Below are 66475 nucleotides of genomic sequence, written 5' to 3'. Positions count from 1 at the left end.
GTGGTGGTGGTGGTGGTGGTGGTGGTGGTGGTGGTGGTGGTGGTGGTGGTAGAGACACTGGCAAGGTAAGGGGGGGAGGGGAAAGGGAAGGGTGACCCCTCCCAGAGCCCTGTTTTGTGCAACAGAGAGGCCGGGGGTAAGGCTGTTTCCTGATGATCCGCGGTCAGTGGGGCAGGAGGCCAAGAGACACCGAATCTGGGACGTGACAGGACTGCGGATGGCGGCCTGGCCTGTGGACTAGGTCGGGTTTCTCACCTGCAAGCTGGGTCTGCGCGTCCTGCAGATTGGACATGACCCTGGCGCGCCCCCTGCTGGCCACAGTGGGCGCCGCGTGGCTGCGAACAGAGCCCGAGACCGGATTGTGTGTACACACACACACACACACACACACACACACACACTGCAGAATCCCAAGGGTGACTACATACACCCTCCAGGGTCCCCCCAGCCCGACACGCCGAGGGGCTAGCAGTGAGATATTCAGACAAGGTTTCTGAACGCCTCTCCACGGTTGCATTTTGTTTTCAATGGCTGATGCAGAGGAGGTGACCTGCATGCATGTATGCATGCCAGGGCTGGGGCACCAAAAGGCTGGAAATTGCCAGGAGGTCCCTCAGAGGGAGGCAGGGGTCTCCCTTACTGGAGCACTATCCCCCATCACAAAGACCAGGTGGGCACATGAAGACATAAAGATTCTAAGGAAGGATTAAAAAAAAAAAAAAAAGACTAAGGTTGATTGTCTGGGTGAGGTGAAAGTCGAGGGCCTGTGGAGTGCGGAGAAAAAATGCGGAACGTGGTGCACAAAGTAATTTTTAAAAACATATGTTTAATGCCAGGTGCTACTGGTTTGGGCCTACAATCCTAGCTCCTTAGGAGACTGAGATTGGGAAGATCAAAGCCAGCCCAAGCAGTAAAGTCTGTGAAACTCTTTATCTCACCAAAAAAAAGATGGAGCTGTGGTTCAAGTGGTAGAGCACCAGCCCTGAGCAACAAAGCTAAGGAAGAGAACACCTGTACACACACACACACACACACACACACACACACACACACACACACACACACACATCTGTAGGGGCATTAACAGAACAAATTAGAGCATGATTTGGGGGAGGGCACCAAGCCTCTTGAATGGGCAATCTTCTTCCATCCCAGATCCTTTGCAAGCATAGGGCCTGTCATTCCTCTGATCAAAAATCTTTTATTCCCTCAGAACCCAAGTTATCACGTGGACCCAAAGGGCCTCCCACACACACTCCATGCCATATCCCCCTCACCCCGCCTATCCAAGAACACCTCCCTCCAACATCCCAGTGTTACAGGCTGCTGGGCTCACTCTGAGCCTTGAAGCTTGACAAACACACCAGACACCTCCTCCCCAGGGCCTCACACTGGTTCTTCCCTCTGCCTAGGATCCACTAGGTTCAGACACCAAATTCCAGTCCTGACTCCAACTTGCTTCTTTTCTTGTCATGCTGGAAATCAAATCCACAGACCTGCTACTGAGCTAAATCTTCAGGCTAGCTCCAACTTTGTGTGTGTGTGCATACGTAGCATGAGTACGCGCGCGCACACACACACACACACACACACACACACACACACACAGTCCTGGGGTTTGAACTAAGAGCCTATGCTATCCCTGAGCTTTTTTGCTCAAAGCTAGTGCTCTACCACTTAAGCAGCAGTTCTACTTCTGGCTTTTTTGGTGGTTAATTGGAGATAAGAATATCATGGGCTTTCCTGCCCAGGCTGACTTCGAACCACAGTCCTCAGATCTCAGCCTTAAGAGAAGCTAGGATTACAGGTTTGAGCCACCAGTGCCCAGGTCAGCTCCAGCTTTCTAACTCCCCTGTACTCAGATCCTCCTGCCTTTCCTCTGCTCTGTGTGTCCCTTAGCACTTACTTGGTAAATTACTCTTTTATTTATTCATTGGTTGCTATGCTTTTGTCTTGCTCTTTCCCAACTAGATAATAAGCACCCAAGGGCAAACACTTTTATCTGTTGATTTACTGGTGCAGGTTAGTTCACTGGCAAACACTGTTTAATACATAGCCATGCAAGATAGAATACCTATTGCCAGGCGGGGAGGGGGAACCTTCTCAAGTGGAATTCACCAGTCTATGCAAATGTTGTGGAGTTGTTCAGAGGAGAGCTCTGCACAGAAGTTGCCAGACACTTGGACCTGGGCATTGCAGGCAAATGGGCACTGTAGGTGGATGGATAGCCCAGCTTAGCTGGATAGAGGGGAGACAGAATCTGTCAATTGTCTGGTATAATGTGCCATCAATTTCTGCCATTTTTCAGTCAGTCTGTGCTACACTTTGCCGAAGGGTGTGGGTTCCAGGAAGTGGGATCTTTGGGAACCACTTTGGTGAGTGGCAAGCACAGATGAATTTGACACATCACACATGGTGTGTCTCAAGGCCACTTATGTAAGCTCAGATCCTGTTCCATAGTTTACATTCACCCCAAATATTTGATGTGTCTAGTTACTATGGTGAGTAGAGTCTTTGCATATTGTTTTCTGAGTAGTTGCTGCATTCACGCAGGAACACGATTGGTTTTTCTGCCTATGCCTTCTTTTTTGTACCTATGGTTTTCACTGAACCCTTAAATTACACAGCCGAGGCCCAGTGATGCCCTGTAAACCCTTCTCTGGGTGATAACTTACCAGCATACAGAATACCAGAATACAGGGAAGACCATCCCATAGTTGATCTTCACATGATGGCTGTGCCCAAGCTCAGCTGTGACTAAGATGCTGGAGCCCTGTGGCCATCACTGACTCTAGTCTGTATGACTGAATATGACAGAAGTGAGGGTGTGCTAGAACAGACGATTGACTTCTGTCTCTCTCTTCCTCTCTCCTCACCCTTCTCTTCTCTCCTCCTCCTCCCTCTCTCTTTCTCTTTCTCTGTCTCTCTTTGTTCCTTACTCTGTGGAAACCATGCTATACGAACTGCATGTAGAAGATCCGAAGCTCATAGGAGAAATCTCAGCCCTGGCAAAATAGTTCATCATAACTCTCCCATTCTGGAACCTAAACTCCTCTACACAGCTCAACTGTTCCTAATTCCTAACTCTCAGGAAGGTATGAGATATGAGATACGTATGTATTGCTGATAGAAATGACCATACTTGGGGGTGGTTGGTTATGCAGTAATACACAATGAGTACCATAGTCCCAAGTTAATTTATTTTGTATCATTTCAAGCCAAATCTGAAAAAAAAAAGTTGGAAAGTGTGGATGGGAAGTCTTGATAAAATAAACCTCAAGTTAACTGATAAGAATGCACAGGTGAGAGGCTGGGCTGGACTCAGTAGTAGAATGTTTACTTAGCAGTTTGAGACTCCTTTTTTTTTTTTTTTTTTTTGCTGGTTGTGGGGTTTGAACTCAGGGTCTGGGCACTGTACCTGAGCATTTATTTCTTCAAGGCTAATGCTCTACCACTTGAGCCACAGCTCCACTTGCAGCTTTTTGCTGGTTAATTGAAGTTAAAATCTCAGGGACTTATCTACCTAGGATGGCTTCAAACCACCATCCTTGGATCTCAGAATCGAGCCAGGAGCACAGGCCTGAGTCACCAGTGCTCAGCTCAGCAGTTTTCTGTGAGGATGTCTGGTTGTCACTTTAGTAGCCACCAAATGAAAGGACTCTGCTCCCTAGATGCCTAGTTTGGTTCCAACCTCATTCCTGAGAAGCACGGTGAACAGTCGCTACTTTGCTGGGTTCTATTGTAATCTTGGGGTGAAGATGGGGTGTTAGAACACACAGCCTTGGGATTCTAGTTTGATGTCAAGTGCCCCCCCCCAGCCCATGACGATGCTAATGGCAGGTGTGGTGGACCATAAGGAGAAGGGGCCTTGTGGGAGACCCCAGATCACTGGGAGTGTCTCCAAAGGGGATTGTGGGAGCTCAGCCCCTTCATCTCTTGCTTCTGCTTCCTGTCCTTGGGGAGAGTTTTGCTCTATCACATGCTCCTGAAAGGCCCAAAGTAATACAACCACCAACCATGTCCTGTAAGCTGAAGGAAGCCTTCCTTCAGCATACGTTAATTACCTCAGATAACTTGTTATTATAATGATAGAAAGCTAATGCAGGGAAGTTATAGGAACAACAGCAACAAGGACCAAAATTGTATTAAAGCACAGGCATGCTGTGCAGGGAGATTTCACCAGGCAGGGGCCAGTTCTTAGACCATCCCTATAGGTTCCTTTCTGTACTTCCACATCTTCCTCCCATTCCCACAGCTTCCAGGAATATTGAGATCCCACAAAGAAGGACACATTTCAAAATGCAGCGATGTGCCTGGCAGTGATGGTTCATGCCTGGAGCTACTCAGGAGACTGAGATCTGAAGATCATGGTTCAAAACCAGCCAGGGCAGCAAAATTCGTGGGATTTTCACAATTTGTCACCATGCCTGCTAACATCTTTTGCTTAGATGAGATGTGTGATTTTTTTCAGAACAGGGAGCCTACTGACTCCCAAGAGCCCAGGTGATACCTTCTTTTCTGGATTTGCCCCCTGGAAAACCCACATGGTGGAGCACTGGGCTGAAATGGAGAGGAAAGATGCAGATTGAAGGGTGGGTGGGATTTGGGATGGGGGGTGGGGAGAGAAGGCATGTTCCACAGGTTTAGATGCAACTATTGAGATGTCTGTTTGCAGGAGTGAATTGAGAAAGAAATACAAAGCCATTTTGCAGACAGTCAGGTCTTGGGTAACAGATACGGCCTAAGGCATCCATTCCGAGAGAGGACCACCAGCACCTCCCACAAAGCTTTCCACAGTGGCTGGCTGTTACCCGGAGCAAGTCTCCAGACTCCCCTTTTCACCATGAGGCCGACTTTGACTCTTCTGGATTACTTACCTGGGGTCAATTTTAAAGTGAGCCCTGCTAGAAGATGGGTAGGAAGTAGAAGGAAATGTGTGCTAACATAGCCCTGCTTTGGGTTTTTTTGGTAGTTAATTGAAGACTCAGTCTTTAAGATGTAAGCCCATCTCCCTGGAGGGCAGTGTGTGGCTCAAACTGGTAGAGAACCTGCCTAGCAAGCATGCAGGCCCACAAGACTCTTTTTTTTTTTTAAACAAACCTTTCTAAGAAGTCATTCCAAGAAACTAATCGCATGAGTTTTTTCTAAGCCCTTGCAAAAAGCAATTCACTGCATCAATGGAAACATCCGGCTGCAGAAGTGCACCCGGAATGTGAGCCACGCCTCCCGCACTTTGCTGGGCTGTTTGCCTGCCACGTGCTTCCAAGAGCAAGGAAGGAGGGCGATCCCTTCCCTGGATGGCCCATCACAAGGACGCACCTGGCTTGTCCCAGGTGAAATGGTCCCCCTTCCTCAACCTCAGGTGATGAGGAAGCCGGCCGGGAGAGCAGACAGAAGAGGAAATCCGATCCTGTTGACGTCAGTGAGCCATTTGGATCACACCAGCCCTGAAACTCACCCCACCCCTGGACTTTCCAGTTTCAGGAGCCAGCATCTGTCTTCCCTTCATTGTTCAAATGGGTTTGAGTGGGGTTTTCTGTTACCTGGGACAGTAAGCAGCCGTCCCTGGAGAGCAAGGTCCATTGCTGTGGCACAGCCCTGCCCCAGATCTGAATGCACACCCTGGGAGCAGTGTATTAAGGTAAAACCAATCACAGGACACCATGTAAAATGACTCCCGCTTGCATGCAGCTCTGAAGACACTTTCTAGAAGGAAACTTAATAGTGTCTGCTTTAGGATGACAAGGCACTGTCCATTCTATAGATTGCTTTTACTTAAGTATGTCTCAAAAGGACTAATTTGAAAGTTGTTTGAGGTGACAAAACTACAGCCCAAAGTGATCATGTATGTGGGTTGTCATTAAGCCATACCTGAAGGTTTGGCTGGGGCTTTAACAGACACTGGACAGGAAGTAGATGCATAAGGACATGATTATCTCGGAGCTTGGTAGAGAATGCTCTGCTCTGCCTGCTCTGAAGCAGGATCTTACCACTGGTAACTTCTTCCCCAGAACAATGTCCACTTAATTAAGGCATCTCTTAACTTTTTTCTTTCTCCAAGTGACCCTGATTCTACAATGCCCATTTTATGATTTCCCTGCAGCACCCTGGAGTCTCTAAAACACATCTGGGGGGGAGGGGTGGTCCTGAGATTTGCACTCTGAGCCTTGTGTTTACTAGTCAGGTTCATGTTCTAACACTTGACCCATGCTCTCAGTCATTTTATTTCTGCCTTGATTTTTAGGCTGGGTCCCACACTTTGGCCCTGGACTACTATCCTCCTACTTCTACCTCCCTCCACAGCTGCAATGACAGGCCATGCACCACCACACCAAACCTCAAGAGCACTTTAAGGGGCATGCTTTTAACGCAGCCTTTGAGAAAAGGCTAGTTCTGACTTCTCAGGGAACTCAAAAGGCCCTAAAGGTGGATGATGGTCTCTGGATCTTTGAAAAGCATCTGAACGAATGAGCACAGCCATGCTATCGAGGACCAGGCTGTCCAGGGGCCCAGCAGCAGCTCCTGAGTACAATTAGACACAAGCACCGGCCAAGGTCCACCAAGAAGACAGTTCCCAGCTTCAGAGCTGACGATCTAAAACTCCACAGTGGAGGCACACAGGAGCCACTCATATGTATGTCTCCTTTCCCATGGCTTCTAAGAGTAACCCCCATGAGAGAAGGCTATGTCAGACCCTACAATGTCCAGCATATAAAGCCCTCCCTAAGCCTACTGTGTGAGCAACCCAGCTGTAGGAAAACAAGTACCTTCCACAAAGCCAGGGAACATTCTGTGTATGGTACACAGTGCTGCTACCTATAGCTCAGGTCCTGTAGAGATATGAACACAGGGACCAGCATCGAGGCCTCTAGCCCAGGACAAGGGGCAAGCTCCTTGGGCTCAATACCGCACTTTTCCACAGGGCCCCAACACTGGACCCGGCATCCAAACGCAGGTTCCCAGGGCAACCAACACTTCCACTTCCTACTTTTTCCAAATGCCTGAGGGCCTGCTGGGGACATGAGCTGAGAACTTTCAGGAATTGGCTAGGTTCAGGCTACTTCCATATGCTGATTTCATTCTGCAGGAGCCAATCAGATTAAAAATCAGGGCTGGAGGCCACCAAGCCTCAAGCTTCAGCTGCAAGGTAATTAGAAATGAGGAGTTCAGGGTTTACACCCTACCCTTCCAAATCCTTGACAGTAACTTGCCTTTCTCTGAGCCTCATGTTTGGACATAAAAAATGGTTTCCTGCAAGCTGTTCTAGTGAAAGAATGAAGCTATTCCATCCCCAGTACCACGAGCACTCTGTAGTCTGGTAAGTCTCACTACCCATTCATCTTGAGTGCTATTTGTATAAGGAAATCAAGTGTTAGGCTTCTCATGGAGCTGTGCAGATGGCCTTCCTGCTCAGGACACAGCTCTGTCCTGTGGGCAGTGGGAGGTGCCACTAAGAAGGGCAGAGGTACACAGTGTCAGCCAATGCCTGCAAAGGATGGGGAGAAGAGGTCAGAAATATGCCTCACCGAGGGAAGGGTTAGGAAAGGGAGACCCAGAGCATGAGTGAGGGGCGAAAGACCAAGCCAGGGTCTGGGTCTGACAAATGGACAAATGGAGGGGGAGACGGGCTGAGGAGGGCAGAGAGACGGGTCAGAAGCTGCGAAATGGGGAAAAGAAAGCAATGGTACTATAGGAAGGAAAGGTGAGAGACAGAACTGGCAGGGGAATGTCAGGCAAAGACTAGAGAGGAGCTGGCAGGTCACAGGAAGGGGAGACTGAGACTGAAGTGAGTGTGTAAGGGGAAGAGGGCGCAGGTTATACAGTGCTTCTGTCCAGCCCAAGGACAGGAAAGATGGGCTCAGGGCAGGCAGGCTGGCCCCAAGCTTCACGGTGGGTGCCATGGTATTGGGGGGCTTTGATCTGCAGTTTTCATCCATCACATCTACTCAGAGATGGACTGAAATGGCCCCAACCTTTTTTTTTTTTTTTTTTTTGGTCAGTCATGGGTCTTGAACTCTGGGCCTGCATGCTGTCCCTAAGCTCTTCAGCTCAAGCCTAATGCTCAACCACTTGAGCCACAGTGCCACTTCCAGTTTTCTGGTGGTTAATTGGAGATTAGAGTCTCACAGATGTTCCTGCCTGGGTTGGCTTTGAACAGAATCCTCATATCTCAGCCTCCTGAGTAGCTAGGATTAGAGGCACGAGCCACCGGCACCCAGCTCCCCCAATTTTTATAAACTTATCAGGACACAAACCCAGGTTTGGCAGTCATGGCTATACTTGACCTTGAACAGGGACTGTGACCTGGGCAGATGGGATAGCAGGAGCTGTCCAGAGCCCATGGTGTCAGTGCAGCCACCAACACCCCCAGAAGGCTAGGTCAGACACAGACAGACAGATGGACAGACGGACACACACACACACACACACACACACACACACACACACACACACACACACACACACACACACACACACACACACACACACACACACCACTACAGATGGGCAATCCAAGTCAGGACATGCAGCTTTCCACAGCACAGAGTCCAAACTCCAACCAGGTACAGGACCCCTGAGCTCACTAGCTTGGCTCAGTAATACTGCCGAGGGCTGCAGAGACACAAACAACCTGAGTGCATGTTTCCTCCCATGTGAATTAAAGTCCTTCCAGCTCAAACTTAAAGCTGGGGGTGGTAGAACCCTGAGCCACACACTTGTCTGACTTGTCCCCTACACACAGAAGGTGAGTGTGACATAAGCCAGGGACAGCCTTAGATTTCCTGTCGGTGCTCCTCGGTGGTGTGGTGTCCTCCATAGCTATGCTTACTACTGAGATGCTTAACGCCATTTTGATAAGGACTCAAAACAAAACAAAAACAACCAAAACAGCAACATTAATACAAAGATATATTCCATAAAAGAGTTTGGCAGTCAAAGAGAAGCATCACGCTTCCTAAAAACACAAGCATTCTTCTTCCTCTAGTCTACAGAGAATTGTAAAAAAAAAAAAAAAAAAAAAAAGTTGTAACGTTGTCGTCATCGTCATCATCATCATCATCATCATCATCATCATCAACAAACATCCACCAGTATCACCAAAATACACCACATTAGAATGTTTACGGCCACGGTGGCAGGTGACTGAAGTAGCACTCGATCCCTGAACAGTGAGGACAGACAGATAACAATCCAGGGAGAAGCATGAGAGCAGCCCAGCCGAAGATGGACACTTGTGTCTTGGCTCTGCATGTAGGGGACCACTAGAAGCCAGTACAGGCCAGACTTCATCTCCAAGAGTAAGCCCCGGAACAGCCCTGAGGGGAAGAGTAGACACGGGGACCACAGATACGGCAGGGGAGGGGTCCCTGGGAAAGTTAGAGATCAAACATGGCGAGCTTGTGGGAGGGTGTATCTCCTGGGAAGAGCATGGCAGGTGCCAGGTTTCCAAGTCAGCTATCTGGGGCTGGGGTTCTCTAGGCGTGCTGTAGGGAGGGACAGGGCAGGATTTAAATTCTGGGTGACAATTTCAGTAGCACCAAGACCAGAAAACAGTGAGGAAAAGCAGGGTGACCCACTGGTGAGAGGGGTGTTTGGTGGAGGCTGGGAGAAGCTGTGGGACGTGGGGGCTGTGGGAGGGAGGCGGCCTGGTTCTTGAGACTTGGGGAACCGAAAGGAGATGCTTCAGTCCTAGATACCAGTAAGGCTGCTTAATGGGAAATGCTGGGGGGGGGGGGGGGGCCGCGGGAATGAAGGTACAGTGTGGGAACATCCTTACCCCTATAAATAAACTATTTACACTCTTGAAGATCTTTGAGAGCCAGCTCTCGGCAGAGAAGTGGGTCCCCCACTTCTGCCCACCCGGGGGCCCTGGAGCTTAATGCTAGGAGACGGGCGGCTGTTCTGTCCAGGGGGAAAGGCAGGAGCTGGTACATGTCACATACCCTGGCTCAGGCTTACTTCACGAGAACATGGCTGAGGCTCCTGTTCAACCCCACAGATACCACTAGCAAGCCGTGTCCACCAGGCCCCTCCCCCTCTCCTAGGGACAGCCCCTGTGCTGTTTGACCTGATGGAGATGGAGCCTTGTCCTCCTCGATGCCCTGCCCTCCATGTGGGTGCCCCGCCCCCAGGCTAGGCCACTGCCCCCAGGTGTGGAGTGAGGAGCGGGGCAGCTGCTTTCAGACTCAAGCCCTCCCTGCAGCCTGTATGTCTGTCCTCAGTCACCACCCCCTAGAAAGACACATTCTCTAGCTTGGGATATACCCTGGGGGAGAAGGGATCCCATCTCAAGTTCTGGGCGTGTATGAAGGAGCCCTCAGTCTTCAGCACCAGCAGACAGAAACAGAGAGGTCAGGTCCCGCTGATGCCGAAGACGGGGCGCTGGCTCTGCGAGGCGCTGGCAGCGTCCCTCCCAGGGGACGTTCGGGGTGAGGGCGGTGGTGGCCCTGGCCTCCACCACGGCATGGCTCAGCTCCGCTTGCTCCACTCCGCGCCTCAGAAGTGATGGCCTGCCTTCACCGCCTCAATGTCTGAGATCAGGGTCCTCGCCAGGAAGATGCCAAATATCTGAAACCAAAGCCAGCATTCTCAGTGGGCATTGGCGCTAGGAGAAGTCCATTCTCCTCGCGGCCCCCCCATAGCCATCATGTCCCTCCACAGGGGAAAGCTGGCTTCCAATCACCGACAGCCTTGATCAGCAAAGGAGGTCACCAAGCACAGTGGCCAGAGGGTCCCCTGTAGAAGGGAAGACCCCTCCCTGAGAGGCCAGGGGACAGGAAAGCGGTCCTGAGGGGATGGCCCGACCCGAGTTCCCACTGTGTGGAAATGTCATCTTCCATTCCGTAGCTCAATACCTCCTAAACGCTGCCACCCATCCACCCACCAGGGGACAGACACCCGAGCACCGCTATCCAGCCTCTAGTGATATGCTCTGAGGAGGCCTCTGGACCCTCCAGAAGGGCCCACACCCTTCCAGCCTCACTCCAGGGAGTGGACTGTGAGGAGAGGAGTCAGAGCTGAACCCCACACACAGTTACAGGCACTCTGTGGTCCGGAAATACACAGAGTGCTTGGCCTGGGCTCTCAGCTCTCTCACATCACTCCCATGCTGGACAAGGGTTCGAGGATTCGGGTCCCCTGGGCCACACCTGCAGCAGGGAGATGGCGATGAAGACACCAGCCACGATGTAAATGTTCCTCGGGAGCCAGCCCTCCAGCGCCTGGATGCAGCCTTTCGTGAAGATGAACTCATCCCACTTGCTCTTCAACTGTGGGGAGACAGTCTTGAGTCTGTGCACACATGGAGTTCCCCACCCTACTCCCCTACAAAGAAGCTCCCTGTCAGCTACCTGTCCTCCTAGCTACTCAAAAGCCTGAGATCTGAGGATCACACTTGAAGCCAGCCCTGGGCAGTGAAGTCCATGAGACTCTTATCTCCAATTAACCACCAAACAGCCAGAAGCAGAGCTGTGGCTCAAGTGGTAGAGCACTAGCCTTGAGCAAAAAGAGCTCAGCGACAACACTCAGGTCCTGAGTTCAAGCCCCACTCAGGTCCTGAGTTCAAGCCCCAGTACCAACACACACACACACACACACACACACACACACACACACACACACACACACACACACACACACACACACACACACACACACACACACACACACACACACACACACACACACAGAGTGAGAGAGAACAATCAGGTCCTGAGTTCAAGCCCCAGTACCAACACACACACACACACACACACACACACACAGAGTGAGAGAGAACAATATAAAAGTGAAATGAAATGAAATGACATAAAAGCTCCTGTACAGACAGAGCTGAGGACAGAGACCTCTCCAGGAAAGGCACAAGCACTGGTCTCCCATGTTTGCCCCTCCCAGGGCAGGCTGCGATCCGGTCACCATTGAACCAAAGTCTCCGGGACTCAAAAAGCAACTTGCTGGACTACAGGGAGCAAAACCTAAAGAGCTGTCATCCAACAGCTCCCTTCAAACCGTGTACGCCAGGGTTCTCACCTGAATCCTGACATCGTAGCCACATTGTGTGTTCACAACTTTTTGCTGTAGGAAAAACAAGGAAAGTCATCAATATTGTTCTCGTGAATAGCTAGCTGATAGTACAAAGTTCTAGAAAGGTTACAACCTAGCACCAGCAAACACCTGAGGAAATCCCTCCACAGCTCCCATCCTCAGGCTGGGACGGTCGTCCCTGTTCAGAACTAGAGAGTAATTATGTCAGCCATCTCCACTCTTCTTCTATAGCAAGAGAGAAGAAGGGCAGTGCATAAACCAACCAACACAGCTCTAGCTGCAGATCATGCTAAACATGCACTCTACCCTCAGCTATTATTCCTAACCCCATAAACCTTTAGTCTTTCTAAGTTAATTATCTCAGCATATTTTGTTACAGTGATCAAAACCTGACTACAACTATCTCTTAGAATTAGCTAAAAGCATTTTTGGCTCACAAGTCATATGAAACAGCAGGCCAGATTTGAGTCCTGATCCACAGTTTGCCAGTCTTTATGGTAGGCAGTAAAAGTTTCAGTTGCTAAAAGCAATGCTGACTATACTGGTGTTGCTTCCCAGACACCTTTGGAGACCTCAGCCACCATTTGTGTAACAGCAGCAAATGCAGCCTCAGACCCACTGAGGAAAAGCTGCCCCTGACACAGAGGTTCTGGCCCACGGCTCATGGCCTGCATGCTCACAGCTGATACTCAAGATCCTGGTGACCTAGTCCCGGCCATACAAGAACTGCACACAGACTTTGCAAAGGGCCCAGATTTTTTCGGACTCAATTCAGGCAAAGGGAACACACCTTCCGTTGTCACCCTAAAACTCAATTTCTGGAACCCCAATGACATGTGTCTTGGTGTGGGAATGAAACAAGGTAGAACAGAAAAAAATAGAAATCAATTGTCCACCTAGAGATGCTGTGCTCTGTGGGCCCTGTGGGGTTCTGAGTTCGGAGGACACAGGTGAGCAGCCCGGGGGGCTGTGACAATGCAGGACCTCAGGATGTAAGAGCCTGGGGCGGGCGGTGGAGAAAGCAGGGCAAACACCTTGGGTCTGCAGGAAGAGGCAGCCCAGGGCACGCTGAGAGTCTGCAGGAGCCACGCAGGCTCCACGACGGACTTACCGCGGGATCTGGCACACAGCAGGAGAAGGGCACCCCACACTTCTCGCGGCTGTAGCTGGCACCGCTGCAGTTGAAGTAGACATTGAGGTCCCAGTCCTCAGGGCCATACGCCCCACAGCACTGGTTCTGCAACCAGAGAAGTTGATAAATGTCAGCGACACTGGTACAGGGTATGGGTCTTGGCATGGCAGAAATGAAGGCCCACAGAGATGCTAGATGACGCCACTGGTAGCCCCTTAAGGAGGAATGAACAGCCGTGACATCCGAGGCTCACTCATAGGTGCCCCCAATCCAGCACAGGTCGGGGAGCTCAGCTCTGGTTCCTGTTTTGTGAGAAGCCTTCCCTTCTCCCTGGACTCGTCCACCTCCTAGCCCCTTCTCCCCTATAAGGCCCCTTCCATATGCTCCTCTCCTCCCAGGGAACACCAAAGGGGCTATGCTGGCCCACCTCTTTCTGGGACAAGAGTCATGATTAGAGAGAACAGCAACACAGCAACTCTGCCTACATGTGAGCCTTCCACTCCAGGGCAAACAATGTCCTCCCTGGTTTACACATGTGGAAAACCCAACATAGGAGGCACACGGCCATGCTGAGAACAGTACCAGAGAGATCTCACTCCGGCCCCTACCCCTGTGGCCAACACGTGAGTGGATGTAGTTACTGCAAATGATCACACGGACTGCCTTGGCTTTCCTTTCTTGTAAAATCCCACCTTCCCCACCCCAACTCTTCCACTATGCCATATGTCTTAATGACTCCCTAATACAGCAAACAAAGAAAGTTCTAGAACTTTCTGGATCTATTTGGAAAAAAAAATTTTTTTCAGAAGGAAAGAAATCAAGCATACGCCCTGCTTATAATCCCAATGCTCAGAAGCTAAGGCAAGAGGATCTAGAGTTTGAAGGTATTCTTGAAGAAAAATGGGTAAAAAGAATTGATGCAGAAAAAGACAATGTCCTTTAGGCAGTGCAGGGAAGGAGCGCCTGAACCCGAATGAGGAAGACGGCAGGCTGCTGGCCACGTGAGCATGAAACAGAGAAACTGTGATGCCGAGCAGAACAGGAGGACGTGGGAAGACGGCTGGGATCTGGGGCCTTTCACAGACCCACACAGGTCAGGACCAACAATTTGGTGGACTCTTGGGTGATATAAATAAATGGTTTCGGCTGGGTGCTCTGATACACAAAACAAGGGGATCCAAGTCGTGGCTAAGAATAACAGTGGATCAGAGTTATTTTCAGGGCTTTCTGGTTTGTTTTCTCCTTGGAACCAAGCGTTCCATAGAAAAGGTCTCTCGGAAGCTGAGCTTTCTGGTAGAACAAAGATCAAACAGGAGGTCTCTGTGTAGGCCGCTGTGGCAGGGCGTGGGTTCCTCCCAGAGGACCGGGGTGGCTGGGGTCCAAGGCTCCAGGTGCACATGAAGAAAGAAAGGGAGCAGATGGACTGAGGGCCACAGGCTGGGACTGCTTAGACATCCCTCTCCCTGGGGACAATTCCAGAGCGGTCACAGCCCTCCACAGGAGGAAGCTTCCTTCAGGCAACTTGCCCTTCTCAAACAGGAAGGGGAAAGCCAGCCTCCTCCCCCCCCCGCCCCCCCTTACCCAGGAAAGGGACAGGAATAGCCTCAGACAGTAAGTCACAAGTTTGGAGGGAAGAACTCTGCCCACTCCTACCTACCCCCATGGGTCCCAAGGTCCCAAAGGGGCCTGTGGCTGCCAGCGTGGATATTGGGCAAGGCTGGCAACAGCTGGGTCCTAAAACAGAGGGACGGGGAGGACTGGGCTTCTGGGAATGGGTGGCTACCAGGACTTACTGCCTACTGCAAATGGGGGGAAGATACACTGAGATGGATCAGCCCAACATGAGCAAGCACAACTGATACTCCATGGCCTTCCTGCTGTCTGCCACACTGAAGGCAAAAAAGCCACTGCAGAGGAAAGCCTTAAAGCACCCCCACCCCGCCTTGGCTTGGGGCAGCAGGATGGTAAAGGCAAGAGAGTATGAGCTCTACCTGGAGCCCATCAGGAGTGGCACTTACTGCTTTCTGCAGGGAGTCGATGAGGTTCTGCAGGTCGATGTCATCCCGGTAGGATCTGATGTTGCTCTCGAAGAATTCTCGGAACCGGTCCCTCACCCAGTCCTGGAACAGGAAGGCCAGCACGGCCACCGCCAGCTCCAGGAAGAAGATGAGCACGATAGCCCCGCAGAACTACAGGGACAAGGATGGGGTGTAGAGTCACAGAGCCACTAGAGTGGCCCTGCAGTGTACCCCATCCAACCCTGCACCAGGGCCTGCTGCACAGCCTGCAATACAGAGACCCCTCATGCCCGGCAATGCCCCATTGTCAGCCAGGGGCAAGCACTATGGTCAACAGGGCACTCACTGCACTGCTGGTAAGGATGGAACAAGCCAAAAGGATGAGAACACTCCAACGAGAGCTGCCTATCATTTCCTAACAACGAGCCCTCCCCCACAAGAGGACACCTGGTCAGGGAGCACAGGCCCTCACTCTTCCTGACAGAGCCTACAGTCACACTATCCAACTACTGTCCATGCACAATCAACCATCTGAGTTACCAGAAATCTCATGTGTCACCTCTACTTTAGGGACAAGGAGACTAAGCACCTAACTCCCACAGGCACCTAGCTCTTTAGCAGGGCCCTCTCCTGCCAGCATCCCTGTGTGTGAGCACAGGGTGGTCAGCAATGTGCCTCCCTGGAACACCTGTCACTCCTCTGCATCCATCTGCAGCCACAGGTCCACACTGCCTCCTGCCCAGGCAGGGTCTGAGGCCTCTGTCAGAAAGCAAGCCAGATCGCTTTGCCACAGGAAGCGAAATGCTAAACATAGTTGGGGTTTTTTGTTTTGGTTTGTCTTTCAGGAGTGTTTTTGTTATTGTATGTTTGTTTGCAAGGGTAAAGATCAAAATGTTGGGCCTGGAGCAAGCATTCTACTGAGAGCCATTCCAGCCCTACTGGTGTTTTGGTTTTGTTTTATTTTGACAGGGTCTCACTATGTAATGCTGGCTTGCTCCAAACGCTCCATTCTCCTTCCACGTTTGGAGTAGCTAGGATTATAGGTGTGCACAACTATGCCAGGCTTAAACATAGTATTTTTAAGAGAATTTTTTTAAAAACACCCTAAGAAATATATGTATTTTGCTTTTTAAACTAAGAAAGCTTGACCTAATAAACTCAACAAATAATAGATTATTTAAAATAATGCAATAATGTGTTTCCCCCTCCAGGTGCTATTTAATTTGAACTGTATGCATTTAAAAATGAATTTGTATCTAAATATAAAACTAAACTCTTGGTAACGAGCAGTTCGGCCAGAAAATTAAGGATTCTGCATTGCATAGCCAACAGATTCACATACCCTGGAGAAAGGAAATGATTTCTTAATGAAATTGACAACATCTTTTGATCCTAGCCAGGAAGGGCAAAGGTGGAAGAGCAGACAAACAATCCTTTCAGAACTTCTGGGCATAGATAAAAGGCAGAGGAGAGGAAGGAGGGACCTGCATACACACACACACACAGCTGACTCCCCCTCACCAAGGGCCCCAGTGCTCCTGGGTGAAGAGCCTGCTCAGCAAGGCCTATGCCCAGGTCTTACCTTCAGCAAAGCAGCAGGATACAGAGGGCTGGCCCCTGCCTCCACTGTGGGACCAGGTCCCACATGGGCCTGCCCAGCAGCGCCTACCCCTTTCCCCCATCACCCCTTACCCTTTCTGTATCCTACCCAGATCTGGGGTACTCACAAACTTGAGCAGGCAGATGTTTTCCCGCAGGGCCCCTACACAGCCAGCAAACCCCAGTGTGAACATCACCACGCCCACCATCAGGACCAGCACCACAGGGTCAATTCCATGGAGCCGGGTTACTTTGGTGAGGTCAGATAGCACACCCTGGAAGAGTCAGAGAAAGCAGGGCAGCCTCAGCCTTGAATGGGAGCCAAGGGTACCTGGGGGTTGGGTATCAGAAGGGGTGGGGGGTCAGGTCTGTGGCCTCCCAAGGCTCTGTCCTATCATTAAGAGCCAGGCTGGAGTATGGTTCTGCGGGTGCTTTGGAGGCTCCCTCTGCCCAGCGTCCTTGGCCACCTCAACCCTCAGACACCCTCCCCATGAAGTTCCTGCCAGGCAGACCTCAGGCTTTCTGTGTGGCCTATAGGAAGCCCTCTGCCAGGCCCTAGTAGAGGGTGGGGAGGTATAGGGAGTCCTGTGGCCAAATTGGCCAGGTGCAGCTTCACAATGAGCACTCTGGTGGAGTGCTGGCGCAAGGCAGGTAAAGGCTGCGGTGCTATGCATAGAACTTTCTGTGTGGTGGAGGTGTTTAATATTGGCATTGCCCAAAGAGGTGGTCACTGAGCACTGAGAAGGTGGACAGAGATACCAAGAACTGAATTCTCGTTTGTATATACTTTAAATTCATTTAAATACAAATAGTTGTGTGTGGCTAGTGGCAGCCGCATAGAAAAGTTCTGTGAGATCTAAACAGGGAAGGAGAAAAGAGTGGGCTGCCCAGGCAAGCTATGCAGCCAGCCCCAGACTGAGGTCTTGGCCCCATCAGGATGCTGCAGCCCCTGAAGCAGCCACATGGTGGCACTGTGAGTCACAGTTTACATCCGTTTCTAGGTCACTGGGACAAAGGAACACTGCATTCCAGATGCTGCTATTTAGGGGTTCACAGACCACTTTGAAACACAAAGACAGGTCTTACATAGTCCATAAAGCTCATGACAGGAAAGCCCACACTTCAGTGTTCCTGGAGCAAAGGAAGGAAACACTGAAGGAACAAAGGGCCTAGGACTCTACCTGGGGCTTCCATTTCCCTAAGCCCCTTGCTCTGTCCTCTTCCCTCCCTGGTCCAGTAGGGATTTCACAGCTCACCACCTCCCTGGAATCAACCTCCCACAGGGCAAGGAAGGCCCCAGGGCTCCACCTTGCCCTTGGCCAGTCTCAAACCCCTGGCATACCAACTGAACCTTGTCCTTCTGCATAGTCTGAGTCTGGTCTCCCCTCCTCACCTCTCCTAGGCTGGGCTAGAAATCCACAGGCCTAAAGACCGGTCCTACCACAGGGCTCCCTGCTCTCAGGGCTTCTTCCTGTGGGCCAGTGCCTCAGAAGTAAGCACAGGTGCTTGTTTGCTCCCAAGTCACAAATGGGGAGCAGGGGAGGGGGAGCCGGGGAACCACTGGAGGCTCACATATCTGAAACTTCCCAAAGCCTTACTGGCTTAGCAGTGGCCATAGCAGTGTAACCCTACTGCCCGCAGCAGAGCTAGCCCCAAGGGCCAGGTCTATAAAGATCAATGACAAGGCCCCACTGCAACAGCAAGGCTTGTCAGAGAACAGACTGGGGGAGGGGACACAAGGAATGGATCTGCCTGGTAACTGGGGCCTGTTATGGGTTCCACCTACCTTTTCACTCCATGCCCACAGCCCAACGCCGAGGAAGACAACTCCAGCCAACTAAGCAGGGGCAGTGGACAGGGAGAAAAAGGAAGGAAAGAAAAGTTAGGTCAGAAACCAGCACTGTGAACACAAACATGCTTCAAGTTAGAGCAAAACCCACATGCCAGTCAGAGAGGCTCTTGGCTCTGGTCCAATATGGCCCCTTGGTCCTGCAGATGACAGGAGCTCTCTACCCTAAGAAAAGGAAATTCCGTCTCTGCAGGTCACCAGCACCTACCTTCTCTGAAAGCCGGACATGCCCTTTCAACCCCCAGTGGCCCTATGACCCCGTCGGGAGGAAGAACCCTATAGAGTGAAACATCTTCTCCCATTCAAGATGGGTGTGCTTACACAATCTTTGGTGTGTGAGACACAGGTGAGGATCAGCACAGGATCAGGCAGCTAGGAACACAAACTACCACCTTCCTTTCCTCAGGCCCAAACTACAGAGAAGCAGCTACCCACGCCCTTCACTGGCCAGGACGGGGCATCTTCCCATATCCCCTACAGGGGCTCACATGCGCTCAGGAAATGCTGGGTTCTAAGTAATGAATTAAATGATGCCCTGGCTGCGTGCTGGTGGCTTACACCTGTCACCCTAGCTATTCAGGAGGCTGAGATCTGAGGACTGCAGTTTGAAGCCAGACCAGGCAGCAAATTCTATGAGACTCTTACCTCCAATTAAGCACCAAACAAAACAACAACAACAACAAAAAAGAAGACGAAGAAGCTGGAAGTAGAGCTGTGGCTCTAGTAGTAAAGTGCTACCCTTGAGCAACAAAGCTCAGGGACAGGACTGGGAAGGTGGTTCAGTGGTAGAGCACTTGCCTTGCATGCATGAGGCCCTGGGTTCAATTCCTCAGCACCACATAGGCAGAAGAAAAAAAAGCCGGAAGTGGTGCTGTGACTCAAGTGGTAGAGTACTAGCCTTCAGCTGAAGAGCTAAAGGACAGTGCCCAGGCCCAGAGTTCAGGCCCCACAACCTAAAGAAAAAAACAAACAAACAAACAAACAAACTCAGGGACAGTGCCCAGGCCCTAAGTTCAAGACCTAGGATTGGCACCAGAAAAGAAAAAAAAAGTCTGACCTAAGCAGTGAGCTCATCAAGAAGTGTCCCCAGACCCCTCTTCCCATTAGAGCTAAGGGCAAGTACATACCCAAATTACCAAGCAGGTTCCTAAGGCAGGGAGGAGTTTTCCTCTGAAACCAAATGCATCATGCTGTGGGCAAGTCAAGCTGCATCCCGTTTTTCTGTTAACCACTTTACACCTTCAGGTATCTCAGGATAAATAACCGAGCTAGGTCTCCCCGTGACTGTCAACTCCCTTCAGTGTATTCTTCAGCTGTGAGCCACCTGCCTCTGCCCATTTTATACAACACCAGACTCAGATAGCTGGAATGGGAAGTCAAAGCTCCTTCAATGAAAGCCTCAGGAGGTTTCATCGCTTCAAGATCACAGATGTCACGTTCACCAAGTGCACACAAATCTGAGCTTTTGTCCAGTTTTCCAGGGTTCCCAGTTTCACAGTGCTCCGTGAACCCCCGCACTGACATGGATCTGCCAGGACTCCCAAGCACAACACAAGGGCCCAGGGAGGATTAAGACCAAAATGGTAGGCATCAAGGAGTGGGGCTCTACCCCAAACCCCCGCTCATTTGCTAACCCACTCTTCAATTAACACTGGCCACACAGGCACAGACTTGATGTGCTCCACCTTGGTCCTTTTAACCACCCCCACACCACACCAACTCCCGCTGATAAGTTCCCATTTTCTCCATCAGAGCATGAACTCCTCTCTGCTCTCCCTGTCAAGGGCTGACAATGGCAGGGCGCGTCACCCCACCATGCCCCAAGTTCCCCAAAGATTTTACTGCTCTTTTACAAAAGCTGGAAGTCTTTGTTTCTCATCTTATCTTACCTCAGTGGTGACCACTTGGTGGACACACCTAGCTTCAGGCACATGGTCCACATTGCCTTGCCCCTGCCTGCTCTTCCTCCCCTTCTCACTGCACTTGGTGCTGGTGAGTCTTGCGACTCAGTCGTAGGCCCTTCATCCCCCAGATAAAACCAATTTCCCATGTACTCTGCTGACTTGCAGAACCAGATCTGCAGCTCTGGCCACTCCCTTGCATCCCACACCCTATGGCTTATCCATCTCTGATACAGCTAATGAGATTCCAATGTGACCAGGCCCCAATGGAGCTTTGATCTCCTGCGCCTCACCCTGCTCCTCTTCATTTATTAGATAAATGGTGCCCTGTCTGCCTACTTGGTTAAAAGAAAACCCAGCCTGTGTGCTGGTGCTTCCTTCCTTCCCACCCTGCCTTCAAGCCCCTAGGTTCGTCTACTGGTTCCACCTTCAAAACATCCAACTTTCCTTAAATGATCCAGACCTGCCTGGGCCTACATCCCACAAGCACCCCCTGAGACCACTGAGCACCTCTGAGCCTCTTGAACCCTTAAAAAATACAGTGCTCCCCTGGAGGGGACTCAGGCCCAAGACCCCTCAGTGGATGGCAACCTTTTCAGATGCCCACAATTTTCATTCAGCCCCCACCTTTTCGCATATACTTCAAAACATCTCTGGATTACTTATAATGACATATGCAATGCAAATGCTGTATAAGTAGTAATACTGTGTTGTTTAGGAAACAATGCTTTTTAACTCTGCATACCTTTCTCACCACCTTTCTCACTATTTTGCCCCCAATTCTCCCTATTTAACCTAAGGCGCCAGTGTCTGCACGCCTGAAGACAGCTGAAGATGGCTGAAAGTGAACTGAACTGCTGTCTTCACTGTTGCTGCTGGGTAACAGATCTCTCCCTGCCCTTCACCCTGTCTCTTTATTTGACATATGGTGGGGATAAGAATCTGGACATGACAGATGGGAATCCCAGAGTTTTCGGAACCTTGACACTCTTCCCTTGGTTAGGTTGTCTTCCATCCACATTGGTAGCTGGCCCCCTTCATTTGATTAGGGTCTCCAATTGCACTTCTCCAGAGTAGCCTTCTTTTACCTCCCAGGTGGAATGGCTCCATCCATCCCTCCGGGGCCAGCCCTCGGTGTCTCCTTCTGCTTGACTTTCCTCACAGCCCTTACCTAGCCCACATAGAGGGTTTTCCTATCACTTCTTCCCAGTCAAGCTCTAGGGGCACGGATGCCTGGTTCCAGGTTGTAGCCTTAACAACCAGGAAAGGGACCTGGCACAGAAGAGACACAGAGGAAGCCCACATAAGATCCTCACCAGGGCTTCAAGACAGGCGATCGCAACCTGTCCCAGGTCCACATGGTCAAGCCCCACACAGGGCTGTCAGCCTAGCTAGGATCAGGGCAGAACAGGGCCCGAGGCCATCCAGCGTTACCCTGCATACAGAGTTCACAACAGACTTCCAGGCCTGCCCAACTGCCCGACTGCTCTCCACGCCAGTCCACGTGTCCCCAGCATCCAGATGACAATGAGAGGAGGCTGCCTTGCAACACTCAATGGTCATGCTGACCTGCCGTTGCAATTCTTCCCCTAGATGACTAGGGACACAGGAAGTTTGTTCTGCCAGAGCTCACAAAGCAAAAGTCCTCGAGACGTTTGCCCATGTCCTCAAGACAGAATCGCGGGAGCACTGTGCTGCGCAGGGGCAGGCTCCCATTCATGTCTGTTCCAGTCACCACCCCAGACGCATGCTCGCTGCTCCCAATCCCCCCTAGAGCCCTTCCTCAGATCAGACCCCATGGTATACCTCAGTTCTCTTCTCACATTACTCGGGCCCTAATCATGTTTTTATTCCCCATTGTTTGTGTGTGTGTGTGTGTGTGTGTGTGTGCATGCGTGTGTGTGTGTGTGTGTGTGTGTGTGTGTGTGTGTGTGTGTGTGTGTGTGTGTGTGTGTGTGTGTGTTTAAAGGAAGAACTAAAATGGACTCACCCCACAAAGACAGGAGCTTGCAGGCAGGGAGGGGGGGTGCTGCCAGGGGGGTGTCACATGTCAGAGCATGAGTTCAAAGCAGGAACTTTAGGAAACAATGCTCATTTTAGAGACAAGGAAACTGAGAGAAGACCAGAGAGGGTAAATGACCTATCTGGGTGCCCATTAACAACCCCAGGGCACCTGCTGGCTATGGGCCCTTAGAGCTCTTCCTGGAACTCTGGAGCCAATGATCCATGAAGCCAGGCAGGGCCATCCTCCCTGGTTGCTACCATCTGAAAGTCAGAGCTCTGCTGGTGCCCTCCAGCCTTCAAGTGACATTCTTTGGCCAAGAGGCTAAAGATCTAATTGAATTACCTCCTGAAAACGGACCCTTTACTTTGGTGAAGCCCAAAGGAAAGTCATCCTTGCCTGCTGAGACCCTCAGGCACTTAATCACACTGTTGTGTCACCAGGGCCAGCAGCCTCACTCTCCCCTGGAAGCTGTGCACTACTAGCAATATACCCCATAATACTGCTCCTATTGTCCTCATGTTTCAGATGAGAAAGCTCAGAATGTTACTATCTATCCAGTTTTGCACAGCATAAGAATCGAATCTACATGTCTCTGATCCTGACAAAATGTTACTTTACAGCCTACAGTCCACCCGGCCAACCAAGACCAGAAAGAGCAAACGGCAACCTAAATCTTCCACTCTGAGGGGTGTCCACCCAGGAGCCCAGTGAGGTAAGAGTTCCAGGGGCCTCTGGCCTATAAGACTCAACAATGACTCATACCACCAGATATAGACAGGAGTCCCATATTGAAAGAGTCGGTGTCCTAAACAGAACAGATGGAAAGAGGATCATGGACTCTTTAGGAACCATTTTCAAAAACTGACTTATTCACCATAACCAAAGACTCCTATAACACAGGCAAGCTTTCCTCCTGGAGTACTCCAGGCTGGCCTAGCCCACCTCTATCCTGCAGATGAAAAGGGAATCTCCCCACATGAGCAAACCTAAGCAGGAACAAGTCCCAATGGAAGTCTGACCACCTAGGAAGGCCTAGCTGGTTTATAAGAAAGTGCTCCAACTCCACAGATCGGAAGCAGCCTTTCACCCAAAATGCAAAATGCAATGGGTGTGGCACCTTACTTCATTTAAGTATATGTGAAAACACTCAGGCAACTTGCGCAGGCCCCAAAGGCCTATCTTCAGCAAGTTCAAGAAGCAAAAGGGCAACACTTTTGGCTCCAGCCCTCTGGTCTCTTACTTCTTACACAATCCCCTGCTGACTCAGGCAGAGAGTCACAGAGCAACTTCCTTGAGCCTCCTTATGGGCATCTCGGAGCTAACCAGAAGGAAACCGAAGAACAAGCCACTGGACGCGGCAGTTCAGAGCAGGGCTGAGCATGCGGCACAGGTGAACCACCCTCCACCCGTTCTCAACATCTAAACACAGGGCCTCATGCAAGTCTAAGACCCTGGACAACAAAGCTGGCCCTTCCTGGGTCACTGTAAGGTGCTAAGGATTGGACGATTGTGCAGAGAAACCAGCTGCAGAGGCCAGCTCCGCTGAGATCCAGGTTATGGAGGGGCTGTGGGGTAACACCTAGCACCGGCTACACTGCTCTTACCACCAAGAATTCCTGGCCTACCTGTGCTGAGACAAGGCCCTCCTTCTCAGAAGACCATGTGTGACTGGGCTTCTGAAGGAGACAAGTGGTGCAAGATCAGGTCAATGGGGCATTTGGAGCTTTCCCAAGGAGGAATGAGGAAGCTAACACTTCAGCTCTGCCCCTCACACACCCTGTGGCCTTGATCAAGCAGCCATCCATCTCTAGTGGCTTTGGGCGTCCATCTGTGCAATAAGCAAAGGGCACTAAGCTTCAACACCCTAGGTCCTGCTAAAATAAAGGGACTGGGTCTGATTGGCACCATCTTGACCACCTAGTGGATGACAGGGAACTGGGTTTAACTGGCACCACCTTGTCTTCAGGGTAGAGGCCGGGAAGTTCCACCCTTAGGTGATGGGCATGCCTGAATTCCTAGAGGTAGGGGCAGGGACTTAGATGATAAGTTACTGGCCTGTCAGTCTTGTGGTTTAAACTCCCAAGACTCTGGAGTGTCCTGTGAACCTACCCCATCCCTGACCCCATTTAGTCCTAGACCAGCTCAGATACCATTACGCCATGCCTCCTTGCATCTTGTGTCTCCTGGCTCTCCTCCAGTCACCACAGTGTCCCACTTCAGTTCTCCACTGGAGTTGATCTGGTTTGTTGGTATTGTTTTTCTGCTCTTAAGGCTTAGTTTCCTGACAATGTTAAGTGTATTCAAGGAGCTGTAGGTCTTTGTGACAGGAGTCCACCTGCGGTTGCCAACTCTCTAATAAAGACTCCCAATTTGACCTCTCAAAACGTAGCTTCTGTTTCTCTCAACTGAGTTCCCATACAACACTGCCAGATGGAAAGTCCAAGGTGAATCCAGGCCTGGTGAGCATAACGAACACCAGGGCACTCGTGGACACTTGAAATGCCAATTCTTCCGAGGGAAAGCACTGCAGTTGAATAGTCCTGCTTCTCAAGACCAGGGATCTTCTGAGCTCTAAACCGAGCAGGAGCATCCTTTCGAAGCAGTCCTACAGTAGAAGACTGTGAACCAGCCATCTCTTAGAGCCCGGTAGGTCTAAGAGCACAGCTTCCTTACTACAAGGGAAGCAGGGTCCCAGGCAGGAGGCACGTTGCCCAGGGTCATAAAGCTATCTTTCATGAGCCAGCTTTTCCTCCCTTCCTCCCTCACTCCCTCCGGAAGGAAGGGTAGGAACCACCCTTCCAAGAATAAGAAGCACACACGCACGCCCTGCACTGCTGGGGCCCAGAGTTAGGGCCCCACATTTGTCTCTCAGAATCCTGATAACCCAGAGCCAAGGCCCAAGGCCCACCCAGGAATGTGTCAGTCAAGGAAGGTAGGTGGAGGGAGCAGAAATATCCATTGGAGACTACAGGCAGCACCCCAGGCAAGCCAGAGGGGATCCCCATAACTGTCTGCCACCACTGATACAGGTTAAGTGATTCACAGTACGTAAAAACCCAAAGGGCCACAAGGTAAAACACTGTCAGTAATGCTATCACCGTGGGAAGCTGCCACAGCAAATGTACAATGAATGGGGGATGGCTGTGTTCCAATAAAACCTTATGTGCAAAACAGGCGGAAGCCCAGGTTTGACCTGCAAGCCACTGTCTGCCAAAGCAGCATTAAACTATAACGAAAGCCATTGGGACCAACAGTCCAAAGACAGGATTTCCTTTGGCCCTGGACACAAACTCCAGGCTTACCCCCTAAACTCTAGTCTCCGTGGCTGATATGGTTTTTATATATTACTTTATCTGATCCTGATAGTTTAAACTGAAAGTAACCCAAACAATACATTTCCATACTAATATATTCCATACTTCATACTGTTCAGGAAGAAGACGCGGATGGAAAAACTACCTACACCTACTCAAATGGAAAGGAAAAAAATGTGACCTACAAGGAAAACAAAGATCACAAGTAGGGGTCACAGGAGAGACACAGAAAATAGAATTAGCAAACAAAGGGAATCTAAAGGAAAATATAAACATGATGAGAAGTAGAAGATGTAAGAGAAACACAAATGGAATCTAGAAAACAGAATGCCAGAAACAAAATTTCACTAGACATATTTAGCAGCCAATTAGACTCTAGAGAAGGAAAGGTCAGTAAGTGTGAAGACAATGCAGCAGAAACTATACCAAATGAGTGGAGCAAGAAGGCAAAAGTAACCAAACACTCTCCATGGCCTGCAGGACAGCAAAGGGCACAGAAAAGGCAAGGTATATTTTTAAAAAGCGGGAAGAGAGTCAAGTTACTCCTAGATTTGATTTTAAAAAAACTACAAAACACTATAAACTCACAAACTTCAGAGGCCTAGTGAACCTCACACAGAATAAACTTGGGAAAAAATGTAAAAATGATAAAAAAAAAAACTTCCTTTTTTTCAGAAACTAGGGGCAAAAAAGCAAAACAATCTTCAACTAAGTAGAAAGGGAGAGATAAAAATAAGCACAGCAATCAATGGCACAAAGTGGAGACAGTTGGTAAGGGTTGCAAAAGAATGGTGATGGTTATGCCATGAAGTGCATAGCTAAAAATGGTTACAATGTGAGGTGCCAGTGGTTCAAACCTGTGACACTTGTTACTCAGAAGGCTGAGATTCAGAAGATTACAGTTCAAAGCTAGCCTGAGCCAAAATCCTAATGACCCTATTTTCAAAACAACCAGCAAAACAAAGAGCTGGAGGAGTGGCTCAAGTGGTAGAGCACCAGCCAAGAAAGCAAGCCATGCAAGTGCAAGGCCCTGAATTCAAGCCTTAGTATGTACCCTCCCCCCCAAAATTACCACAATACATTTGCTGTTAAAGCTATTTTGCCACAATTTTTAAAAATAAAAGATGGGCGTGACCATGGGATTAAAAGCAATGGAGAAAATACCTGACTAAGAGTGAGACAGACTCAAGTCTAATTTAAGGAGGAAGAGGGGTGTCATACATTAATGAACAAATAGTTGAGGTGGAAGGATAGACGGGAGATGGAAGGTACAGGGAAGCTTCTGGAGTGGCTTTCCTAAGTGAGTATTCTTTTGTCTAAATGACGCCTCAATAGACATGGTTTTATAAAAAGGATTTCTGAAAATAAAAAAGCATCAGTAGGATGGGAGTGAGGCACTCCCACCCAGGAGACCAATCACTCTGGTAGACTGCTTCTTTGCTATGTACCAATTTGGGCTGCAGAGTTAGACACATGCACACGCATGCGCATGCACACATCTACCCCAGGTTACGTTCTCTCCCAAGCACCCTGAAAACAGGAAACAGCCATTTTACACCCCCCACCCCAACCTCCAGCACCAACCTGGGTAGACCTTGGACATCCTTCCTCAGGGGTAAGAAGAGAGAGGACTGCAAGGGCCAGCACCCCAGACCACCCTCTAGTTCTAGTGGATCTGTGACTGGGCAGTGCTTGATGTCCTGGTGAACCACAGTGTGAAAATACACACACTTCTACCACCAGTGCCAAAAGATAAAGGCAGTCTATTTCTGGTGAATAGGGGCAGCCCTTATGGAGAAGTAAACTTAATTGTATAAGCATTCCAGGCAGGTCAAACCAATGTATACACCTTCTGACCCACTTAACCTCACTCCAGGGAATGTGTCCTAGCAAATAACTTCCTTTCCATCCTGAAAGGGGAAAATCTGTATTAAACAGACCTAATCATTAGACCCATATCTAGGATAAGGAAATGCTGAAACAACCTATATATAAGTCCAATGGGGAAATTTCCAGGGGAAAAAATACAATTAGGAAAATTACATAGCAACCTGGTATGCTCTGTAGCAGTTGATGCTGATGAGAAAACAAAAGACCCAAGAATGAAAGCATATCGCTCCCAAGGACAGGAAACCGAACTGCACCTGCACACAAGGAAACTAGCTAGAAAGGAGAGTGCAGTAACTTTCAGATGCCTCCTTTGGAATTCTTGAATTTTCCATGCCATTATAAAAAAGTACAGGCTTGGAATGTGGCTTAGTGGTAAAGTACTTGCCTAGCATGAAGTCCTGGGTTCAATTCCTCAGTACCATACAAACAGAAAAGGCCAGAAGTAGCACCTGTGGCTCAAGTGGTAGAGAGCTAGTCTCAGGGACAGTGCCCAGGCCCTGAGTTCAAGTTCCAGGACTGACCAAAAAAAAAAAAAATAAAAGAAAGCTTGAAGAGAAAACTTCAGAACAAATAAATAAAAACACATTCTATCATTTTGGAAATATTAGACCTTCAATTGCATTAAGAAATGGAAGCACAAGCTGGGTACCAGTGACTCATGCATGTAATCCTAGCTACTCAGGAGGCTGAGATCTAGGATTGTGGTTCACAGCCAGGTTCACAGCCAGCCCGGGGCAGGAAAGTTCATGAGACTCTTCTTATCTGCAATAAACCTCCAGAAAACTGGGAGAGGCGCTGTGGCTCAAGTGAGTCCTAGCCTTGAGCTAAAGAGCTGAGAGACAGCACCCAGGCCGAGTTCAAGCCCCACGATTGACAAAAAAAAAGAAAGAAAGAAAGAAACAGAGAGAGAGAGAGAGAGAGAGAGAGAGAGAGAGAGAGAGAAATGGAAACAGAAAGCAGGCACTAGTAGTTTGATAATCTCAGCAACTCAAGGAGACTGAGGTCTGAGAACTGAGATTCAAAGCCAGCCCAGAGCTCTTAGCTCCAATTAACCACGGGGAAAAAAAAAGCTGGAAGTAGAACTGTGGCGCAAGTGGTAGAATGCTGGCCTTGAGCAGAGTTCAAGCCCCAGAAGCAGCACAAAAAAAAAAAAAGGAAGCAGAGAAAACATTTACATTACATTCACTCTGGCCTGGGGACTAGGCCTCCAGGTCTGATAGCAATGGACAGAGTTCAACTGCAACAAAGCAATTCTGTCTGGGAAAACCTGTCATCAGAACCACTCAGGAGGCTGAGATCTAGAGGATCATGGTTGAAAGAGGGCCGAGGCAGAAAAATCTACTAGATTCCATCTCCAAAATAAACAGCAAAAAGCAGTGCTGAAAGCAAGGCTCAGGTGGTAGAGTACCAGCATAGCAAGCAGAAGGCCTTAAATTCAAACATTCAAACTCCAGTACAAAGCAGCATGTGTGTGTGTGTGTGTGTGTGTGAGATGATGATGACACAAAACACACACACACATTTCCCATCAATTAGAAAACTCTGGAAACAAAAGACCGCTACAAAAGGATGCAGACTACACCCACAAAGGCACTATACACATGAGAGAGTGTCTTTAATTTCTCCACTCTTGCCTTGGTTTCCCTGTGGAGTAGGATGACCACAGATCCTGGTATGCCTGAGACAGACCCAGGGTGTAGCTGGTGTTCTGGAAAAACTCTCCGTAACATCCCTTTCACTCCAAAAAGTTCCCTGGATTTGGACCATAAATTACATGCTCACCATAATCACAGAAGCGATTTAATATGGAGGGGAGGGCTGGACCATGCTACCATGCTGTCCCATAGCACAAATACCCATAGTCTCATCTCATTTGCAAATAGGACACATGTTAAGTAAGCTCAAAGGCTAATTCACAAACTGTATAAGTAGAAAGCTGAGACTTACCTAAAGACGCCAATGGCCTAAAGACGCCAATGGCAGAACTTGTAAACTAAAGACAAGCAGAGGTCTCTCCTTGTTGAGTAATACAAGCCTATCATCTGTACTTAGAACAGATCAGAGTTGTTGGAGGTTTGAGGTTTTTTTGATGCTTGGGGCTTCAACTTAGGGCTTGGGTACTGTATCTGAGCTTCTATTTGCTCAAAGCTAGTGCTCTTCCATTTGAGTTAGGGCTTCTCCATTTCTGGCTTTTGGAGATAGTGTATTGGAGATAAGTGTCTCATGAACTTTCCTACCCGAGCTGGCTTTGAACAACAATCCTCAGCCTCTTGAGTAGTTAGGATTATAGGAGCCACCGATACCTAGGTCTAAATTCATTTCTAATCTTTCTCTAAAACAGATCTAGACCAGGGCTTTGCAGATTAAAGGCAATGTCTTCAGTGGGAAGCAATCCTGGAGAAGCAGGTGGCAGTACCCACCCCTCTAGAGAATTCACCCAGCAAACCCAGGAAAATTCACATTCTCTGTGGAACCAGGTGGGATGTAAAGACAGAGAGCTACAGCTGTCCCACGCCTCCAGAGTCCCCTCGCCCAACCTCCCTCCCTCTGAAAGCCAAAGAGTGAGATTTTAAAAATATTCTGATTGTGGTAAATATGCATGATATGAAACTTAAATAGCATCCATTTTTAACCATACAGTTCTGTTGTACTACGTGTATTCACAGTACAGGGCAACCATCACTACCATCCACCCATGGAAATCTTATCTTGCAAAACTTAAGACGTGAGACCTTTAAGAGGTGGCTCAGACATAAGGATGAACACAGCAATGAAACACTGGATTCAGGATGGTCACTGAGCTGGTGTGAAAACGTGTCCCTGGGCAGCTGAGTACAACAGCCCCAGAGCCAAGGCTCTGTTCCAATGAGCCTCTCAAGAAACAGAAATGTCCATGCCCTCCGCCATGGCAGCAGTAAAAGTTTTACTCTAGTTTCAAAAAAACAGGATGTGTCACCCGATTTGGAAAAAGTAGTTGTAGTGTCAAAGTTTGTAGAGTTCATAAGCTTTATAGACCATGATAATGACAATGCGCCATGTAAAGGTTAAAATGTGTTTATGACTTTAGCTAAGTATCACTATCCCACCATGCTGTGAAATGTACGTAATCATTTAATTTCCATAAAGAAAAAAAAATCAGCATGAGTCAGGTCAGTACAGTCGGAGGGGCAATAGCCAGATACATAAGTGTTCAAAATGTCAGGCTGCCCATTAAGCCCATGTGTGCCCCTTCCCCCATGACACATCTGGCTTGGGAAAGGGACAGGGGAAGGGGGGACAGAAGGCTCTCCTCCAGACAGGAGCAATGAGGTCTGGGACGCCACACATAGCAAGGACAGCCCATCAGGGGGGTGGCATAGGCACCACATCAAATGTAGAACAATATCGTCCTACTCCAGAGCTAGTGATAAAGTTACTGGAGGAAAGGTATCAGAGCACAGGAAGTTGACCTGTGATGAAAGGCAAGCCATGGACTCCCACCCCACCCCCCAAATACACTGAAATAAGACAGTGGGAGTTAATGTGTAAAATAGAGATTGAAAAGCTGAGACTTCTTTTTAAGGCTGCCTGGTTCACAAGAGTTCCAGTCCCAATACGAATGGCCAAATCTACCACAGTGGTAAAAATGGGGTCTCACTAGCACTTGGGCTGACCCTCCTCCTCCATCTGCCCCAGACACACAGACAGGGCTAGTCAGCTTTCCCTTACTGTAACAAATACTCAAGACCATCAGTTTTCAACAAGAAAAGCTGGTTGGCCCCAAGGTTTTGTAGGTTTCAGTCCATGATTGGTTGGCTCTGTTGATGTGAGGCCTGGGGAGGGGGGGGGCAGTCGGGGGGCTAAGAACTTCCACAAGGGCCCATCTGTTAAAGGCTCCACCATGGCCCAATAGAACCAAGAGCAGTAGACTGGGGACCAAGCCTCTGGGGAACATTCAAGATCCAAATGACAACAGATAGTATGGATTAACCCATTAACTGGCCTTGCTACTATATGCTTGTGTGACATCATCCATGTCAGCCTCTCCCTTTCCAACCTCACTGGCAAAGACACACATAGCCCCATTCCCATTACTCGTGACCATCTCCAGCCCGTGCCCAATTTCTCTTCCCTTTAAGGCAAGGGCCCCCAAAAGGACCATTTCCCCCAGTCACCTCTTCTGCACTTTCTGATGGCAGACTTTCCATCCCCCTCGTCCCCCCCCCCCAGAGAGCGGAGCAGCTCAGTCAGGGTCATCCCACCTGACCAAGCCACCGCCAGCTTTCCATAATCTCCTGCCCGTCCTTTTATCATGGACCACTCACTCACAGTCAGCTCTGAGCAGACGGTCCTCCTTCACCCAGCCTCCAGCATCCCTGGACTCCAGACTTGCACCTCTCCCCAAGTTTTGAGGCTCTCAAATAGCTCGCCCCTCCCTCAAATGGCCAACTCATTTTCAAGATGGCCACCAACAAGGGAACCCTATCGCCACAGGGAGCTCAAACTTACCAAACGATTCCCCAAACCCCACTTTCAAATGTGGTTCACACCACCCTCTTCTCCTCCCTGTGCAGATACTGCCAAGTCAGGATCACACCGTACAGCTTACAACCTTCCAAGAGTTATTCAAAGAAGGAGAAAATAATTCCAACTGCCTACTGGGAACTTTGTGACCCTTCCTGACCTAGCTCCCGCGAGCTGTCCTCCCTTGTGTCCCCTTCCTCACAACTCTAGCCACATGCCTTTCTTTTTCTGTTCTTTGCTCCTGCTGAACTCATTCCTACCTCAGGACATTTGCAACTGCCATTCTAATTACCTGGAGCCTCCTCAGACTCTTCACTACCTTTTCATTAATATTCAGGTCTCAGCCAGAAAGCTCCAGGTCTCCTCAGAAAGCTCTTCCCTGACTACCCAAAGAGTTTCTTCCTGCTCGCTCTCTATTACCTCCCAGAACCTAGGAAAGGTCCTGGCCACAGTCAAATGAGTACAAAGTGCCTTGCTGCCCATGTCCCATGGCGAGGGCTTCTGGGACAGAGCCTTCCGATCCCAAGGTTGGGTTGGGACCTTTCATCCATCCTTGGTTCACCCATCATAGCACTCCTCAATGGTTCTGAGGTCAGGGCCCATGGAGACTGCCACTAGCTCATCCCAGAGCCAGCAAAATATGGGAAGCATCGTAACTCACTGAGGAAGACACACAAAGGAAAGCAGATCCTCTGCCACGCTTACCCAAAAGACGATATTGTAGCTGAAGAGGAGGTACTTGTACCAGCAGCTGACCTCGGCGTTCGAATATCTGTAATAGTGCATCTTCTGAGAAGCGGGACCTGCAGAGACAGTGACCAGTGAGAGGGCAGGCTGAGCTGTAAGACCTCCCAGAGCTGTTCCCCCAACAATGGGCAAAGATACGGCTCCACACACTCCAGAAACTCAATCACAGTTTTCCTCCTATCCTTTTGCTAGCCCAAACACAGGTCTACTGTCAGTGGCAGAGGTGACACAAGAATCAAAGTCAGTTTTCAAACGCAAAAGCCAGCGGCTCCCGCCTGTAATCCTAACTAGAGGCTGAGATCTGAAAAATCAAGATTTGAAGCCAGCCCAGGAAGGAGAGTAGATGAAACTCAGGACTCTTATCTCCAACTTACCACAAAAAGCTGGAGATAGAGATACGGCACAAGTGGTTGGAGCACTAGCCTTAAGCTGGAAAGCTTAAGGGGCAGCACCCAGGCTCTGAGTTCAAAGAAAGAAAAAAGAAGAAACATAGACTCCTGTTCCTCCTGAAATAGGTCCTGTGACTACTCAGCCCGGAGGGATGTGAGAGGCTGCAGGCCTCCTGACCTCATCACCCTAGCCAGGAGGACAAACGCCTGTAATCCTAATTACTCAGGAGGCTGAGATCCGAGGATCACCGGTTCAAAGCCAGCCTGGGCAGGAAAGTCCATCAACCTCTTATCTCTAATTATCCAGCAAAAAGACAGAAGTACAGGTGTTGCTCAAATAACAGAGACAAGCTTGAACAAAAAATGCTAAGGGACAGGGCCCAGGCCCTGAGTTCAAGCCCCAGTGCCAGCATACATACACACCTAGTCAGAGAGAGGACAATCACCTCGAACCCACTCATCCCACCACCCTCAGTCTCCCACCATCTGAACACTTCTGAAAAAACTTTCGTGCAGTATTCCGTGTGCCAGAAAACAGCTGTGGAGCCCGAGCAGCCAGGGCCACACAGGCACTGGCAAGGAGAAGCACAGGCACTCTGAGCAGAGCCACAGACCAGCCTGTCCTCAGCCGGAGCCCTGCTCTCCTGGAACCTAGGGTCTCCAACTAAACCAGGCACTCACTGACCAGTCCCTGGTCTCCCTGACACGAATAGCCCAGTATCCGAACCCCTACTCTGTACAGTAGGCCTGGGTTGGGCCCTGAAACTGCACTACTGACAAATTCTTAAGGTGACTGAACCATACAGCCCCGATCCAGCCCAGTGAACCAGGTACCAGCACAGACAGGCTTTGCCAATCCCTTCACTGATCCTGTGAAGGCAGAGGATCAAGCTGGCTCCTAAAGTCAGCTAGACGCCATATGGCATTCACCTAGTTCAGTATTTCACTAACTCTGGAGCCCCAAGCACTGGGGGTTGTTTAGTTTTTGCTTTGGGGCATCTGGCAGTGGTGATGAGAAGTTACAGATGGCAGGACTAATGCATGTCATTAAAAGAAGTAAACCTAAAAATTGATGGAGAATTAAAACCCAAGTTTGTAAGCTAAAATTTGCAGGCAGCCAACTTGGCTAGAAATGTGCTCTGAAACAGGAGGAAAGTGACCTACGTGATAGAAACAGAAAGCCAGTTCCTTCTTACAGACAAGGCAATCCAGGTCCCCCACACTTCCCTCTTCACTGAGGTTTCTGGAGAAGCCTGGAATGTGTTGGAATCCTGGGAGGTGCTCTCTAGCCACCCTTTAACCCAGCATGGCAAAAGACTGTTCCAGAAGCTCTAAGCCAACAAAGCTCTGAGGCAATAAAGCCAGAACACCCCCGCTTTCTCTGTGATCATAGCTCCACAGAGAAATTACCTCACTAGCAAAAGCACTGCAGATTCATCCCTGCTCCTCTGCCACAAGTCATGGGGATAGGACCACTCTGCTGTGACACAGGGACTCTCACCCTATAGGCAACTGAGTCTGGAAAAAGAAATGGATAAGCTCATGAGCCCTCATGGGATGGCAGAAAGCAGGGTGCCAGAGCTCCTGAGGGTGCTGGGACCCTCCACAGTCCTCCAGCTTCCCTCACCTTTCCTTCCCCCATCCACACCCCCCCAATCCCTCCTACCCCCACCAGGAAATAGCTTACTTGCACAGCTGCTGCGGGAGGCCAAACCCAATCGGAGCATCACACCCATCAGGATATAAGCTCTCTGGGATGGGGAAGTTTATTTCTGCCAAGGGCCACTGGATATTTATAAATAGCACCTATGCTGACCAGAAGCCTACATGTCTGTCCCATCATAAAGCAAGTTATTTCGCAAGCCATAATATGGGTCAGAGATTGCCCATCCTGCAAGCCCAGCTCTCAAGGTAACTCCAACACTCAGAACTGCACCACAGACAGACCCTGATCAGCCCTCACACAGTATGCTGCATTCAACATAACCCATGACACACCTGCCGCTAACAACCCATGGAGTCAAACAAGGAGAATTCAGGTCTTGGGGTGTGGATGTCCCAAAACCACTGATTTCTCTATCCTCAACACTCAGAAGAGGAAACTGTTACAAAAGACAGAAAATTTAGTCTTTCTTCACCCACTTCCCTCCACCTCTTCCCCTAGCCTCAGGCAGCCTCTGGTTCTGGGGCCCTGTGAGGATATGGAAACATGTGCTTGAACCTCAGCCTAAGCCCACCCCTCAACAGGCCACAGTGCCTCCCATCCGTGGAGGACAGGGCCAGTGCCATGTTCCTGGGGTATAGCAGCTCAGCAGCTTCAGAACCTCAGGGAAGGATAAAAGACTGAGCACTCTGTGAGCCACCAAGAGAGGCAATGACCGCACTGCCCCAAAGCCTAAGACAGCAATAAAGGCAAAGAGTATTGAAACTAGAACCCAGATCGGGCCCAAGAGAACTCCAAAGTGATCCTGGTTCCTGGCCTCTATTTGCTAAACTAAATCATATCAGAAGTGCCCTCTACCTACTAGGTTCAGTTAAAGCCAGTATTATTTCTATAGCATGCACACATGCATGGTCTCTCCGTCTCCCTCTCTCTCTCTCTCTCTCTCTCTCTCTCTCACACACACACACACACACACACACATGCACGCGCGCACACTCACACACACTCCACAAAAGATTTAACTTTCTGAATGCAGACAGGTAAACTTTTCATAAATACCATTTAGCAACACTCCAGCAGAGAAGCTATTTTGTGTGCACAGAAAACAACTGGCAAGACCTCAATCTGTCTCAACTCCAAGAACTTATTAATACAAAATAAAACATTTACATGGCAAATAGGCATATGTTTATCAACTCATCAACTTCTGAAAACAGAGGCAAAAGTAGAATTATTTAATAGTGTAGTTGATTAGCAATCTGAGAATAATTAAATAAGCAAAAATCAATCTAAATATCTAAAGTGTGTGTGTACACACTTGCGTGTGCCCAAACATCCTGAAAACAGGGTATTTCAGGCCCAGATTAATCATGTTCCCTTTTGACGCAACAGAAAGAAAAAAAAATCAATCACAAGTACAAGATTATATAAAAGTCCCACATGATTAAAAGTAACATTAAAATAATATACAAATGATAATTTTTTACTACAGCAATTATGACAAAGGTTAAATATTAAACACAGGGAGACTTATATTTAATAAAACAAAAATTGGTTTCAAGTAAACAAAGAATATGGCCAGCATATGGAAATGGCAAGCAGATCATTAAGAGGTATAAAAAATATTCACCATCGCTGGAGATAAAACTGAAAGACAACCCAGAGACACTATTTTACACATTTTAGTCTAACCAACTGTCCACCACTATTGGTGGCAGGCACGTTCAGACCCAGCACACCACACCAATATCCTTTGGAAGGCAACATCACAGACATCAAACAACCCCCCTCACACATACACCCCAAAAAATAAAGTTAGGCTAGCCAAGTGGTTCACAGCTGCCATCATCCTAGCTTAAACAGGAGGCTGAGATCTAAGGTTCAAACATAATCCATGAGACTCTTATCTCCAATTAACCAAGAAAAAGCTGGATGTAAAAATGGGACACAAGTGGTAGAGCACTAGCCTTGTGCAAAAAAGCTAAGGGACAGTGTCTAGTTCAAGCACCAGTACCAGCACAGAAAATGAATGAATGAATAAATGAATGAATGAAGATGGAGCACGTTGCAGCACCTACCTCAGTGTTTTCTTAGGCTGTAACATTCCCCACTACTGACCTTTTATCATTTATTTCACCACTTCAGAAGTATGACAGTGAACTCGCAATGAGAAATCAGTAAACAATAACTACCAACTGCCTACGTCGAACAAGAAGATAAAGCTTAATCATCCAGGCCCAAATCTCAGTGTAAAGCACTGGACTATCATGAATAAGGCCCTGGGGTCAATCCTTCTTACCACCCTCCAAACGAGTTAACAAACCCAATCAATACTCTTGCACACCTGCACATACAACTAAAATGTCTGTCTCCTGAAACGCTACTTAGCGCCCCTTATCACATGCCTCACTTTCTAGATTTCTCTTGTCTTAGATAAGACTAAGCCTGTACCCAGTGTAAGGGTGAACTATTGTTTAGGCAACAGAAGACTCTAGCCCTGTCCCTGGGCCAGACCTTCCCTTTCTCAGGGCTGACTCTTTGTTGCTCGTACCTGAGTATTTGTTAGGAGACAACTGTACACAATATGCTTGTATTGCTACTCCCTAGTCTTTCAGCTGTGCTGTCCTCTTTCCACCCTGGGAGAAAGGGAAATACTGGTCTTGAACTTGAGGCCTCTCTATGCAGGTGCTCTACCATCTGAGTCCTCCAGCCCTTTCTACTTTAGGGTATTTTTCAGACATGGGCAACCTTTTTTTCACTTTTTGCCAGGTGCCTGCCTTAGACTGTAATCTTCCCTCTCAAGAATGACGGACACAAGTCCCCATGGTCAGCTTATTGACTGAGATGCAGTCTCACAAACTTTTTGTACAGGCTGATGTCAAACTCTGATCCTCTGGAATGAGTAGGTAGTATTATAGGCATCAGCCATCCTGCTTGACAAGGATTTCTTCAATCCTTGTAAACCTTGTTTCTCCCTAAGCCACCCCCTCAGACTTGTCCTTTCCCATCTCTCCACTCTATAATTATAGTTAAAACTACAGAGCTGACTGGAGTAATTTTCAGAGTCAACATTATGGTGATCATGTGAGCTGTCAGAGCCACGTAAGCCATGATTGCTTTTCTTTTCCTGTACAACTTTTTCTTTTTTCTGAAGTTCATGTCTTATTTTTCTATTTGCTTAATTTTCTATGAATTTATCATTAGTCAACTTTAAGTTCAATGTCAGTTTTCCAAATTTCCTTTCAGCAAGTTTCTACCCACAGATGTTCTGTTCCTATTCCTTCTTCAAGAAACCATCTCTTCCATGACAGAGCCTTCTGTAGTGCTGTGGTCTGTGTAGTAAGGTCCGCACCTGGATGGCGAGTAGACTCCACCCTCCTCGCAGCAAAGTCTCCACCCAGTACCTGCGTTACCTAGGCAACTGGGACACCTGGAAGAGGTCACATCAGCATCCACTGAGGTCACATCTGAATTTGATGTGGCCACACCTTTCTCCGCCCATACCCTAGATAAGGCCTAGCCCAGGCCCAGACTCTCTCTCTGCTCTCTTCTAGCTCTTTCTTAGCTCTTTCCTTCTCTTTCCCAGCTCTCTCTCTTTCCCAGGCCTTTCCCTACCACGTAGAGGACCAAGATGGCCTGGTGCCAGCCGGAACAATGAATAAACCTACCCCTTACCTGAATACCACGTGCATGGTGCTGTTCTTACTTGGCTACCTCTTTTTAAAAACCTAACAGTCTGGAAAGGTACGCAAGATCCTCATGGTCCAAAGAAGCTCCTGTCTTGGCTCACCTTTGTGGAGAAAGTGCAGATTGTGGCTTTTCCATTCCCACAGGTCTGAAAACATCCTTATTCCACCTTCACTGTGGAAGGAGTCAGGTCATATGTAGAATTCTGGACTATGAATCACTTTCAAAACACATGAAGGCATCACTCCGGTATCTTCTACATTCTGGTTATTGAGAAGCCCCCAGCCACTCGGATTCTTACTTTTGTGTTTAATCTGTTTCATTTCTCTAAAAGCTTGTGGGACCACCTCCCCTGAATACTGAGATTTCTGGGTTAGTGATGCGGACCCACCCAATCCACATGGTTCCACAGCTGGTGGGCCTTCCCATATAAAGAACATATAACTCTCTATTCCAGGAAGTGATTTCTTTCCTTGATGATTTTGCTACCAGCATTCTCTTCTGTCCTCCTTCTGTGCAGTGGCCAGTCCTAGAGTCTTCTTACCTCTTCTGCCCTATTCCCAATCCCTTCATCTTTTTGCTTTATTACCTTCCAGTAATTCTGATCATTTTGCTCTGGGTTTTTTGGGTTTTTTTTTTGCCAGTCCTAGGGCTTGAACTAAGGGTGTGGGCACTGTCCCTGAGCTTTTTTTTTTGCTCAAGGCTACACTCTACCACTTGAGCAACAGTGCCACCTCCGGTGTTTTCTTGGGTTTTTTTTTTTTTGGGGGGGGGGGGAGAGGGGGGTTGTTGTTTTTTTCTGTTTATGTGGTACAGAGGAACTGAACCCAGGGCTTCATGCATGCTAGGCAAGCACTCTACCACTAAGCCACATTCCTAGCCCTGTCCTTAATTTTTAAATTACCTTGTTTTCTAAATGTGCCATTTTTATAATATCCAATTCTCATTTCGTGGATATACTATTTCTCTTACTTTGAGGAAATGTCTTTCTCCTCCCCCCCCCCCCGCCAAAATGTTCCTTCCTTCAAATGGGAGATGTCTTTCTATTTATTTTGTTTTCTTCCATAATGAGAATCTTCAGGTATCTAGTAAAGCCTGGTAATCTTCATGATTAAGAGTGACTAAGGAACTAACTAGAAGCTCTGAGTTCTCAGGCAGGTAAGTTTCTGTCTATGGTGTACTAGCAAGGCTGTTTCTGGGAAATCCTTGTTGCCTCATTTGTCTTTTCTTTCTAGGCTAGTTAGGATCTCAAGTGATATTTCCTTTTAATTGGCAAAGGACTGGCTGTTAAGTGTTCTAGAAACCAAATTGGGTTAGAAGACTGAGGAATAGAGATGGCCTCAATAAAAAAAAACAAACCCTGGATACACCTGGAGTCTCAAGCCATTGATCTCCAACATCTAGCCACAGTGGAGAGTCACCCAGCATTGGACAGGAAGAAAGGAAAACTAGAGACAAAACCAACTCTTTTCTCTCTCCTCTCTCTCTTTCTCCTGTCTCCTCTCTCCTCTGTGTATGTGGTACCAGTACTAGGGCTTGAACTCAGGTCTTGGGAGCTGTCTATTAGCTTGCTTTTTCTGTTCAAGGCTAGTGTTTTACCATTTGAGCCACAGTTCCACTTGCAGTTTTTCTGATCGTTAATTGGAGATAAGAGCATCTCATATACTGGAGCTGGCTTCAGACTCAGCCTCTTGAATAACTAGGATTATCATCAGTGCCTAGCTCCCAAACTCTTTTATTTACCCACCTATGATGTCATCTTCTCCCCTCAGACTTCGCAAAGTAATCTGATGCCATCGGTCTCTACATTTTAAAATGTAGCATTTGCCCACCTATTCCGAGCTTGCAGTACTTTTCTTTTTCTTTGTTTTCGTTTTTTCTTCCCTATCCTCCTTAGCCTGGTAGATTGATTTCTTTCTTTAAACTCCCCTTAACTGGTATGGAGTTTAAGAGAAAATACAATTAGTACCTGTTCAATTTGTCATTTTTACCTTACACTCCTGAGAAGATTTCAAAATATTCTTACTTAGTAAAGCAAAATAAAAAAATCACAAAGTATAATCCACTCCTCCATAAAAGGCAAAGAGACTTTGTATATACAATTAAGGTTATTAATCAACTAGTCTGAAAAAAAATTGTGTGTCCAATGTACAGTCATATTTTGATATGGGAGGGGAAAATGGTTCCAGGCCCCCAACAAAAGCCAAATTCCTCAGATGCTCAAATCCTTACATAAAACACTGCAATATTTACACACAAACACATGCTCTCACCAACTTTAAATCATCTCAAGATTACTTAAAATACCCAAGACAACAAAACTACTTTATAAATAGCTGCTTACTGCATTGTTTAGGGAATGATGTCAAGAGAAAGCGTATGTACGTGTATATGCAACAGACAGCTTCCTTTCTGAGTCTATTCCATGTGTGGTCAATTGACTCCATTGAGGCAGAAACCACACACACCCACAGGTCCAACGGTAATTACATAAGCTCTTAAAAGCACAGCTTTCTCCTAGCTGAGGGCAAAGGCAAACAGATTCTAAAAGTGAGAACACTTTGGTGCACTGTTGCTAGGTCTGACACGTGGGGGCCGCCTGCAAAGGCCAGAAGCTCCAGGAGTTTCGGGTAGCCTTGGCTGTCTGGCAGGAAACAGAGACCTCCTTCCTACAACAGCAAGGAGCTAGAATGCTGCCAACATTGTGAGCCACCCTGGAGGGGGTGGATTCCCTCCCCCCAACTCCCCCACCCCTCCCCAGAGCCTCCAGAAAGGAAAAAGCCATCAGTGCTGTGACTTGGGTCTTCTGAGAGAGACCCTAAGCAGAAAACTAGTTGAGCTCTATACTACTTGGATGTCTGACCTGCAGAAACTACAGTAATAAATATACATTGATTTAAAGTAGTGGAGGGAGTAAGGAAGACAGGAAGAAAAGGACAGACACTAACTCAGAATAAGACTGGGCCTTTCAAATGCCAATTTATTAAGCGTTTGTGACTTCTCCCATTCATTTCCAGATCAGCTGTCAAACCATCCTCAGCCATGTGTGGTGGCACACTGCTGGGATCCCAGCACCCAGGAGGTGAAGGCAGGAGCCTCTAGAGTTGCAGGACAACATGGACTATGTAATGGGTTCAAACCCAATCTAAGCTACAATGTAAGACCCTGTCTATGAATGAATGAATAAATAAATGAATGAGTGAGTGGCTAAACAAATAAATCTGTCATCCTCACCTCCTAGAACTCCCTTAGAACAACTACCCATGAGCCTCCATCTGATGCTGGGTTGTCCCGCACTCCAGGGAATCAAGACCCTGCTCCCCAGCCGGACCCTGAGAGGAGGATGGCCACCTGTGACCAGCCTGGTGTTCTCCCCGCGGTTGTCCAGCATGTCCCATCTGCTTGCTCTCTTTGGACAACGTCTGTTTTAAAATGGACACTCTCTGGGTCATATAACACCGCAAGTAACATGAACTGGCTAAGACTGCAGAACCCTAGTTCCCTTCCATTTGTAGTCTAGTAAGATTAAAATTCAAGAGGTTCTGACACACTATCACTCCTGATACAGAAATATGAATAGCACAGAAGAGACCAAAACAGACAGACAAGTAGACATACTGGGACCAGGGGCACTGGTGGGGGAAGGGGCGGGGGGTATCTCAGAAGATAGGGCAAAAAGGGAAGTTAGGCTTGCTAGGGAGACAACATGAACTCTGATCTCCTGGCTTCTCGCATCAGCCCTCTGGAATGTACACTTAGCACCCTCCTGGGAGCTACTTACATACTTCACCCCCCTCTCCACCCCCCACTATCATCACTACTCTGCTGGAGGCCTAGATCAGTGTCCAGCCATTGAAACCTCCCTCATCCCCAAGCTCCAGGCACTGAAGCAGACCATGGACCATGGCCCTACCAAGATCCCTCAATCAGTATGGCCACCAACTGAGATCCCAGAAGCAGCTCCCAGAGCTCCAGGCATGTAAGCCATCTATCTGCCTAGGAGCTATTCTTGACTCCTCTGCTCCCCCTCCTGAGGACTTCAGCTCAGTCCTTCATCAATCACCTCACTGGGAACATCTGCTCTCCACCTCCACCTTCACGTTCACCTCTCTTCTTGTCTCCCTCTTTTCCACCCATATTCTGAGCTGTAAATGCCGCTCAAGTATCCTCTGATCTCTCTTCCCTCTCATTCTCCAGAGCCAGCCATTCACCAAGATTCTGTCTTTCCCCTGGCCATGATCCAATGGAAGCCCATCCCAGGGAAGAGAAGCCACAATTCCAGAACTGGACTCCTCTGCCTCTCCATGTAGCATACTTTGGGTCACCTTAGAGGGGCCTCAGAGCTCACAAGGCACTACGGAACATCCACAAGCTAAAGAAACAGGTTGGCCCCAGGGCAGCAGCCTGGGAGGAGTAGGTGGCCATGGAAGAAGATGGAGAGAGGCCTATAATGGTAGCCACAGCAACTGCCTCCCTCTTCCCAGGAATCTGACAGAGCAGGCTGTGGTATACTTCTGCCCAAGGGGCTGCAACTGTGGGAGAAAAAGGAAGGGCTCAGCTCACTCTGACTCACAGTCAGAAGTGTCTACGTCCTTGGCTGACTCAGCCCCCATTACCCAACAATACCCCCACACCCAGGTCTACCAGCCACGCTCCCAAATCCACAAGTGTGATTCTACCTTGGGAAGACACTATAAGGCTGTACAGCATTTAGAGTGAGATAGTGACAAGGACAAGGCTTGCCCCAGTGCCCAAGTGTGGGAGGAAAGGTCCAAGGCCAACAGGCCCTTGACGAACAGCGCTGTAATTGAAAGCTGTCTGTGTGGAAGTTCAAGAGAGGCCAGGCCACCAGCTGTGAGCGCCACCAGGCTCTCCAACAGGGCCTGGGTTCCAAAGTGTTTGGCTTCCTGAAAAATCACTGAACTTAGCAAATTAAGCATTGTGTGTTCCTACCACCAACTCACAACTTCAAACCTGCTGAGTGTCAGAAACATCAAGGGGGCCTCCTTGCTAATTTGGTGAGAGGCAGCTTTTGTCTACTTCAGCACAGGCTGTTGCTGTGTGGAGAAAGGAGAAAGAGCAAGTGGAGGGAGGGTGGATGTGGGTCAGAGAAGGAAAGAAAAGGAGGAGGGCTCAGCTGGAAAGGCACTAATACTGGAATGGAGGTCACCTAATCCAGGGATTTTTTTTTCTCCCAATTTACTATTTTTATTATTTTAAGCGACATGAGCTTTTATTCAAAGAAATCTGACCCAAAAACCCAGCATGGAGGCAGGCAGAACAGGTCACTTTTCTTAGAAGGTGGCTGGGAGGACAAAAGCTCCATAAGGTACCCAGAGGAAAAGGATGGACCTGGTCCAGCTGATCCCACATGCCAGAGAATCACTTCAGAAGATGGTTCCAGAATCACATCCAGATTAGTTCTGTAAGACTAGAGCAGACCTGGAAATGTACACTTTAAAGAGTACATTTTTGAAAAGTACATTTTCAAACTACAAGCTCCCACTAGTCAAATCTGAAACAATCTGAGTTTTAAAACAAAAAAAAGTGGGTGCCAGTGGTTCATGCCTAGCTATTCAGGAAGCTGAGATCTGAAGACTGAAGTTTAAAGCCAGCCTGGGTAAGAAAGCCCATGAGACTCTTATCTGCAATTAACCATCAAAAAGCTGGAAGTAAAGCTGTGGCTCAAGTGGTAGAGTGCCAGCCTTGACCGAAAAAGCCAAGGGAGGACGTAAGGCCCTGAGTTCAAGCCCAAGCACTGTCATAAAGAGAAAGAAAAGGAAGGGAAGGAGGGAGAGAGGAAAGAAGGAAGGAGGGAGGGAGGGAGAGGGAAGAAAGAAGAGGGGAGGGGAGGGGAGAACTCAAAAGCCCATAATAAGAGAAAGGGGGGGGGGGAAATGGAAGAAAAGGGCTGCTCATAGCAGAATGCTAAAGGATAAATGTAGACTGAATTATGAAATTAAATCATCACGATTCAGCAACCTTGACAGATATAACCCACTCTGTCAAAACTCATCTATGGGTCTTAAAACTAGTTGATGAAAGTTTGACAGAAATAGTGTATTTTCACAGACTCAAGTGTCTCCACAGGGCACTGGTTAATTACAAAGGACACCCTAGTATTTAGGGTGGAAAAAGATAGTAAACTACACAACACAGCAAATATCTGTGTTAACATCACCAGTAATGAGTCAAATTGAGTCACACAGAATTCCTGTGCCTCCCAGGGAAAGGCACCCAGGCCACATCATCTCTGCAGAATTCCGGAGCAAATCGCCTAACCTGAACATCTAATCATGGGAAATCTAATCATCAGGAAACACCAAACAAACACAGATTACTGGGGCCTATACAAATTAAGTGGCCTCAAGTCAAAACTTGAGTATTTGTGGTCCTTTTCCTTTAAAAACAAAAACCAAACAATTTAAAAAAAAAAAAAAAAAAGCAGCAGCAGCAGACATAACATTAAGGCAAACAAACAAGCCTGGGCCCCAGTAAAGATTTTTCAGAATGATTCATCAAGCAGCTTCAGGGCAACACCTGCCCACCAGGTGAGGAAGGGCCTGGTCCAACCACAGCAGCTGTTCACCCACCCCCCAGCTTTTCAAATGACTGGTGAAAAGGAAGCTTGGCTCCTCCCCGGCTTGCAAGCTGATTTCCCACACAGTGTTCCCTCTGGTATCAAAGGTGAAATGGCTCACTCCAGAGGGAGCATGCGGGGCTGGGACTGGTCAGGGCCCCATGTACCCTGTGTCCTGAATAATGACATAAAAACTAAATCTGGGCAAGCTAGCTACACACAGAGTCTAGTACACGTCCCTGGCAAGGAGAGCCTCTTCCTCAGCCAGCCACACACAAATATGGACAGTGTGGAGCCATTTACAGTGCATCTCCAAGGGGAACAAGAACAGGAGACTAGCAAGCCAAGCCCCCATACTTCAGGAGGTCTGTCAGGACCCAGCCACTCTCAAGAGAGGGTGGAAGGGATACGGGATCCCTAGGACAGCAAGGCAGAAGACAACCCACCCAGCAACCCCTCCATGTGCAGGCCCACTCTAGTCCTTTGTTGTGGGAAAAGGCACCACTGGATTTGTTTATACATGTTCTGGGTACTGCAGCACGCAAGACACCCAGGACATGGCTGCGCAGAAAACTCTGAGCACAGTGGGGCCCTGGCTCATGAACCTGGACTCTATTCTCTGCTAAATGCAGGGCAGGAGGAAGGAAGGATGGAAAGGAGGGCAGGAAACAGGATAAAAACGTTCCATAGAGCAGCTAGTTCCAATGTTAGCTGGCAAAGGGCACCATGTCTACAGACACACCAGTGCGGGAGCAATGGCAGGGCCTGGTAGATGCCTTCCAGATGATGGTTCATACTGGTAGATGCCTTCCAGATGATGGTTCATAGATGCCTGAATTGTTGCTACAACATTCTGCGTTTGAAGACAAAAACCCAACCCACTCCTCCACTTTACTGCCTTCAAAAGAGAATATTTCCTACCTAGCGCAGAGCTGCCCAGGGAATCCCCCAAGCAAAGCAAAGAACCTGGGGGGGGGGATTATAAAACTAAAACCAAACAAACAGCAACAAAAAAACAAAAGGGGTATGTGTGTATATAAACACACACATACACGCATATATATACATAAAACAAAAAAGCTTAAAACAGTGAGGCCTAGTGGAGAAAAATAAAACAAAGTGTTCAAGAATATCCAATGAGAAAAGAATATGAAAGATTAAAAAAAATTGCAAAGCAGTGGTGAGAAACTGGCAGCAGGAGACAAGAGAGTCATGAGAGGATTAGCACATCAACCTCCATCCTCCCCAACCACCACCTCAAAAACAAAACAGTAAGAGTACCAGGCTCCAAATGCTGGGCAGGGGAGCCAGCCTCCCCAGTAGCCCTTTACCAGAATGTAGGGGCTAGACCAGCCCTGCTAGTGCCATCAGATAAGCCACCTCAAAACTCTGTTCTGCTGTTTTAACTACAAAATGTAAATTTACACTGAACTATTTATTTGAACGTCAACACACACCAAAACATCTTTATACGGAGTGTTTTGATATACACACCACACCTTCAACTCAATTCTGCCTGGCCTTCCTCTGGAACATACTAAGGGGGGACGGATGGGATAGGGTGAGTAACACCAAATGGCCCAGGGAGGCTCCAGTTAACCCCAAAGACACCTGGCCACAGCCAACAGGGCTTTTGAGGCCCAGCTCCACCTCCAGGACACTCCCAGCAAATGGGAGATCTGCACAGCAGAGGCAAAGGGCCACAGAGCAGAGCTATGGAGCTCCAGACCTGCTTCACAACTGTAAGGAAGGTATGAGGGTAGACTACAAATCCACCAGACAGATTAGAAACAGTATTGGAGTCAGTGGGCAGGTGTATGGGCCCATGCTTCTGGGAGTCTTGTTAAACACAGATCCTGATCCCGCTGATTTGGGGTAAGCCTACCCTACCCCCACCCTACTCCCACCAAGAGTCTGGTGATGGTAATGCTGCCATCAACCAGGCCTGGGGCAGCACTTTATACAGTAAGCATGGCAGGTGCCTGCCAAGAACAAGCCACACCACCAAAGCAAAGAAGGAAAGCCACCATTATGGGACGTACATCCTTACTGTGCCCCAATGTAGATAAGTGGGACACAATCTACTTTCCAGTGGATTTGTTTGTTTTTGCAGTGATGGGGATGGAATCCAAGGACTCCTGCATAGGGGTCAAAAGCCATACCACTGAGCCACACTCCCTAGCCTAACCCTGATGGGATATCTTTATTCCCCTTCACAGCTGTGAAAGCTGCTCCTACCAAATGATGTAGCCCTTGGCCTTCTTCCAGTGATGTGGGGCAGAAACACAGGCAGGAGCAGCGACTCTGGCTGCCCCATGCCCCACCCTGACAATGGGAGGAAACAGGAGCAGGCTCTGGGAGGAGGTGGGGTCCAGCAGGCAGGGCAGAGGGCCCAGGGGATGGAGAGAAGGCATGGAAGGGCAGAGAAAGAGTGAGAACAACACCCTAAAAGGGCATGAGGCAAAAAACATTTTACTTCCTGGAACCTGTTAACAAAACAGGGACAAAATTAAAATCTACACAAGGCACTAAGAAAAAAGGGAATATTTACATACAGAGGTTATCGCTACCTTTTTTTCTTTCTTTTCTATTTGTATCACCTTTAAGAAGTTGTACAAAGAGGTTAGCATTCAACAAATCAGTTTACAAGTACAATGCATCAGTCCTTTCATGATTCTCCCCCATGCCTCCCAAACCACCCCTCCCCCAGTTTAATTTATAGGATATGCACTGGATATTCTCAATACAGAATATTCTGCTTTCTATCCCCTCCTTCATTCTTTACTCCCTTTCCCCTTGACCTCCCCCACGCACCTTTTTAAGTGCCACTTTCCTGGTATTCATTTCGTTTGGACTGTTAGTTTTTCTAAGGAATTGCACACTTTGATTTCTCCCCTGCAAATACCATACTCTGGCGAATACATTTGTGAACACTTGCATAAAACCCTGTATGTGTTTACCAGGATATTTATAAATTAGATCTATGTTCCACATATGAGAGAAAATGTGCTATTTGTTTCTCTGGGCCTGACTTACTTCACTTACCATAATTTTGAGTTCTACCCATTTCTTTGCAAATGATGTAATATCATTCTTCATAATAAATGAGTAGCCAGGCGCCGGTGGCTCACGCCTGTAATCCTAGCTACTCAGGAGGTTGAGATCTGAGCATCATGGTTCAAAGCCAGCCTGGGCAGGAAAGTCTGTAAGACTCTTATCTCCAATAAACCAATAGAAAACCGGAAGTGGCGCTGTGGCTCAAGCAGTAGAGCTCTCAAGCCCAGAGTTCAAGCCCCACAACCGATAAAAAAAAATTAAATTAAGTTAAAAAATTAAAAAATGAGTAAAATTCTATTGTGTACATATACCATATTTTCTTGATCCATTCATCCATTGAGAAGCATCTGGGCTGTTTCCATACCCTGGCTATGGTGAATAATATGGCAATGAACATGATTGTACAGGTGGCTTTACTATATCCTGATTGGTAATCCTTTGAATAAATGCCCAAGAGTGGGATTGCTGGATCATAGGGTAGTAGTTCTATATTTAGTTTTTTGAGGAATCTCCATACTGCTTTCCAGAGTTGGTGAACAAGTTTCAGCCCAGCTTCCCTTGATGGGAGGTAAATCAAAAATTTCACTTCCCTCTCCTCAAGTACAACTTCCCAAGAGAGACTGCCCCAATAAACAATAATAAGGTGGCATTTCCAAGAAAGAGTCAAGTGGAAATCTATGTATGGCTTCTGAGCTGATAATCCTCATAGCCCTTGAAAACATGTGGTATGTCTGGGTTCAGGGCAGTGCGCTTCCAGGGAAGAACCAGACACTGATTAACAGGGTCATCACTACCCCTCAGCAACTGGGGTAGGAAACGGCCAGGAGATGGGAGCCCTCTGTTCATCCCACCTGATAGTATTATGGTATTTTCTTCCAAAAGTTCCAAAGTTGGCGAGAGGCTTAAAGTAGTGCCAAACCCTTTTGGAGTTAAATTCATAGAATTAGTGTGGTCACAAAAACCTTCCCCAAGTCCCTTCATGTAGGGAAGTGAACTGCCAAAGTCACCCAGTGAGAAGTGCATGGCCAGGATGGGTTCAAACCCAGCCTCTACCTCCCAGTGCTTTTTCCTGAACACCATGGTCCTGGATCATGACCTCTCCCTCTCTTGTTTGGGTGCAAATAAAATAAACTTCAGGAAGTAAAGCTGTGGCTCAAGTGGTAGTGCACTAGCTTTGAGCAAAAAGGCCAAGGAAACACACTAGGCTCTGAGTTCAAGCCCTAGTAACATCACTAAACAACAGCAAGAACAAGGAAGTCTAGCCCTTTCTGCTTTGAGTGGTAGATACTACAATCTTGACTGACATGAAAACATCCCAAGGTACAATGTTTTGTGGGGCTGAGACTTCCAACACTTGGCTGATAGAGTCAGCCAAGTTGATCAAAACAGATCGGTCTGGAAAGGGTAAACTAAAGTCTTCTAGACAAAAACAACTCTTTCAAAGCCTGGTCTCTTAGAGATTATGATGTGGTTTAGAGCCCAAGAGACAGAATGAGTTCAGAAGCAAGCACCCCCAGATGTGCATGAAAGCCCTGACTGTGGCCTCCCTGGAGGAGTGCACCTGATGCCCACCAGCAGCTGGGCGAGGAAACAAGAGAAACCTTTGGCTGTGAAGGGGCCAGGGCTTATGCACTTCAGATAAGAATCTTCAAAACAACAGAGACCAAAATAAAGAGAAATGATTTCACCACCAGTCTTCCACCGATGGCTGAGCTCTTTCTAGACTTCGTTGGCATCACTGTGTGTCCACTGCTTTTTTTCTTAGAACCAAGTGGCTAATTCCCTCTCTTTCCCCTACGCCTTGCCCCCAAGTAGCCAAAAGCGGGTGATCTCCCACTTCTCACTGTCAGCTCAATATCTGATGATGCTAAACTCTCTGAGTGATTCTAAACAAAGGGAAACCTCAGCTTCGCTGGTCGGTGGACATACAGAAGAGAAACCAGGTGCAGCCAAGCCACTGGCCAGTGTCATGAGGGTTTCTGTCCTCTACCCACTGCCTGCTGCTCGCTTTCAATTCAAGAGCCCAGAGATGGCAGAACAAAGGAAAATGGCTGGGGCTCAGGCAGCGAGGGTGGCTGCTGGCTGAGCTGCCAGCAAGCAGGCTTTTCTGCAGCTGAGTGCTCAAGAACGGAGGAGGGACACGGGTGAGCACAAAGGAAGGTGGAGGGGGGCTACAAGACTGACAGCAACCCAGGCACGGGCCTGGCCCCCACCCAAAGGCGCAGCTGGGCCGAGAGGGCTGGGCAGAACAGGCTTCCCAAGGCGTGGGCAAGCAGCTGACAAGCCCAGCAGTCAGAATGCCCTGCCTCAGCTGCTCCAGGCTCTTACCCAGGGGGCTCCAGGAACAGCGTAGGACTTGAGAGCAGAAGGGGATCTGGAGAAAGGTGCCCACAAAAGGCAGGGCTCCCCTGGCCCTGGGAGCAGGGGGGGCATAAAGAGGGGGCAGGGCAAGGGCAGAACCCTGAGTCTGAAGTGCGGAAAAAGCCGGGGAGAGGCTCCCCGCAGCCTGCAAGGGACCTTACAAACACAATGGGCTCCCACAGCCAACAACAATAGCAGCCCTGGCCACGCCCTCCTCCTGACCCCACCCCCCAAAATCCACAATGAGAGGCAGCAGGAAACCAGGGCAGAGCCCGTGAATAGCTCCACTGTCAGTCCTCAGGCCCCACCTCCTCAGCCACACAGGTCAGGCCTAGCTGCCACCCGGGCACAATAGAAACCTCTGTACTACCCAGGGCCAGATCCTGGACAACAGAGCCCGCGGGCATGGGAAGCTCTGGAGGTCTCATGGGGACTGCATGTGACTGCAGTGTGGTGAACACTTCTTGGCATGAGGGTGAAGGCAGGGGGGCCAGGGTCGAATGGGGGGAAGGGGGTAATCTGCCAGCCAGTCTTGAAATCTCCACTTCCGCTTCTGCCCTCGCGTGGGGTGGCCAGAGCCACACAACGGATGGCTGTGGTCTTCAGAGACACACAGAGGCTACAGGGACAGGGAAACAGCCAAAGAGCTAGCTCTAAGCACCGAGGAGCTGGCACACACACACACATACACACACATACACACACGCACCGAGGAGCTGGCGCGCGCACACGCGCACACACACACACACACACACACACACACACACACATACACACACGCCCTCTCTCACAGTCCCACCTCCCCGATGGGTTTAGCAAGTCTGCTCTGACCCCTGCTTCTGCTCAGAAAGGAAGTGCCAAGTCAAAACCGAAAAGCCATCTAGCATTTACCCAGGTGCCTCTTACCCAGGCTTGTACAACAATCACATCATGTCAGCCAAGCCTGGCTTCAAAGCAAGCCGAACTGGAAGGGGAGGGGGGGGTGGGAACCAACCAGCAGAGGATCCACTGAGGCCATGGCAGGAAGCCAAGAGCGTCACACCAACCCTGGAATCGGCTTCACACCACAGATCCTGTGAACTCCTGGGCAGCCCAGAGCCACAGTGAGATGCCACTTCTCTCCACAGCGGGTACCTCACCTCACCCTGTTCTGTCATACTTCTGGGTACACAGGCCTCATGGACCCACAGGACACTGACCAGACAGAGCAGGGCGGGAACCAGCACATATCCCCCTCCCAATTCTAGTTGAGCTGAAATAGCCCTTTGCCGGAGAAAACCTCAGAAACTTCCATCCTAACCTCTTGAAACCAAAACAGCTGGGTTTCTCTCCTGATAGAAGCATCTCAGCTATAACAGCATGGCCATCTGCAACTTGGCTTGTTGAAGGGAAATACTAAAAAGGGACCTCAGTGTGCACAGTGAGGGAACTGGCAAAGTGAGTTAGGGCTCACCATTCAGCACCAGGACCATGCATGTTGAAGTGGAGTGACTCCCGGAGACTTTTTTTGGAGTGAAACTTGCTGAGTGCAGCACACACAGTACACCACGATGGGACTAAGCTAAAGGAGTCCAGACACACTCAAGGCTGCACCAACCAGCTGGGGACCGAGGTCCCAGGGGAATGCAACTGAAAGGGTCAGGACAGAAATAGGAATTTTCACCGTATTTTTGTTCTGTGGTTTTGTTTTGTTTTGTTTTGTTTTTGGTCATGTATATATTTTTGAACAATAAAAGAAGCTAAACCTATTTTTAACATCTAAGATGTGTGACTTAGAGATGCAAAATATTTTGCCAGCACCAGGCATGGATGGTCCACACATGTAATCCTGGCAATTTAGGCAGGACAGCAAAACAGGCCCTCTTGGGCTACAGAAGACCCCATCTCAAAACACTTTACTGGTGGCTCTGTAGGCAGCTCCTGTTATCTCCTTAGAACAATCAGCTGGGGGAAGAAAAGAAGGGGAGGAATAATAAATGGGGGAGAGGGAGGGATTACCTGAACAGGAAGCAACTCAGAGAACTTCCTGATTACAATTCTACCCCCAAGGCCCAAAATAGAAAGTTTCCCCACGAGCAAGAAGATTCTGACAAAGGCAGAAAGGGGACTACAACTACTCATCTATAGAACCCTTGGCCCAGGCAAATAGCCACAGGGAGGCTGGACCTCAGGCTTCCAGCGAGACCTTTCTCCTGGAGCCTCTGCAATCACCAACGAGGCTCCAAGTCCTTGTGCGATGGACCCATCCCCATTTCAACAGCTAAAGAAAGCTATTTCAACAGATTTCTGGGCCTGGCCCAACTCCAAGAACAGGCTAAAAACAGTTTCTCCCAAAATCGCAGCTCAAAACCCCAGCCTCTTAGCCACAAAATTCCTTGTACCTTTCAGGGAAATGGAAGGTGCAGAACAGAGTTGTGAGACAAATGCATTTATATATTTATTCTTTGCTAAAAGGATACATATGTTGTTTAAAAGCCCCCTTTAAAGGGTGTGTCAATAAATACTCTGCACTCACAAGCCTGATGCATTTCCTCCTCCCAGTGATTCTGCCCCTCAGGAACAATAGAAGAACCATCCTAGGCTCTCCTGCTGCCCAGGGGATGACCATTAGAGTCCTGATTGGCCACAACACTAAGAGAGAGACCAAGACCTGGAAGGCAAGGAGTAGTCCAGGAGCAGGGCACTGCATGGAGCTCCCCCACATTTACCCCTGGGGCAACACAGCAAGCACAATTTGATGACTGCCTCAAGTTCAAAGCCGGCCCAGGCCACAGAGAAAGAAGGTCATGAAAAGAAGGTGCACTTCGCTTCTCTCCAAAATGTTTGCTGATCACTGCCAGATGTTCTCTAAGTAACCCTCAAGTTACTGAGTACAATCTCGATCTCACAGCAAGCAGAACCACACCAACACTTGGAGTCCTCCCACTCCAGCTGCAGAGAACAAGTTCTTGCCCCCTTAGTGGGCTCAGGGCAAGCCCCTCAGCAGGTTTTACCTGGACCCACAACCCTCCATTAAACCAAGACCAGCTTCTTTCCAGGGTTCCCTCCCCAAGGAGGCACTGAGCCAAACCATGCCCTCATCAGACTTCCAAATGGGGAGCTACCGGGCTGCCTGAAGCCAGGCTGGCTCTGCAGAGAAATGGGCATTCACCCCAGTACATGGGTACCTGCCACCTCCTTTCATATTCTCAGCACTCCAGAACCTTCACGAATGAATGCCCACCATTATCACTCTTTTTCCTTCTATGTCCCCACCTAAAACCTTGCCCTGTTTACCAAGCACCTGTGGCTCACACCTGTAATCCTAGCCACTCAGGAGGCTGAGCTGAATGATTGCAGTTTGAAGCCATCCTGGGCAGAAAAGTCAGTGAGACTCTTATCTCCAATTAATCAGTAAAAAGCTGGAAGTAGAGTTATGGCTCAAATGGTAGAGCACTGGCTTTGATGAATGAAGCTAAAGGGGCAGCACCTAGGCCCTGAGTTCAAGCCCCAATACAGGCATTAAAAAAAAAAAAGCACTTATCCTGTTTACACCATTACTGGTATGTCACAGGAAGCAGATAGACAGCAAGAGACAATGACTGGGAGGCAGAATGGCTGCAGAGGTCAGGGCCGTCATCACTATTCTTCTCCAGCAAGGGTGGACACAGGCTTCAGGACCTCAGGAAGCTGAGTAGGTTCCAACCAGCTTTCCTTATAACCACAGGCAGCCTGCTTCCGACAAAGCTGGCTGTTTGAGGGAGAGCATCCCCAGGAGGAAACAAACCAAACAGGTCATCTGTGCCAGGGAAACTGGTGAGTACTTGACAGGAGGAGCAAGCAAAAAGCCAAGAGGAGTTTCACTCTGGAGAAGGAAGATGGAGATTGGCTGGAGACAGAGATCCAAAGGGTTCAGACAGAGGACAAAGCTGGTGATCCCATGGGCAGAATCCCCAGCAGCTCCCACAAGAAAGACCCAGGAATGTGTAGTACAGGAACATGTAGTCCAGAGGAGGGAGGGAAGGAGGGAAAGTAGAAGAAGGGAGGGAAGGAGGGAGGGAGGGAGGACATCACTCCACAGCACCTCCCTAGACCCAGCTAAGATTGCAAAGTTGTCAGACTGGTTTGCCAGGAACTAGGAAAGCAACACAAGGGAGGGACTCCATTCAGAGGTCTTCAGAGGTCAGGCTGGTAGAGCTGTCCAGAGGAGCATGGTTGACAGCTAAGAGATCAGCAATGGGGGCACAGAGGCAGGGAGCCGCAGGGACAGGAGGCACAGGTCTACATTATGTCCCACGCACATAGGGAAGCCCAAAAGATGGACAGGAAGAGAGCCAAGAGAACCGAAGAACTGGAAACAGAAGAACTATGGTTTCTGAAAACAAGGAACCCCTTAGTTCAGAAGCCAAAACAACTATGGCAAAGAAGCAGGTAGAGGAGCATCAGCAGGAGAAACACTCTTGAGAAACAAGTGTGAGTGATCTTGGGGTCAGTCAAATGCAAGAACCATGGGCAAGATTGAACACAGAATCAGACACCAGTGGTTCACACCTGTAATCTAGCTACTCCAGGAGACTGAGATGTAAGAATCCTGATTTGAAGCCAGCCCAGGCAGAATAGCTCATGAGACTCTTATCTCCAATTAACCAGTAAAAAGCTGGAAATGGAGGTATAGCTCAAGTGGTAGAGTGCTGGCCTTGAGCAGAAAAGCTAAGGGAACAGTCCCCAAGCCCTGAGTCCAAGCCCAGTGCTGGTATAGGGGGAAAAAAAAGGGGTGTGGGGGTGGGAAATAAATCTTGTCCTTACTAAACCTATCAAGTGATCTGAGCTCTCTGACCTTGGGCTTCTGCCTCTATCCTTATAAAACCGCAATTCAGCAAGAATTCCACTAAGTGCATCCTCCTATCTACTCAAATTATCTTTCTACTACCATCCCCCAGATAATATCTGATCCCTGGCCTGCCCTCAGCAAGAATCCTGTTAGGTCCATTTGGCAAAAATTTCCTTATCTTCTTAGAAATTTTCAAGAATCTCTGTGCACTGCTCCTTGGCTGTAAGTTCTCATTTTCCTTTTTTTTTTTTTTTAAGTTGAACCCAACTTCAAAAACTCTCTCCTATTTAAAAAAAATCTCACTGCAATAGTTTTGCCAGGTTAGAGCAGTTTTGTTTTGTTTTGTTCTTTTTTGGGGGGGGTCCGGTCGTGAGGCCTGAACTCTGGGCCTGGGCGGACTGTCCCTCAGCTCTTCACTCAAGGCTAAGCGCTCTACCACTTGAGCCACAGTGCCACTTCCGGCTTTTTTTTCCTTTTTGCTTATGTGGTGCTGAGGAATCGAACCCAGGGCCTCATGCATGAGAGGCAAGCGCTCTACCACTGAGCCACCTTCCCAGCCCCTGTTTGTTTTTTTTTTTTCTTTAACCATACAGAGTTCCCTAAAGCTTCAAGGACCCATCACTCCTGCCCCTCACTGGGTGTCATACACACATGGTTGGGGGCTGGCCTTCTCCAAGTATGGGGGAGGCCAGGGGTTAGAGGCAACTGCAGCCTCTCCTTAGAGTGGCAAGTATGGAAGGCAAACAGCACCACAGACCATCAGCCCAACAGCTGGCACACACATCCAGGAAAATCCCAGGGAGGAGGTTCACTAGCCCCCTGTCCCCTCCCCTCCCCAAGTCTCACCCACGAGACAGCACAACCTCAGTTCTGTCAAGTGCCAGGGAACAGAGTCTGAGGAGCACCAGGAACTCATCTACTAGGATCACAGCAGCTGCTTCAAGGCACTGCCATGGCTCTCAACCACCCAAAACAGGGTGAGAGACACCAAGGAAGGAAGAGCCAGTTCCCCTCCAGCTATCTAGCTGATAGACACATGATTTAGGCCTTTTACCTGGCTGCTCAAAGAAGGGGAAAAAACAGATCTCAAGAGATCAACATTTCAACTCCCGGCAGCCCAGACCCACTTAGGCTGATTACCAGGCCAGCTGCCTGACTTCTAAGAGAAAACCACAGCCCTGCTCAGACCCACCCAATCCTGCCCCACAAGACCAAAGGGTAGAGGAAGTGGGGTTCCCAGAATCAGATGCTGATTAGCCTTTGCTGAAAGGTTCCCACAAAGATGACAGCTATCCCACACCAGAGTGTTGAGACCAACTCAGGGGCTTCAGATGCTGCTTCCCAACCCAGCCTTGTGAGTGCTTCTGCTTCTCAGCAACTCAAGGCAGGAAGGCAGACTGCATTCTGCTCACTTTACAACAGCTGGCCTGCCCTCTATCCACCTGCGAGCAAGGCTGTCCATCTTTGTGCTAAATGAGCAGAGGCACTGAATGTTGCCCTCTGGCTAGTCCTGTGCTGAACCAGAACCACCACTTGCTTGGTCTGAACCAAATCCATGTGCCGATAAGGGAAAAATAGATGGGAGACTATGAAACTCAACACATCGCAAATTCACACTCAAAGACAGAACACTGATGAAGGCAAGATAAAGCAAATCAAAAACACCTAGGCCAATGATTCTCAAAACACGGATCTACACAGCTCCAAGGACTGACGACCAGTCAAAAAGGTGCTAAAAACCACTATCACCTCCATTCCACAGGTGGGAAAACAGAGGCTCTAGAAACGGAGGGAAGTATACTGAATTAACCAGGTCTTCGCATCCCCACCAGCGTCTACTGGCCCTTCTGGATACCACCAGAAACCAAGGAGGGGACAAAGCACAAAAGTAAACATCACGGTGTGGCTAGCTCTTTAACATCCATCTGTGGTGGCCTAAGGACACAGAGGCAATAAGCAAGAGGTGTCTACTACTTTCTACAGGCCAGAGAACCCACAACTCAGGCCATCCTCATACTCAGTCCTACTCTCCAGTGGGATCCAAACTCCAGTCACCACGTCCTGTCTTGTCCACCATTCCTTTCCACACCTTTTTCTAAGGCTTGCAAGTTCGGCCTGAGTCCCACAAAGGAAGGGAGGAGGAGGGCTTGGCTGCTCCGGCTGCTAGGAAAGGTGACTTGACATCCAAGCAAGGGCTCACAAGCCAGATCAGTGTGCTAAAGAAGCATGCCTCTCTTCTGAGCACTAAAGGCTACAAAGAACTAGTAGAAGGAAGCAGAGGTCATCAGGCCTGTGTATAAGTGCCTGGCTCCAGGCTGGGACCTGAGCATGCTCAGGAAGAAACCCAACCTAGAACTTATCAGTACTCTTCTGGACCACAAATGAACAAATGAATTAATGAATTCAAGTAATGTGCTCAAGGGCAGAGGACAGAGAAGCAAGCTGTCCTTGCAGACCACCTCATCCTACCCCAAATGTATCCTTTTGGGGGAGAAAGGGAGGTGTCGGTCATGGGGCTTGAACTCTGAGCCTGAACGCTGTCTCTCAGCTCTTCAGCTCAAGGCAAGTGGTCCACCACTTGAGCCACAGCACCACTTCCGGTTTTCTGAGTGGCTTATTGGAGTTAACAGTCTCACAGACTTTCCTGCCCGGGGTTGGCTTTACACCATTATCCTCAGATCTCAGCCTCCTGAGTAGCTAGGATTAGAGGCCTGTGCCACAGGCACCCAGCACCCCCAAATGTATTCTTTTTCTTTTCTTTTTTCTTTTTGCCAGACCTGGAGCTTGAACTCAGGGCCTGGGCACTGTCCCTGAGCTTCTTTTGCTCAAGGCTAGCATTCTACCACTTGAGCCACAGCGCCACTTCCTGCTTTTTCTGTTTATGTGGTACTGGGGAATCAAACCCAGGGCTTCATGCATGCTAGGCAAGCACTCTACCACTGAGCCACCTTCCCAGCCCTCCAAATGTATTCTTTTTTGCCATAATACTTCTGCCTTTCACATGGCACCTTTAAGAAGTGCTTCTTTCACTGGTGACACAGAAACATGCAATGATGCACACAAGTGTCAATATACGGGGAAGAAGTCACCAAGGAGAACTGAGTGGCAGACAAGTGGTAGGCATTAATGCTCTTCATAAAATGTTTCTGATCCTCTTCCCTTCCCCACCTTGTAGATAGGTCTGGCCATGTCACAACAGCCAATGACATACCACTTTGTGGACAGACACTTTTAAGAAGCTAAGTAGGACTCACCATGCTTTCTGTGTCCAGTGCCTGAACATGGATCCTACAGTGAGGGTAACAAAGCAAACATGATGGTAGGCAGAGTGAAGCCTCTACTTCTTAGGATTGTTGTTACCTCACCAAATCCTGATCTTTCCAGATAGTCACAGGTAGTGACTCTCCTATCCCTTGCTTGTAAGGGGACAGAAGCTACATCACTAATCAACAAGCAGACTCAGGGATGTCTGCTGTGTTCGGGCTGTGCCATATGGGCAGGGCAATTTCTGAGGCACCTGCACTGAAAGGGTTCAGTAGTTCTGCTGTACATTTGTTCAGAATATTCATCAATTTTAAGCACCTCCAGGAGAAAGGCACTCTCTAAATTAGAAATGAGGAAATCCAACTCATACTAAGACAGACCATGAGTAATTGTTCTGTAACCTCTCTGGGCCACAGGAAGATTACTGTCAAATGGGGGCAGTTAACATCAATCACAGTGGGTTGCTTCAAGAATTAAACAAGTTAATATCAGTAATACTAGGATCATGCTTGGGGTAAGTTTCAGAAAATACTCTTAGTATTTTCAATTAACTCGCTGTTACCATGTAATTGCTACAAGCCTGACCATAACCTTCACTAGGCTTTCAATCAGCAAAGGTTTTCCCAGGACTGGCACAACAACACTTTGTAGACACTGCCAAAATGAATTCTACTTCAGCAGAAGCAAAGCAGGTTGAAATATCTGAGCACATGGTAGCAGAGTGGAGGGCCTAAAGAAATGGTTCCAGAAGCTTCCTGGCAGCCTAGCTCCTTACTTCATTACCACCACAACCTGCAAGGTGGCCTATATTCCATTCCCAAACACAGCATGGGAGGAGCCCAAAGAGACCAGCACAACTTCCCTGCTAGGAAAGGAGGCATTGGGGGTGGCAGGAGAGAGGGGGGTCCTTCTCTGGGCAGGATATCCTTCTGTAGCCTCTCCAGCGACAGTAGTGGTTTTGACTCCTGTTGGCCTGGATGATGTGCTAAAGGAAACTCAAACACCACTGAGCACCCAACACAGGTCCTGCCTAGGTTCTGAGACCTCTCAGAGCTCACAGCTCATCTAAGAGTGAGATCCTTGGAACAGTACCTGCTCCCCACCCCACCCCCACCCCCTTTGCAGGCTGTCAACAATGCTTCCCAAAGTAGAGAGAAGATGACATTAGGTGGTCCAAGCAGGAGTGTTCAGACAGGTAGAGAGGGATTTATCAAAAAAGAAGACTTCAACTGAAGGGAAGCACAACCAACGGTGACACAAAGAGAAGGAAGGGGACACCTATCTGACAGCCTGGGTTACCAAGGCCTGTCCCCCAGACAACAGAAATCCTCAAGATAAGCCTGAGCATAGTGATACAAGGGATCCTGAATCCCAGGCCAGCTTGACTCTATCATAGTGAGACCCTGGAGGGGAGAAAAGGGGGAGAGGAGGAATGAGGGGAGAAAGGGGGGGAAGGGGAAAGGGAGTAAGAAATCCTCACAGTCAAGGCGAGACGGTGGGACCCTAACTAAGCTTGGGGGATAGCTGAGAAAATGATTATCAAGAAATATGGGAGCTGTGGTGCAGGATCTGGAAAACCCAGGAGGGTGCTTCCAACCAACCACTGAGCTGGCAGAACTTGAACCTTAGGTTTCCTTTTACAAACTGGGAAGGGCAGCTCAAATGCTCCCCGGGCACCAACTTCTTCTTGGGAGTTCAAGGGACAGACAGGGTGAAGGCTATTTCTGAGAATTTGGCAGGCAGCAGATCGACTCCCAAGGATGATATCTGCGGAGACCAGGCCTGCACAGGCCCTGATCCAGGGTCAGGCACTCCCTGGGGGGGGTGGGGGACAGTTCCACGTGCCCAGTCACCAGCATTCGGGGACAGCCCTGAAGCGATCATCATCACGCACGGCTCAGCACAGCCGGGATCAAGGACTCCTAAAGTATGGACCGCCCCCAAGAAATGGGTTAGAGAGATCCGGGGGACCCATGTGTACCAGTCACACACACACACACACACACACACACACACACACACACACACACACACACGCTTCCTACCCCCCTCACTGCCACCCCTGCGGGGAGGCCCGGGGGGGGGGGGAGGCGCAGACAGCAACCTAAGCTGAGCCAACTCCACCGCCACAACCCCAACCCTGGCCTGGGCTGGGTCAGGGGTCGTGGGGCTCGGCTTCCCATCCAAGCAAGACCCGTCACGACGAACACGTAGGAGCCGTACCGGAGCCTGCCCACCGCCACCGCCACCGGCACCCGCCTCAGCCCGACCCCAGCGCGGGGCGCACCAGCCTCGGAGCGCACTTGGGGCCCGGTGGGGGTCGGGGACAGCCCTCCCCGGCCTGGGACCGAGTTCGAGGACCGGAGGTCGGTGACCCAGCCCGAAGGCAGCCCCCCACTCCCCGGGGTCGCGCCCCGGAGCGGCAGCCCCTCCCGCCCCGCCCCCGCCCGCGGGCCCCGGCGGCACCCACCCTATGCAGGGAGGGACGCAGTGTGCACCGAACCCCGAGCGATCCGCTGCGGAGCGCCCGCCGCGCCCCTCGCTCCTCCGCCCCGCGCCGGGGCTCGGCTCAGCGGGGCCCGGGCGTCCGGGCCGCGGCCTCCAACCCCGGCCGGGCGATCCGGGCGAACAAAGCCCGCGCCGCCCGCCGAGCCGCCCCCAGGCAAGCGGGGTGTGGTAGCCCGGGAAGGCGGGGTGGGTGGCGGCGAGGGCCCGAGCGGGAACCCCGGGAGCAGCCCGGTCCCCGGAAGCCGCTCGGGGGACTCGGCCTGAGACAATGAAGAAGGGCAGGCCCGACGCTGGAGCGGGGCTCGGGGCTCCACTTACCCGGCGCGGCCCCGTCGGCCGTGGAAGTTAGAGCAAGTTCGGCGGCGCGGGGCGGGAGGGCGCGACTCAGGCCGTCCGAGCGGCGGGGGCGGGGCGCGGAGGGGCGGGGCCGGGGGCGCGGCGCCGGGCGGCTGCGGAGGAAGGGGCGCCGCTTCCCTGCGCCGTCCGTGCGGCCCCACGCGCCAGGCCCCGCCCCTCGCCCGCTCGCCACGCCCCCGGGTATCGCCACGCCCACCTCGCCGTCAGCCACGCCCTCCATGCTCGCCACGCCTCCCCGCCGCCCAGCCCGGTGGGCGCTCCCGCAGGTCACCGGCCCGCCCCTTTGTCCCGCAGCGGGGAGGTGCCTGCGGCCCGGAGCGGCCCGGAGCCGCGTCCTGCGCGTCGGTGCGCCGTGCGGGCGGAGCCTGGACCCCTGCCAAGCACTTGTGGCCCGGGTGATCGCTCCGCCGAGACGCGCTGCGCGCACCCGGCTGCGGCCTGGCCCCTGAGAGCCGGGCGGGGACGTGCGAAGCTGCAGGAGGCCCGGACCTCGGGGGTGCTCGGGGGTGCTCGGGGGTGCTCGGGGTGGGGCGGCCGGGCGGGGGGGGGGGCGGATTGGCGAGAGGTGGGCGCAGGAGTGGGAAGATGGCTGTGTGGAAGATGGAGGACCTCGGAGACTGACGGAGGTGGAGATCGTCCTCGGGAGAAGGGGCGGTAGAATGGTGATTTGTGTTTCTTCGCCACCGAACCCGAAGCGGGAAGGACTCGCTCCTTCGAGGTTGGTGCTAAAAATCCCCAGCTTCCTTTGCATCGCCTGCTGAGATCTGTTCCTCACCTTTCTGCCCCGGCGGTGGCGGGAGGCCGGTGTACGGGACGGACTGTCCACGCCGCCGACTAGCAAGGCCGAGGCCGGCCTCCCCGCCTCGGGCCTGCCTACCTGTGGAGTGAAGCCGTGGGCACCTACTGCTTCTTAAACTCAAAGAGGGCTCGGGGTCAGGTGCTCTGCTCTGTTGGGCGACGCAAAACTTGGATCTATTACAAAAACATGGCATCTATTCTCTCATACAGGCCATCAGCAAGTCTCATGTTAAAAAGAGAGAGAGAGAAAGAAAGAAAACCTTGCAGGGAATTGTTCTGCCCCTTCTGGTTGTTGTTTTACTAAGGGGAATGAATACAGCCTTTCTCTGAGCAGGTCAGGGACCCGTGCAAAAGTGTTAAGAGTGCTTTCCAATCAAGCCCTAAAGGGAAAGAGAGAGAGAGAGAGAGAGAGAGAGAGAGAGAGAGAGAGAGGAAGAAAAAAGAAAGAGGAAAGAAAAAAAGAGAGATTGAGCCAGATGCAGGATGGCTCACTCTTAAGTCTAGCTACTCAAGGGACTGAGATCAGAGATAGCGCAGGCAGGAAAGTCCATGTGACTCTTATCTCCAGTTAACCACCAAAAACCTCAAACATGGAGCAGTGGTTCAAGTGGTAAAGCACTATCCTTGAGCATGAAAGCTCAGGCAGGAACAGGCACTAGAGGCATTGATGGAGATTGTTAAGTGGCCCTGATAACCTTGTCTTCCTTTCCTCTTCATAACATGATGTCTAATTCTCTCTGGCCACATGGCTTCCCAGAATGCAGGCGAATTTCTTAGCTTCCCCTAGAGCTACTTATATCATGTGACTAAGTTCCAGCCAATAGCAATAGCCAATAACAGTTATAGGCAAATTTTAAAGTGGCTTTAAAGGGAAGCAATTTGCTATCTTCAGCCCTTACTTGCTCTTACTGCAATCACGGGTACATGGCTAGAGCTCCAATAGCCATATAAACTCTGGGGTAGAAGTCATGTTTTGAGAAGGAACAAGTTAGAATAATTGTGGTTTCCCAATAGTTAGGGAGTTGCTGTATCTACTCTAAGCTACAGATCCCTTGACTTTGTATATGAGAGAAATAAATGCATCTTGCTTAACTTTCAGTTTTCTGTTGTTTGTAACTATATCTAAATTTAAAGTTTGCTAGAGTGTAGAGGGGTTTGTTAGAATGTGGGAGACACTATAGCAGGTTTGCACAGAGTTAGAAACAATCCAGGGAGAAGGAAGGACTGATTATTCTGATGAGCAGGTGAAAGGGGAAGGGTTATTCTCACCAGTGGAGGGTCATCTCTGATGAAGGAATACCTCCTCTGTTAGGAAGGAAAGGGTGTGGAAGCTGAGACGTTTCTAGTAAAGGGAAGATGATCGTGATTTCTGCTGAATCCTGGATGTGAAAAAAAAAATGTGTGAGTGCTGAAAAAGGTGGAAAAAGCTGCTGTGAACCATGGGCAGGTTGAGACTGAAAGTCTTGCCAGGCTGAACAGCCTCTGGGGACACGGAGAGGGTAGAATGCCTACCGAACCAACATCGCTCCCCCTACTCCACACCCTAACAAGCCTCAGTGGACAAACACATCTGGCACTCATTCCCGGCTTCTCTGAGACTCCAGTTTTACCACTCTTCCACCAACACAGAGTGGCGTCCAAGAGCATCAAGGGCACTCAACACAGAGCTGCCTGGATGTGGAAGTCAGATCTAAATTATTAGCATATACAGGGTTACATGCAGATACATACAAATTAAAGTATGGTATGTGCAGGGAGGATTCCAATGATATAACTCCTTTGAACAACTCAAGGCTCAATAAAATGAATGCCAGGAAGTTGCCAGGATGGGGGGGTGGGGGGGAAGGTCAAGGGAAGCAGAGGGAGTAGACAGATGGGCAAATACAGTCATAATAATCAATACCCATATGTAAAAATGGAACTTGAGAGGCTCTTTTGGGTTGGGAGAAATGAGGGAGAGTGAGGGAAGAGGTGATATTAATCAAGATGCTTTGTACTCATAAACTGACAGGGTGAGTTGAAACCCCTTTGTATAACTACTTGAAGATAAATTTTTTTGTTTTTGTTTTGTTGTTTTTTTTTTGCTAGACCTGGGCTTGAACTTAGAGCCTCAGCACTGTCCCTGAGCTTCTTTTGCTTGAGCCACAGTGTCACTTCAGGCTTTATTTGTTTATGTGGGACTGAGGAAGAGGAATCAAACCCAGGGCCTCATGCATGCTAGGCAAACACTCTACCATTAAGCCATACTCCCAGCTGCCACCATTATTTTTAAAAACACTTTTTATTATCTAAAAATATATATATATATCTTGGCTGGGAATGTGGCTTAGTGGTAGAGTGCTTACCTAGCATGCATGAAGCCCTGGGTTTGATTCCTCAGTACCACATAAACAGAGAAAGCCGGAAGTGGCACTATGGCTCAAGAGGTAGAGTGCTAGCCTTGAGCTGAAGAGCTCGGGAACAGTGTCCAGGCCCAGAGTTCAAGCCCACGTCTGACCAAAAATAAATAAATAAATAATAATAGTGGCCAGGTGCTAATGCCTAACACCTGTAATCTTCACTACTCAGGAGGCTGAGATTGGCCAATCATGGTTCAAAGCCAACCTGAGCAGGAAAATCTGTAAGTCTCCTAGCTCCAAGACAGAAGCAGAAGTGTGGCTCAAGTGGTAGAGCAAGAAAGCTAAGGGACAGTGCCCAAATTCTGAGTTCAAGCCCCAGTACTGACACAGAAATAAATAATAAAATAAGTACATAATGAAAAGAATTAGAACATAGATAATCCTGACTCCTGAAAGAATTGTGCTATAAACATTTACTTCACAGATTAGCCCCTCAAACTGTAATTGTCCCATATAGTTGAATCACAGTGCCGACTACAAGCCTGATTATAAGAACAAGAAATAGTTCCAGAAGAAGAGAAAGCATCTGAGAGTGACTCTTCTTTTCCCTGGACTTGAAGATGCTCTGAATAATATTTTGAGCAGAAGGGTTTGGTCTTTATCCCTCTCTGATTCCCCCCTGAATAGTCCCTTGTTCAGACACTGCTCAAACCCATTTTGGGCCCCGCTCTACAGCACCTGTGTGTATACTGGCAGTGGGAAGGTCTCAAAGGACCTTGAAGAGAAGAGGCATTTGGTGGCCAGCTCTCCTAATTCATAGCTTCTTGGTCTTAAGCAAACCATGCTGTATCTCTAAGCCCTAATGTTCTTGCCAAGTAATATCAACGTTCTATTAATGTCTACCTCACAAGCTCACAGTAAAAGATCACCAGGCCATGGGGTATAATTTATTCCTAGAATGCTTGCCTACCTTTCTCTGGACCCTGGGTTTGATCTCCAACATCACCAAAGTAAATAATAAATACTTTATGAAAATCATTAGGGGTTTTAATAATAATAATAACATTAACAACAACTCTGTTACCTGAGAATGATATTTTATTAGGGCCAGATGAACAAGGGTCTTTATGATACAGAAGACATTTTGGAAGGAAATGAGCTTACTCAACTCAAACTGGAATATACAAGTGGAGAGAGGGGAGATTACTGGAAGGCTATTCAAATCGCTGACCAAACCAAAAGAACTTGAAACCAGAGCTAATCTGGAAACCCGGAGCTAATCCTGGGCCTTCCAGATTCTTTTTCTTCTATCTCTCAGGGTTTGCAATGCCGGGAATGCCAGTGTGAATACCTACACTCTAAGTTAGTATAAACAAATCCCAAGAAAGGATTCTAATTGCTCCAGCTCTGGTCACATGCTCACTCTTGAGCCAATCACTGTGGTAAGAAAGATACTGTAGTTAGGCAGAGCATAGGCAGAAGCTGTAAACATGGAAGTTTTACACACATTAGGATTTGTGTTCAGCTTGTTTTCTAAATAAAAGCCTTACTTTATTCTTTAACCAAAGGGTTGGGGGGAAAAAAAGAAAAAACCTCTGATATGACATCGTGAGAAATCTAAAGGTCAGTAGAGCTGGGGTGGTCAGCAATTCCACAGTG

General features: G+C 49.1%; 1 protein-coding gene across 1 annotated transcript; it reads right to left on the bottom strand.

The window, feature by feature from the left end:
* Positions 1-8893: 8893 nt before the first annotated feature.
* Positions 8894-61721, bottom strand: Tspan14 (tetraspanin 14). The gene is made up of 9 exons (XM_070020730.1): positions 61641-61721; positions 32962-33059; positions 18581-18631; positions 16923-17069; positions 15196-15366; positions 13157-13282; positions 12031-12075; positions 11151-11270; positions 8894-10569 (listed from the first exon to the last, which is right to left on the bottom strand). Exons 2-9 carry the CDS (start codon positions 33040-33042, stop codon positions 10498-10500), a joined length of 813 nt encoding a protein of 270 aa, XP_069876831.1. The 5' UTR covers positions 33043-33059; positions 61641-61721; the 3' UTR covers positions 8894-10497.
* Between the last annotated feature and the right edge of the window lie 4754 nt (positions 61722-66475).

Source organism: Dipodomys merriami, unplaced genomic scaffold (assembly GCF_024711535.1).
Source record: "Dipodomys merriami isolate MVZ:Mamm:240054 unplaced genomic scaffold, mDipMer1.0.p SCAF_14, whole genome shotgun sequence".
NCBI lineage: Eukaryota > Metazoa > Chordata > Mammalia > Rodentia > Heteromyidae > Dipodomys > Dipodomys merriami.
The sequence above is the reverse complement of the archived record's forward strand: the minus strand, read 5'-3'. Positions and strand labels throughout refer to the sequence as shown.

Excerpts from the sequence above, each read along its gene's own strand:
- Tspan14 (XM_070020730.1), bottom strand. The coding sequence starts at position 33,042 with ATGCACTATTACAGATATTCGAACGCCGAGGTCAGCTGCTGGTACAAG. Across the intron at positions 18,632-32,961 it reads GCTACAATATCGTCTTTTGG|TTGGCTGGAGTTGTCTTCCT; the intron begins GTAAGCGTGGCA and ends GCCCCTGCTTAG. Across the intron at positions 10,570-11,150 it reads TCGCCATCTCCCTGCTGCAG|ATATTTGGCATCTTCCTGGC; the intron begins GTGTGGCCCAGG and ends CTTTGGTTTCAG.